The sequence below is a fragment of the Hibiscus syriacus genome, unplaced genomic scaffold (assembly GCF_006381635.1).
Source record: "Hibiscus syriacus cultivar Baekdansim isolate YM2019G1 unplaced genomic scaffold, ASM638163v2 tig00000340_pilon, whole genome shotgun sequence".
In the NCBI taxonomy this organism is placed as follows: Eukaryota; Viridiplantae; Streptophyta; class Magnoliopsida; order Malvales; family Malvaceae; genus Hibiscus; species Hibiscus syriacus.
Window position 1 is genome coordinate 2,579,746 of NW_024061783.1, and position 59,116 is coordinate 2,638,861.

The 59,116-nt window shown below is 35.1% G+C and overlaps 5 protein-coding genes, 1 long non-coding RNA gene and 1 pseudogene across 7 annotated transcripts in view; 4 read left to right on the forward strand and 3 right to left on the reverse strand.

The window, feature by feature from the left end:
* Positions 1 to 6,442: 6,442 nt before the first annotated feature.
* Positions 6,443 to 9,253, forward strand: LOC120202477 (probable receptor-like serine/threonine-protein kinase At5g57670). Its single transcript, XM_039202892.1, has 10 exons — positions 6,443 to 6,622; positions 6,718 to 6,836; positions 6,918 to 7,036; positions 7,122 to 7,249; positions 7,347 to 7,745; positions 7,844 to 8,086; positions 8,212 to 8,369; positions 8,458 to 8,673; positions 8,756 to 8,905; positions 8,983 to 9,253. Exons 1-10 carry the CDS (start codon positions 6,484 to 6,486, stop codon positions 9,127 to 9,129), a joined length of 1,818 nt encoding a protein of 605 aa, XP_039058823.1. The 5' UTR covers positions 6,443 to 6,483; the 3' UTR covers positions 9,130 to 9,253.
* Positions 9,254 to 14,606: 5,353 nt separating this feature from the next.
* On the reverse strand, positions 14,607 to 31,899 carry LOC120202487 (zinc finger protein CONSTANS-LIKE 5-like). Of its 2 annotated transcripts, XM_039202907.1 has the most exons (10): positions 31,477 to 31,899; positions 29,595 to 29,662; positions 28,649 to 28,719; positions 28,196 to 28,474; positions 27,533 to 27,696; positions 27,379 to 27,434; positions 27,218 to 27,270; positions 27,013 to 27,130; positions 25,098 to 25,195; positions 24,363 to 24,632 (listed from the first exon to the last, which is right to left on the reverse strand). In XM_039202907.1, exons 1-10 carry the CDS (start codon positions 31,800 to 31,802, stop codon positions 24,561 to 24,563), a joined length of 1,305 nt encoding a protein of 434 aa, XP_039058838.1. In that variant the 5' UTR covers positions 31,803 to 31,899; the 3' UTR covers positions 24,363 to 24,560. The 2 variants fall into 2 exon arrangements, with proteins under 2 accessions (XP_039058832.1, XP_039058838.1); XM_039202901.1 differs by lacking the exons at positions 24,363 to 24,632; positions 25,098 to 25,195; positions 27,013 to 27,130; positions 27,218 to 27,270; positions 27,379 to 27,434 and adding exons at positions 14,607 to 15,271; positions 15,369 to 16,074; positions 18,203 to 18,206; positions 21,949 to 21,952 and having other exon boundaries at positions 27,562 to 27,696; positions 31,477 to 31,850.
* LOC120202502 lies at positions 21,347 to 21,706 on the reverse strand. The gene is made up of 3 exons (XR_005523737.1): positions 21,632 to 21,706; positions 21,468 to 21,539; positions 21,347 to 21,383 (listed from the first exon to the last, which is right to left on the reverse strand). It is a non-coding gene; the product is annotated as an uncharacterized LOC120202502 (long non-coding RNA).
* A 13,203-nt stretch (positions 31,900 to 45,102) lies between the features above and the next one.
* On the reverse strand, positions 45,103 to 45,603 carry LOC120202533 (pathogenesis-related protein PR-1-like). The gene has a single exon (XM_039202957.1). The coding sequence runs from the start codon at positions 45,601 to 45,603 to the stop codon at positions 45,103 to 45,105; it is 501 nt and encodes a 166-aa protein (XP_039058888.1).
* A 4,484-nt stretch (positions 45,604 to 50,087) lies between these two features.
* LOC120188199 (flavonoid 3-O-glucosyltransferase-like) lies at positions 50,088 to 50,917 on the forward strand. The gene is made up of 2 exons (XM_039191725.1): positions 50,088 to 50,396; positions 50,864 to 50,917. Exons 1-2 carry the CDS (start codon positions 50,088 to 50,090, stop codon positions 50,915 to 50,917), a joined length of 363 nt encoding a protein of 120 aa, XP_039047656.1.
* A 4,060-nt stretch (positions 50,918 to 54,977) lies between these two features.
* LOC120202523 lies at positions 54,978 to 57,057 on the forward strand (annotated as a pseudogene).
* Positions 57,058 to 57,961: 904 nt separating this feature from the next.
* Positions 57,962 to 59,116, forward strand: part of LOC120202508 (F-box protein SKIP2-like) — a 1,805-nt gene continuing 650 nt past the window's right edge. The window contains exon 1 of the mRNA XM_039202926.1: positions 57,962 to 59,116. This exon is cut by the window's right edge and continues 650 nt beyond it. Within this exon, the coding sequence (XP_039058857.1) occupies positions 58,133 to 59,116 (984 nt within the window). The 5' untranslated portion in view covers positions 57,962 to 58,132.

The window sequence follows — 59,116 nt, forward strand, 5'->3', positions numbered from 1 at the left end:
CCCAAGATTATAAATACCCCTAGGGATGAAGCTTGAGGGAGGTACAAGTTTAGAATTCAGTATAGAACTAGTTATGTTTTTTTTTCTAATTATTTCAATAAAATTATTTTTCTTCTCCATCTACTCTCTTTCTATACGCCAAGCATAATTTTTACCATGCCTGGCTAAACTTTTCGTTAGCTGATAGTTGAGCAACAACTCAATATTGTCTTGTGAGAATCGAAAAGATACGTAACATCTTCAAATTTCTTTCTTGATTTTTCTGCAGACAAGGAGATTCAATTGGCTTTTCTTCAACATCTCAACATTTTCAATCTAAGGAGTGTATAGAGCACATTGGTTTGTTCGATGTTGTGATCTATAGTTGGGGAGGAGAATCGACTTGTAACAAATTCAATTAACTAAGAACAATTTTAGCGGCGGTACGCTAAAGGAAATTAAGATCGGGTTCGATTCTCATCGAGACACTATAATCCGAGCATAGGCTTTTCCAGTTCGAAACCAGCATTGACATTAATATCGATAGTCGATATTAATCCAAACAAGGGCTAATTTTCAAGTATTGGTTTTGGAAATCAATTCATAAGAGAGAAGAACAAGTTACAAGGGTTGAGCCTTGTAAACTGTAACCGGCAAGTACCAAAGAAAAATCTATTTCAGTGATCGAGACGGATTGAGGCGAAGCGAAGCTGTATGTTATTTCTCATCTTTATTATTCCTTTACAATTTATTTTTCTCAATTTTCCTTATTGTTTACATCTTAGTTTTTACTTTAATTTTATTTTACTTGTTTACTTTAAATCCCCATTTCTTTTTAATTTACTTGTTTTACATGTTTCTTGGTTCAAGATCAAATCGAATTAGAATTAGAAAATTTTGAATCTCTGTGGACCGACACCCTTCTTCTTGATATTACTTTCTTAGCATAATTATTCGAGAAAAAATGATTATTTATTTGATAATTACGACGTTTGTCAAATTGGTGTCATTGACATGGATCACGGCAAAATTATTTATTAAAATTTGTTTTGATTTATGACCAGGAAAAATCCAGGGGAACTAACTGATTGGGTACCTTATATCGAAGCACTAGCCCGAAGAAAATGTTCACATATGCTACAAGAAAGGCGACGACAACAACAATCACAACAATCTGAATCCAATCCAGAACCTAATCCGGAGACACCCTTTGACGCCGAAAACTTTTCTGACGATGAAGAAGACTTCAAGAAATTAATTCCAATGGAGCAACAAACAATCCGGGAATTAGCTACGGCACCTGCCAAACAACAACCGTTATGCATCGTATTCCCTCATGGAGAAACACCATCTGAGCTGAAAAACAGGTTTAATTCATCTTCTGCCTACTTACCGTGGACTACCCCAACGAAAGTCCTCACGAGCATCTTACTGAGTTTCATCTAGTTTACTCTAACATGAAACCACAGGGAATATATAATAATCAAATTAAACTCCATTCTTTCCCTTTTTCTTTAGCCGACTCGGCCAAATATTGGTTATTTTATTTACCTCCTAATTCTGTTAATACATGGGTTATTATGACTAGTCTTTTTCCTTGACAGATTTTCTCTACAGTAAAAGCGTGAATTAAGAAGAAAAATCTTAGGAGTGCAACAAATAAATGGAGAATCGTTATACGACTATTGGGAACGATTTAAGAAACTTTGTACAAGCTGCCCACAACATGGACTGTCAGAACAAACACTTCTTCAATACTTTTATGAAGGATTACTTCCTTTGAAGATGAAGATGATTGACGCAACTAGGAGCACTCGTTAATATGACTCCACAAGCGGCCATAAATATGATTTCAACTATGGCTGCTAACTCTCAACAATTTACCTCTGCGAGTGAACCCACTCAACGGTTCACGAGATAAGTACAATTTTTTGTTGCAGGAAAAACGACTACGTCTAGACATTGCAGAATATACACAATTGTATACCATCCACATATTGTAGTCTGATGTTACAAGAAGACTCTATAGCACAAGTCAACGCAATTGGAAATTTTCTGAGACCTCCTTAGAGACAATACAACCCTAACGCAAATACATATAATTCGGGGTGGAAGAACCATCCGAACTTCAGCTATGCGCAAAACCAAAAGCCTCCTCAACAACCATATTAATCGAGATCACCACAATAACAGGAGTATCAATCGCTAAAGTCTTCACTAAAATCCATCGTAGAGAGTTTGACACTGTCTCAAGAAAAATTTCAAAATCGAACTGATGTACATCTACTGGAAATATATAAACAAATAAGTCAACTGGCTCAGACCATGGGACGAATGGAATCGCAAGGAAAACTATCATCTCAAACCGAGGCAAACCCACAAGAGAACATTAGTTTCATCACCCTTCGAAGTGGCACTGTAGTCGTGTCAATTCCTAAAGAATCTGTCGCAAATTCCAAAGAAAAAGAAAAACCGAGATCCCAAATGATCAAGAAGGAGTTGACGTAGAAAGGAAGAAAAATAAAAGAAAGAAAATCTCAAGAAGAGGAAGCTAACGCCCAGAAAAAGAAAGATTCAAAACCAACGCTTCATGTAATTTCTCCTTACGCCACACCACCTCATTTTCCCTCCAGGTTAGTAAAACGCAACAAACAAGCTGAGGAAAAGGAAATTCTTGATGTTTTTCAAAAAGTAGAGATTAATATATCACTTCTTGAAGTAATCCAAAAAGCGTAAATACGCCAGATTTCTATTAGATCTTTGCACGAATAAAATGAGACTTACCGGCACTGAAAAGGTAAATTTAGGTGAAAACGTCTCAGTTGTTTTTCAACGCAGACTTTCACCGAAATTAAAAGACCAATGTATGTTAGATACCCCTTGTAAAATCAACAAGTTATGAATTAAACGTACTATGAGTGACCTTGGTGATTCAATTAATGTTATGCCTTTATTTGTTTACAACTTAATTTCTGTTAAGCCTTTGAAGGAAACTAGTGTAACGATTCAGCTAGCTGATAGATCATTCATTTATCCCGAAGGACTTCTTGAAAATGTTCTTGTTAAGATAAATGAATTAATTTTTCAAGTTGATTTCTATGTCATCGACATGGAAAACGATCGAAGTAATTCTTCTTCCGAGATCCTTCTTGACTGTCATTCTTAAGCACTGCACATACAAAAATCGACGTTAATAGTAGAATTCTTACTATGGAATTCGATAATGAGGTTGTAAAATTTGATGTTTACAAAGTAATGAAACATCCAGATAATGTTGCAAGCATTAATTTTATTGAACCTTTGGTGGATGATTTTATTGAGACTGACTTATCAGTGATTTGTACAAGGAATTAGAAAACTACGAAGAAGAAATTAGGGAGCTAGAAAATACATTTTCTATACAATTTGATTTACGCCTAACCATGAGTAAATATAAACTTTTACTTTCAATTTTGCAGGCACCACATATTGAACTTAAACAATTACTGGATCATCTCAAATATGCATTTCTAGGAGAAAATGCCACTATCATGGTAATTATCTCAAATAAGCTTTCGAATGATAAGGAAGAAGACTTGGTGATAGTTTTACGCGCACATAATGAGGCAATCGATTGGACTATAGCTGACATCAAAGGACTCAGTCCATCAATATGCATGCATAAGATTATAATTGAAGAATGCGGAAAACCATCCCCAGAAGGACAAAGGCATTTAAATCCTCCAATAATGAAGGTAAGTTAAGTCCATGTGGTTCCTAAGAAAATTGGAGTAACGGTAATTGAAAATTCTGAAGGTGAACTAGTTCATACATGAATTCAAAACGAATGAAGAGTTTACACAAATTCAAAACGAATGAAGAGTTTACATCGATTACAGGAAGTTGAATTCACTTACTCAAAAAGATCACTTTCTGCTTCCTTTTATTGATCAAATGATTGAACAATTAGCTGGTAAATCTCATTATTGTTGTCTAGATGGTTTTCTAGGATTTTTTTTTAGATTCCAGTCGCACATGAAGATCAAGAGAAAACAATGTTTACATGTCCTTTCGATACATTCTCTTATCAACGAATGTCGTTTGGCCTATGTAATGCGCCAGGTACACTTCATAGATGCATGCTTAGTATCTTTTCTGATTATGTAAAAAAAGAAATTGAAGTTTTCATGGATGACTTTATGGTATACGCTAATTTCCTTGATGAGTGTCTCTTGAATTTAACTAATGTGTTAAAACGATGTCTTGAATATAACCTTGTGCTTAATTATGAAAAATGTAATTTTATGGTTGACAAAAAATTAATTCTTGGTCACATTGTTTATGTTGATAGAATTTCAGTTGATAAAGCAGAAACTGATATTATATGTTCACTCCCATACCCCACAACTGAGGGAAGTTCGTTCTTTTCTTGGACATGTAGGATTTTATCGCAAGTTTATAAATAATTTTTCCAATATAGTGTAAGCTTCTACAAAAGGATACTTATTTCAAATTTGACGACGAATGCAAAGAAGCTCACAACATCCTAAAGAAAGATCTTATTTCAGCACCCATAGTGCAGCCACCTAATTGGGATTATCCCTTTGAGATCATATGTGATGCAAGTGACTCAAACGTAGGAGTCATGCCCGGACAAAAGATCGACAAAGAACCACACGTCATTGCATATGCGTCTAGGTCGCTTGTCACACGGTCTCTCCGAAGTTTCGTACACCCGAAAATCGGAATGGACTAGCTGTGTTCTTCTCTTAGCACCGTAAGAATGATAGAATTTTTTTCAAAAAACTTTGAGAGGAAAGAGTGTTATTGAGAAAATGAGGAAATGTTTATGATGATTTTAAAAATCGAAAATGATCAGCTATTTATAAGATGAAAAACAATAATAAAGGCATGTATCAAACCAACGTCTCATAGTCTTAAAGCCTATAGCACCATTAAGATTTGATATCCAATTTCATGTTCATTTACAAATAACAAGTTGACAACAACAAAGAATTCGCTTCTAAATTATGAGGTTGAGTTGTTGTAAAAGTTTTTAATTATTTTATAGTTCGATTTTGTGTGGTTTATGTTGAGATAAACCTAATGAAATAAACTACTTAAGTAAGAAGGATTAGTCACATTCTATGAAAAATGTTGGGTCATTTTTTCTAGTATACTTACTAAAACCCTAAGGAAAGAGTATTGTACATATACTTTATAGACACATCGCGGACTTAGGTGGATGAAGATGTTAGTTGTGGTTATGAGTTCACCCTAATCTTAGAAATTCAAGATTCATTCATTTATCTATGATAAGAATTACCCATCATCACTATTTGAATTTGGAGTTGTAAAAAAAATTTAATCATAATTGATGAAGTAAATATGACCCTTCAATTTTTTCAGTAAAATAATATTTTAAATCACTATAAATTTAAATATTAATTAAATAAAACTTCATTCCTTCCGAATTTAAATATTTAATATTTACCTGGTTCCGTTCCTCTCTATACCACTTAGGTGAGAAACTAATCACGTGTATGAATATCCTAGCCTAATAGACAAAAGCTTAGGCTCCAAGTGGGTCTCTAAGCACGTGTATGAATATCCTAGCCGAATCTTCAACATTTATCAACAACATTTCCTGTGGTTCAATTGTTTGACCTGAAGGATCATAAGTCAAAGTACCCAAGGTCACCTCGGTCACCGGTTAAGGTTTTTTAACATTTCCGGTTTTGTTATTTTTCCTACCAGTTTTGTTATTGTTGGACACTTTACCAAAAATGTTAAAAAATATTGATGTTTTAGGTAGAAATAATAATGTTTTAGATAATTTTTTTATCGGTTTTGTTATTTAAATAAAAACAAAACTGATAATATCTTTTTTTAATTGTATATTAAGGATGTCGTACTGTAGAACTTCCCGGTATAGAGTCTTTCTTTCGTACCAAGCTTTGCATTGATACATTCCCAAGACAAAACAAGCAAATTTAGGCATTATTATAGCAATCATCAGGCTGGCCAAAGCAAGTGCCCATCATTGGAAATCAACCTCTCTTAGGCAATGAAGTTTAAAAGCGTTAGTGTTTTCTCCACGTTTCACTCATCATAAAGTGATCGAACCCTTTCGAGTGCCACGACACTTCTACCAAACCCCAACAAAAGCTCTCATCTTCCCTTTTTTTCTTTTACCAGTTTCGATCTTTGGCTTGCACAACAAGACAGTTCAAAACATCGAAACCCCCCATTGCTTATACCCCAAAGCACCTAACCGTCGCATTGAATATTTCACTTCAAAAAAAAACAGCTCTTGAAAGTGAAAGCCGACTAATCACATTTCTCTTGCCATGAAAAAAGAAGCTTTTATGCTTCTTTAACAAGAATAATCCAATTACAACCCGTGTGCCCACACTTTCTAACCATGCTGTTGCTTCCACTACACATGTTGTTAAGCTAAGTTTTGTTGTTTATATATATTGTGTTGCGTTTGAAACCTGTTGGGACAAGCTTGTGTACTCGAAAATGGTGACTTCGAAGCCTGCTAAGATACTCATTGGCATCCCATTAGGTTTAGACCGGAATGACAGCAGGGAACTGTTGTCGTGGGCAATCAGAGTTATAGCTCGTCCAAATGACACCATTGTTGCCCTACATGTTCTTGGTTAGTATATTCATTGTTACGATGTCGAAATCTAATTACGACATCAATCGATCGAACTATGGTGTAAAAGATTTACTTGTTTATTGAAACCGCAGTTGGTGAGGAGCAGAAGAAGAATAAATTGGTAATAAAAGATCAGGCGAAATTTCGGCAGGCGAGAGCTCGTGTTATATCTGTGCTCGGAGAATTTGCTAGTACCTGCCAGTCTAAGCAGGTAACTGACTATTTTTATTATTGTAGTTCTAATTGTACATCGTTAATGCATCGAATAAATCGTGCAGTCCGCTTTGTTCAGGTAAACTTGGAGGCAAAAGTAGGAGTTAACACTAGTGTCAAAAGGGGTCTAATTGAGGAAGCAAAGTCCATCTCAGCTGATTTTCTTCTTCTCCTTGGCTCCAGAAAGCGTTCAAAAGAGTGAGAAATCAAACAATCCTTGGACTCTTTAAGCTCAATTCTTATATATTCTGTGAAGTTTAAATTTTCTCTTTCTTTGGGTTAGAACATCACATAAAATCACCTCATACTGTTTGGAGCATGCCCCCGAAGGTTGTGCAGTGGTATCGATAGGGAAGTCGAAGCAACGGCAGCAAAACTCGACCCCAAAGTCGACACATTTACATTTTGATGGTTAGTTTTACTTCCAGAAACTGGCCTGTATGATTTTATCAATGCAATTTACTTTTCATTTCCTTGTTTCTGAAGTTTTGTTTTTGATTGTATGTAGAAACTCATCAATGGAGCACGACATCGTCTAACAAGAGTGACAACAGCAGCGACGACGCGTCGGTATCCCCTGTTCAAAATCCCATTGTCTCGAAGACTAAACTGCAGAAGCAATCACCAAGAACTGTTCTAGATGCACTTCAAGGAGAATCAAATAGCACAGAAGATGATAGCTCTAGTTTCTGGGACTCAACAATGTCTGGGTCCCCTCAGCCACCAAAGTTTAAAGGGGAACCATATACAAGGAAACAGATGTCACCTTACAAATTCATCTCAATGGTGTTTAAGTCTCCACTAAGGAAAAGAAAGGCCAATTTATCCAATAAAGAAAAGGAGCAGCCATTGATGAGGTGCTTTAGCTTTGAGGAGATCTCAAATGCCACAAACAACTTCCATCCAGGTAAAACCAGTACCAAATTCTTCAACATTTTATCATTACCTTCATTTTTTTTCATGAAATCCAGATGTTTAAACTCGAGATTCTTATGAATTTATCAGATAATACAGTCGGTCGAGGCGGGTATTCGGAAGTTTACAGGGGTGATCTTTCAGATGGGAGAGCTATTGCAGTAAAAATGTTGGCCAAGGACAACAAAGAGAAAGAGTTCCTCACTGAATTGGGCATCATTGGACATGTTTGCCACCTGAATACCGCGAAATTAGTCGGATGCTGCGTCGAAAATGGACTTTATTTGATTTTCAACTTGTCTGAGAAAGGAACTCTGGCAACTGCCTTGCATGGTAAGAAAGATCCACTTCCTAGGATAAACTGCAGTAAATTTAAGAAAGATCAACTTCCTAGGATAAACTGCAGTAAATTATTTTAACTTCTTAACTTGTTCTGTTATAACTGGGAAACTCCATAGGTAAAACAAGTGTGGAACTTGATTGGCCTGCGAGATACAAGATTGCCCTTGGAGTTGCTAGAGGTCTTCACTATCTGCACAAATGTTGCAAACACCGAATCATACACCGCGACATAAAAGCCTCTAATGTCCTTCTCGGACAGGATTACGAACCGCAGGTAAATCGACAGGCGACATACAGAAATGTTGCTGGAAAATTACAATACATGAGTTCTTTATGTAACTTCGGTTTTCCACTCTTGGTAGATCACTGATTTTGGTCTTGCCAAATGGCTCCCTAACAAATGGACTCACCATGCTGTGATCCCTATAGAGGGAACATTCGGGTACCTAGCACCGGAGTACTTCATGCACGGTATTGTGGATGAGAAAACAGATGTTTTTGCCTTTGGGGTTCTTCTCCTCGAGATCATTACCGGTCGTCGGCCTGTGGATTCCTCAAAGAAAAACCTCCTACTATGGGTATTATGCAGATCTGCACATACATAAGTAGTAAATACCATAATTACATACATTATTATTGAAATGAATTTTTCATGTATAGGCAAAGCCTCTTATGGAGTCCGGGCACATCAATGAACTAGCCGATCCGAAACTGAAAGGCAGATACGACGAGGATCAAATGCATACATCAGTTCTAACAGCTTGCTATTGCGTGAGGCAATCAGCGGAATGGCGTCCATCGATGAGCGAGGTACTTAAAATATGTGTATGGTAGAGTTCTGCTAGTCATTTTATAAAGGCATTGCCGTAAATGCTTTCATTTATCAGGTCTTGGAGCTTCTAATGTCTGGCCAGGACTCTGATGTCGCAAAAAGCTGGAGGATGCCGAAGTTTACCTCCGACGAGTTGGACGATTACTCGATGGTTTTCGGATACGAGGTCCCGACACACATATCCCTGGAGGATTTCTTATGAGTCAGTCCACACAAGTGTTTTGCAGGGCAGCTTCAGATGGTTGGATAGAATGTTGAGTTTCTTCTTTTTAACTTTACACGTAGGTTTAAATATTTGCTAGGGGTTCTTATGTTGATTATTGAAAGAAAATAGGGAATTTCAACGCCTATAACTTTTCCTTTCTGTACTTGACTGATCCATCTCCACCACTTTTGGAATCATTAAGACTCCCATTTTCACACTTCAAACTGGATCTTGAAACTTACTTCAAAAGTAGTCCCAATGTTATATTTATGGTCACTTCAACCTTGTTCTTTTCTAAAAACATTCTACTTCTTAACCTTTTAATTTTTGTTTAAAATGATCCAGGTTGAATTAAAACCGTTAATTAACTAATTATTAATGTACTGACGTAGTATTTTCACGTATGTTAAATTACTGAAGTGTCATATATTATATCATCGTATTGAATAACATAACACATATCACATCATCTTCTTGAGTGACGTGATACATATCATATATATCGTCACTTCAGATGACATGATATATGTTATATCATTACTTCGGTTGACACCATCTTAGATAACATGACATTTATCACATCAATAATTTAACATGAAATATTACATTAGCAACATGAGTTATTTATTAGTTAATTGATGATTTCCATTCAACCTAGGTTGAGATTTAATTATGATATTATGTGATCTTAAAATGGGCTTGTTGCTTTGCTTTCCATTTATGGATCTTCATGGCCCGACCCTTATGGTGCAATTATGAAGTAGTAAAAAACGAAGGTAGGAGAGGGACCCGTAGGGTTGAATGTGCCCCGTTGACTAAGGGAGCTTGATTTGACGGGTCATATTAGTGGATAAACATCAAACATGGTGTTAGGAGAAGTGGTGGGATAATAGGACCACACCACCGAGGACAGTGGCGCGTGACAAAGAGATAAGCGTGGGCCGGCTGTGCACGTGAAGGGGATGAGGGGGTGACCCACACTTGTCTCCCTCACCCACATGACATCGATGGTCACCGCACACGCATGAGACTAATGCAACCCCACCAGTTTTCACTCTTTACGTCCCCAACGCCTTTCTTCACAAATCCCAACGAACAAAATCTATGGAAAGATACAAAGGGAAAGGACCAAATCTCTTCGATTCAGAGCCCAGCACAAACAAGAAATGGAAAACGTGAAGAACAAAAGGTTAAATATCCAGATTTATAACCATTATATATATATATGTATATATATATTTCCACCCACAACTAGTGGACGTGTGCCAACTCCAAAATATATGAAAATGAATTAGCTTTTATCCTTTATTTAAAGGGCTGTTTCCCAAGTTCTTCCACTTGCTGTAAAGCGAAGGTTTTGAACTGGCTAATAGGTTAAAAGTTACACTTTGATCCATGATCCACATGATGCTTCACCCTTCACTGTTTTTAAACAAAGGCATAAAGCCAACTTTTCCTTTCGTTCTGTTGCATCATTTGAGCATTAAAGTCACTTGAAAAATCACAAGGAAACAAGTGCTCCTCTTTCTACAAAATGTGATTGAAGACCCTCTTCAGTCCCAAGATATTTGTCTCTCTAATATATTTTTTATACAAAATTAGGTAATTGTTTCGATCAAGAAAATAATTTAGGGGCTTAAAGCAAAAAGGGCATAGTTTAAGGGTTTATTTTGACTAAAAAATAGTTTAGGTACTTAAAGTGGTTACATATAATAGTGTAAAAATTTATTTTGATCAAAAATAGTTTAGGGACTCAAAACAAAAAATGCATAATTTTAGGACTGTTTAGTTTAAACCATTAAAACATATGTAAACATTTAATTATAAAATTAGTTAACCTTATTCTCATATGTAATAAGGTATGGGGGAGATAGATTAGTAGGCTGCCCCCAACGTCAGGTTGAGAGCAACTTCCGTGGGAGACCTCCGACAATCAGAATTATGAATTGCCTACCGTGAAACTCGATCCCACGACCACAATGTTAAGAGCCTTGTGCTCTACCAACTGAGTTGGTATTACATGTAATATCATATGTAAACATTTAGTTATTGTACATGTGTAAATGAAATTTTTATTTAATTTTGAGTTTTCTCTAATTATTTTCTCTCCATGTAATTTTCCTTGAAAGCTAGTTTTAAATCAAACTAAATTGTATTAATTAACTGTTTTTTTATATAATTGAAACAGAAATATGGTTTAAACTTTAAATTATAAACAATAAAGTATTAGTATCATTTAATCACTAAAATAATAGGGTAAACTACATAAATGACCACATAACTAAGGGTCGGGTCGCGAAATGACCACTATTTTTAAATTTGCGTCAATATGACCATTGAACTATTTAAATGGTTTCAATATAGCCACCTACCGTTAACATTTAACGGAAGTGGTTATGTGGCCGTTCACAAAATTAGTATAATTAGGGCACGAGTCCTTTGCAAAGTTACATCTTCACGACACTGACACCCTGCTTTGTTTTCTTCCATTTTGGTCACTATTTGTATATGATTTGTTTCCTTGGATTTACATTTAATGCAATTTGACCCTGATTTTGTTTTTAATTTGTCTAATGCCTTAATTTGAGCGTTAACTTTAAAATCTTTTATTCTAGTAATGTATTAAATTTATAGGTTAAATCCCCTAGATTTTAGAATTAACTGTTGAGACAATTCTCATACTTGCTATCAATATAATACATATGTTATATAACTTGATCAGGATTAGGTAGAAAATTAAAACTAAAATAACTTAATTGTATTTGAACCCAAGATCAGTTAGTAACCAAGCAAAGCCTTAACAATAGGCTAAATCTAATATTTAGGAATCAATTAAAATATTTTCATATATTGTATATTATATATTATTATAGTTAATGATAGAAATAAAAATAGACAAGTGAGAACTTAAATCTAGGCCAATTGAAAATATGGTAACACTTAAATTGCTAAAAAATATAATATATTATTTATAATTAATTTAAGATTTTAATCTTTTTAAATTAAATTTATTTATATGTATTTATTAATGATTATATATATGAAATTATATTGAAAATTAAATTAAAAATTTATTTAACATACTCAAACTCACGAACCCAATTTAAAATCAAAAGATAAATATGATTTGAATCTTAAATATTTTTTCTTTTGATTATAATTTAAATATTAAATTATTTTTTAATGATTTCATATATATATATATATATATAATCATTAAAAATAGATATGAAAACAATAAATTTAGTTTAAAAATATTAAAATCTTAAATCAATTATAAATAAACTATTATATTTATTTTAGTGATTTACGTGTTGTCATATTCTCAATTGACCTCTCACTTATCATTTTTTTATTTTTTTATCATTAACTATAATATATATATATATATATATAATATTATAATTGATTCCTAAATATTAAATTTAGCTTATTCGTTAAGGTTTGCTTGGTTACTAATTCATTTTGGGTTACTTTTTTCTGCCTAAACTTGAACAACTTTTATAGCATATGTATTATCTTAATAACATATGTGTCACATTTTGATTGGATTGAAAATTTATTAAATTAATTAAATTGTATTATACAAAACGTGAAATGTGTTAAAATTTGATTGGAGAAATCTAAGGGATCAAATTGATTAATTCTAAAATCTAGGGGATTTAATCTATAAATTTAATGCATGACTAGAATAAAAGATTTTAAAGTTAATGCTCAAATTGAGGTATTAGACAAATTAAAAACAGAATCATGGTCAAATTGCATTAAATGTAAATCCAAGGAAACAAATCATATACAAGTAGTGACCAAAATGGAAGAAAACAAAGAAGAATGTCAGTGTCACGAAGACGTAACTTTACAAGGACTCGTTCCCTAATTATACTAATTTTATGAACGGCCACATAACCACTTCCGTTGAATGTTAACGGTAGGTGGCTATATTGAAACCATTTAAATAGTTCAGTGGTCATATTGACACAAATTTAAAATGATGGTCATTTCGTGATCCGACCTTTAGTTATGTGGTCATTTACGTAGTTTAACCAAAATAATATGATGGTGGATATCATTTTAATGTTTCACTTTCTTTTTGTACTTTTTTTTCAATGTGTTCTTTTGATTTATATTCGTTTAATTTCTAATAAAATAAAGGGGTGAATAAATAACAAAATTATTACATAGGACAAATCCTTTAATGTGTTTGAAATGGGTAATGGATTTTAATAATAAGGTATTGAGTTATTACGGTGTTTGGTTGAATATGTTTTACGGTATTAGGTAGAGATTATGTAAATTATTTTCCACTAATTGATAAATTTTTTAGAAATTATTAAAATAAACATATAATATCTTATAATTATAATATAATTGAGTATATTATTATAATATTAAAAATATAATATTATATTATTAAAAATATTTTAATAATTAATATTTTGATTTAAATGTTATTAAAATATTTTCTAAAATTAAATTATATTTCTAAAAAATATTTTTTAGAAAACGTTTTACGGTGTCTGGTAGAGATTATGTAAATCATTTTCCGTTAGTCGATGAATCTGTTAGAAATTATTAAAATAAACATATAATATCTTATATTATTATAATATAATTGAGTATATTATTATAATATTTTTAAATAATATTATATTATTTAAAAATATTAATAAATATATTTTAAGTGTTTTAATAATTAATGTTTTGATTAAAATGATATTAAAATATTGTATTACTATTAAGTACATAAAATAAAATTATTTTAAATATTTATTCTTTGAAATGAAAAGTTCAAAAAATGACTTACGAAAAATCATACCGCAAGTCATACTCCAGAAAACGAAACAAAAAAAATTATTTAACAGAAAAATGTTTTACATTGACCAACCAGTTTTCTCCAACGAAACATTGAAAAATTAAGAAAACATTTTTCGGAAAACAGTTTTCCGACCAACCAAACAGGATCCTTCAGTATATTTGCTCTATTCACTTAGATTTCAAGCAACATGTTATCCAGGCATTCAGATCCGTTCCTTCCTTAGCAAGATTAGTAACTGTTGTTCACTCCACTTATTATTTGTTCTATGGTTAGGTAGCTGATGGCCTTTTGTCTTTCTGTATGTGTTTGTTTATTTACTCGAACATTGTTTTCTGCAGGGTAGATGGTGCCTTGTTCTTCGTTGGTTCTTCGAGTAATCTTTTGCATGCATGCATTGCCTGGGGAAAGGCGTCCTACTGGTTAGTTTTTGAGTAGATGATTTCATCATAGAGAGCCTGTGCAGTTTGTTTTGTGTGAAAAGATACTGATTAGGGGCTGTAACGAATGGAAGTTGCCTACTGTAAATCATGAACTGAGGCATCATAAACTGACCCCGCTTAGGGTGTTTAGCTCATATATTGTTCACCTATTATTTTGTTGTTAAATTTTTATATACTTAAACAATAGTCGAATTGAAAAAGAAATGGTCCAATAGGGATTGAGAAACAGATTCATAGATGGATCTTGGAGAAAAGCCAAGTAAAAGTGATGATCAGTTAACGTCTGTCTGCAGCTTATCATCTTTGAATCTGGGAATTCAGAAGAAGAAGAAAAACTCCATGGATTCATTACCTGTTTTTACATAAAAACAGAATTAAAAATACTGGATATCTTGTTTCTGCTGAACTTCAGTGGACTTGTAGAGTTATTCTAGTTGCATGATAAAAATAACTGTTGAATATCACAGGGCCATAGCTAAATAAGCAGCCCCTTTTTTATCTTCTTCGACTTTCAGAAGGATGGGACGAGATCATATTGGGTGTCGGAGATGAAACCGGCAGCCGTAAAAGCCGAGTTAAAGATGATGTCGACGTCGTTGTCCGTTTGAGTCCTTTTGGCGAAACGGCCTTTGATTCTCGGCCTCGACTCGGCATACGCCTTTCGTGAGGCGTATCGGATTGTTTTCTCGAATTTCCTGTTCTTTCTCTTCTCTCTGTACCTTAAAACTCTAGCCTCTCGGTCCATCCCGCCTGCTTGGCTACTCGTCGTGGTTGCCGACATCGGTCCGCTCGAGTCTGTCATGGTTCGTCCGAAAGAATACGGCATGTCGGACATGGAATTCCCGTCTGGGACTACTCCCACATCGAGTGAAGATGATGAAACCTGAAAGTTTTACATGGTTTCCCATCAGTTTTACAGAGATTTATTGATCGTTTTAATTAAGGATAGAATTGAACTATTGAAATTTTGAAGTACTTACGCTATGGCTTAGAGACCGAGTTTGGAAGCTGAAAGTAGGAGGCTTGGACCGACAGAATTCGATTTCGAAACAATTTTCATTGTTGATGACTGGCTTGGTCTGAACCGGGACAACGCTGTCCATAGCTGCGTTTTGAAGATCATGTTGGACTTGGAACATGTTGTGGTTCTCGAAATCGATGAAGGGGTCCATTTCGGAGAAGATCAAATCACCACCACCAGCTTTGATTTCGTTACTTTCCACTGCCTGTTTCGGATTCGGCAACAACCACGAACCCGCCGCTTCTACATCGTCTTGTTGGCAGCAATCGTGATCCGTGGCGGTCGGGACGAGGAAGCTAAAAGGGGAAGACTTGACGATCGAATCCGTCGAGTCGAAGAAAGGCTCGACGGGGACACGCTCGTGACGACGAGCCAGGGGATTAGCGGAGTGGATATCGGCATCACAAGTGACACAAAGGGCAGCAGCATCGGCCTTGCAAGTAACAGCAGCAGGCGCCTGCTCACACACCTCGCACATCCACACCCGCTCATGCCGAGCAGCAGAGCCGAGGTTGTTGGTACCGGAGTGAACCCTGGAATCACAATTCAGGCACATAAAAGCCGAATCGACACGGCAAAAAATAGCCGCCGCGGTCGATTTACATATGTCACATATCTTTGTGGCCATGCCGCAGCCTCCCGTTATTCCCCTAAAGCTTCCCATCCTTACAAAATCAAAGCAATTTTGAGATTCTCTTTGGAGTTTGGACTAGAACGTCAGATTTTGCAGACTTGCTGTGAGCCTGTTATTGATTTGGCTTTGCCTTTTGAGGATGTGTTAGGCTATCTATCTAGTTAGTGACCAGGGAGGGTGGGAAATCTCGGTGTTGACGAGTAAGGTAAGAACACGTGGAGCAATTTACACCATGAGAAATTATTTTTTTCCTTGCAAGAAAAAAAGAGCTGGTTTTAGGACAAATATTTTGGGAGGGTTTTGATTATGTTTTGTTTGGTTGTGGCTTGTTCATTGTCTGTGTCGACGTGGACCAAGGGAGGGTTTATATATCTAATTATTCGTGTACAATTTTATTTTAAAATAAATTTAAAAAATTTAAAAAAATTTAAGATATATAAATATATTATTAATAAAAATATTTAAAATATATAATAATTTAAATTTATTATATTTCTATATCATTTATTAAAATATAAAAGTACTATTCAAACATCTTGAATTCAATGAATGGATTTGGAATATATTTTTTTTATAAAGATTTAGTTTATTGAATATTTCAAATATTAACAATTAAAGTCAAACAAATTTCGAATACAAAATGTTGACCCCCACATTATTTACAGGATTGTGGGAGTACTATTTATTATCACAAAATTGGTGCTCAAAGTTTTCTTAAATAACCTCAAAAAGGGTTTTAACTTAATTAAAAATAAATATTTAAAATATACTGCATATATTCCTTAACCTAGGTACTTTAACTTTTGGCATGTATCTTTTAATTAAGGATAAATTACATATTTAGTATCTAAACTATCAATTTGATCTGTTTTAGTACTTAAATTTTTAATTTTTTCAAAACCATACTTAAAGTTTAATTTTTGTTTCATTTTAGTATCCGTTCAAAATTTAACGTTAATTTTTGAAGAAAAAAATAAAGTTTAGGTGCTAAAACGGATCAAGATTGATAGTTTAGGTACTAAATGCGTTAAGTTTTTAACTTTAGGTACTAAACCAAACCAAAACCAAAATTGATAGTTTAGGTAACTAAACTTTAGGTATGATTTTGAAAAAAAATAAAAGTTTAGGTACTAAAACAAACCAAAACCAATAGTTTAATACCCAGTTTAAAATTTAACGTTAACTTTAAAAAAATGAAAATTTAAATACTAAAATGAATTAAATTTGATAGTTTAAGTACTAAACGTGTTAAGTTTTGAACGGCAGAGCACTATAATGAAGCAAAAACTAAACTTTAGGTATGGTTTTGAAAGAAATTAAAAGTATAAATACTAAAACGGACCAAAACTAATAGTTTAGGTACTAAATGCATAATTCATCATTTAATTAACCATGAGAGAGTTCTCTGTGGGTGGTTTGAGCACATTTCTACATTTTTTTCTCCAAAGGTACTGGCTTCTAACAATTTGAATGTAAGAATTGAGTACAATACCTCCTTGTAAACTGTTAGTTCCCTGCAGATTTCGATGTTTCGACAACGCAATTCGCCGGAGAAACCGCGATTACCAGACAACGAAGCGTTAGGTTGTGAGACTTTTGATATGTTGTCTTGTGAAAAGAGCATCTCATTGTTATTTACCTCGTCTGATAGGTCGTAAGATGATCTGCAACATCTAGCCATCTTCCGCTTTGCATGAATTTTCATCTGTAAAAATAAAAACTTGAGACTCTAGTCACTGCTCGAAGAATTCGGAACACGAGAAGTTTGTACCTTGTAATGATTCGTTCTTTCAACCAACAAACTAGCACCCATAGCTGCAGGTTCTATTTTCATTATGTTGTCAGTAACTGTATGCTTGGAACCAATCTTTGTCCTGTCTTTTGTCATCCTATGTAAGAAAAGAAATGGTGTACTTAATTCTAGTAATGAACTGGAGATGCTAGTCCGATGTAAATGCCGGCTTCGATTTAACAGAATTGCCTGTCCTTCAAAGAGGCCTGATAAATCGAGATCATCCGACATCGCTATCAGTTTGAATGCGTTTATGAAATTCGAGGCTTTGTGTGTTCTCATATCTTCACTGTGTTCCTGTATGGTATTTCAGATTGTTAGATGAAGCTATGAGATTCATGTTTTAATACTAAATCCAGCATTTTACTCAACTGTCTCGAAGGCGGCGTTAACGTTGTCGTAACCGGTTTTCGCCCGGGTACGAATTTTTAACTTGGTGAGAAAAATAAAACGAATAAATAAATGATTTTGATTTAAAAATGTTTTGGGAGTCGATCGGCCTTTGGAGTCAAATAGGTCGAATACCTAAAAATTTTCTTTTAAAAGAGCTTTTAAGAAAACATCAGTCAAAAGATAAACCGATCTGCGTTTCAACCAAAAATTTGTTCTTTTTAATAATAAAAAGGGATTCGTGGTCGGTTACGTTTAGGGAAGGATTAGCACCCCTACAACGCCCAAAATTGGTACTCTATTAATTATAAATTGTCTCTATTATTGGAAATTTAAATATTCAAAAATATATTTAATTCATAATTCTTTTATTTCAAATTTATTAATATATTTTTAAGAAAATCTATTAATATATATAAGATATTTATTTATTTAGAAATATCAGAAAAAGGGCTTCTAGTTGTATTAAGACAACTCTTTTATTAATATTAAATAAATAAATAATAAAACATTTATCTATAAATAATTAAAATATTTATTTTAAAAATATCAGAAAATGGACATCCAGTTGTTTTAAGACTGCCCTTTTTTAACATTAAAAATAAATATTAAAATAAAACTAAAATAATATATATATATATATATAATTTAAAATATTTATGTAAAAATAATATATATATAACTTATAATAATAAAATATTTATTTAGAATATATCAGAAAATGAACATCTAGTTGCTTTAAGACTGCCCTTTCTTAATATTGAAAATAAATAAATATTATATATGGTATTTCAAATAAATATTAGTGAATAAAATATAAATAATGACAAACAAATAGATAAATAAAGTACTAGTTTAAATATATTGAAAAATAAATTACAATATAGGAAAAAATAAAATTATATTAAATAATGACTAAAACGAAATAATTTAAAACTGTGGAATTAAATTATAAATTGAATGGTCAAAAATGAAAGTAATTATAATATTAGTGGTTAAAATGTAAAATATCAAATTTTAAAGACCTAGTTCGTAATATTGTAAAAATACAATTGATGATAGTAATAATTAACCCTTAATTATTTAAATGATGATTAAAATAAAATTTATTAAATTTAAAGGCTCTAACTCAAATAGATAAATAAATCTAAATGCTAATAAAATAATTCAGCCTTATTTAATTAATTTGGGTCAAAATATAAATTATGAAAATTAAAAGGGACTAATATGGTTATTTATCATAAATATATATATATACATAGGTAGTGACTATAGTATAAATTAATTAAAATTCAAAGACCAAATTAAAAATTGCTTTTGGTGATTAAATTGCATAGATTACAAACTTTAGTGACTAAAATAAAAGTTTTCAAAACTTTAATGGTCGCGCGTATGATTTACCAATTTTACAAAATTATAGATATACCCCTTCCCAAAACGGTGTCATTTGGAAAGGGGTATTTATACCCGAATATGGCTGGCCCTACGGGCCATTCTCTCAATTTTTTCCTTTCTCTCTTCTCTCTCTAACTGAGAGAGCTTAGAAGCTTTCTCTTATTTTCCCTCATCGGAGGGAAACCAGAAGGCGGCCGGTCTGTATCTGGCATCGACTACCGCCGCCGGCCACCGTCAATGGTGGCCGGAAAATTACGTATCTACCTCAAATTGAAGCCTGAATTTCCCTAAAGCCAAATCCGAGGATATTTTAACTTAGATCACTACCAAAACGTGTAGATCTAAGGTTCTTTACCTTCGACCTTTCAGTTTCAAAGACGTAGGGAGGCTCCGATGATAACAGTTCCTTGGTAAGTCTCTTTTCCTCTTCTCCTTCTTTATTTGGCTGCTGTTGGGTGTTGTTGTTGCTTGTTTTCTGTCGTGGTTGCTTGTCTCCTTTTTTTTCTTTGTTTTTGCAGGTTCGGTTTTATAGGCCTCGATGAGGCTCTCGTCGGACCGTATAATAAGGCGGTCTTCAGTGAGTCACCAAGCTATGGCAGTGACTCACCATAGAGCATTGATTTGGTGAGGTAGCTGGCTTCTGGAAAGCTCGGCGAGGCTGGCGTCGTGGAAACAACAGCGTCGGCAGCGACTAGTTGGACCATCTGTCAGCTGGAACGTCTGGAAGCTGGAGAGGCGGCTGGGACGTGGCCCTAGGGTTATCATAACCCTAGGGTTTCCTTTTGGAGGGTTCTGGACCGTTGGATCATAGCTAGATCCAACGGCTGTGATGCTGGCAGCTGGGGCAAGAGATGATACAAACTCTAAATTGGGTTTAGGGTTTCCTGTAGGCTTCTGGATCTGGGCCGGTCACTGTTGGGCTTCAGATTTTGTAAAATGGGCCTCTGGGTTTTGGGTTTGTAATTATTTATTTAATAATAATAATAATATATAATAATAATAATAATAATAATAATAATAATATATGAAAGTGAAAAATTAGTGTCTACAAACGTCATCGATGTTTATTTTCTCATCGTAATCGAAGCCGCAGGAAGGCACATAATCTACATGGAACCATTCTTCTTCATTGATTTCTGGAATTGTTATCCTCTGCAGTATTACATGGAGACATCAGTATTATCTTTATGTTCATAACCTATCAATCTCTATCTCATAGACCATACTGAAGTTTTACCGTTTTCGGATTCAGATCGAGTATTCGAGAAATCAGCTTCCTCTGGCTTCTCGTAAACCATGTTGGACAAGCGTATTGTGCTCTGCATATCTACATAGAATAGGAAGGCATCAGTTCAAGGGAACTTATTGGACCTGATCCAGGTTGTTTCCCTATAGGAAGATGCATACATAGTACATACCTTCTTGTATAAAACAACAAGATTCCGGTCATCGAACGGTAAATATCCGGCAAGCAATTCGAAAAGGATGACACCACAAGACCAAATATCAGCAGCCGCCCCATCATAGCCCTTATTTGTAAGCAACTGTTCACCAAAAACACAAATTTGGACAGTGTACAATAATTGAAACAGAAAGAGATGTCTCGTACCTCCGGCGATACATAGCACGGTGAACCGCTCGTGTAAGCATATCTCCGGGCTGTAATTTATCATAATTCATAGCACGGTGAACCGCACGTGTAAGCATATCTCCGGCGCTACATACCTTCTTGCTTCTGTTTCACTTAATTTCGTGGCGTAGGACTGGACATAGGAAAGGTAAACAGAATCAGACATGTAGATTGAAAGCCTTAATTTACACCAGAATTTGTATCAGATAAGTCTCACCAATTTGTCAGAGAGTTGACCTCCTGATATGTATTCCATTACTATGTATATCTTCGTCTTCGAGCCGATAACCTGAACCGGATCACCAGAATTCGTCAACACAAACGAATGTGGGTGCAAAATGGACTCCAATTAACCATGGATAACAAGTTAAGAATACACACCTCAACTATTGTTACAGTATTGGGGTGGTGCAGGATTTTCATTGTTCTTATCTCTCGTTGTACCTGAAATTCGAGCATCGATCCGTTAGTGTCGGGTCGAAGGCCGCAACATGGATATGATCATAAGAACAAGACACATGGTTACAAAAGCATGCAAGTGTGTGTGTGTGTGGGAAATTCGCCTGATACTTGAGAATGCTTTTCATGACCATGGCCTTGTCGATAATCTTGATGGTACGTTATGACCGGTAGCGGTGTCTACCGCCAGCTTGACCTTGGTAAAGGTGTCTTCTCCGATCGTTCGACCGAGCTGATACTTCCCTGTACTTGTTGCTGGAGGCCCCATTTAAGTTAATCCTAAACTCTTGGTTTTCGAATTTTATGTTTGTTTTAAATAAAAGAATTGAAGTTGTTGAAGATTTTGTTCTCGAGTTTGTTTGCATTGAAGGGAAGATACGAGACGGCTGCCTATTGTGGCCGGTTGGTAAGTGTGAAGCTGTGCGTGTTTTGAATGGAAGTTGGCCATTGTGACTTTAGTCCTAGTAAGTACATATTTTATATACCACATGACATGTCATCATGGATGAATTGAGAGTATTAATAAAAATGATATTTTTCTAAAATTTTAAATTTTCATATAATTTAAAAAATTTATATTATTTATTGATAATATATTTTTATTTCTAAAATTTTTATAATCTGTCTTATAATATAAAATTTTACGTTCATTATTGGATATATGTACGTCAAACATGACATAATCAAATTCAAATGTGATTAGTATTTATATTATTTATAAATTATGAATTTGGATTTATGTAATACAATAATAAACACATGAGTGCATTTTATTATAAATATTATATGAATTATATAACATTTTAATTCAACTTGAGAGATATTAATTAAGATGTATAAATAGATTTCAAAATTACTATATTTAGTAAACACCTTTAATGATCCATATTAAAAGCCACTTGATATGATAATGAATGGACATTTTCATTACTTAAATGTAAATTATATAACATTTTGATTTATTGTCACTACGAGCGTCCACAAAACCCTAGTGATTTGCTTTCTTAGTTTCTGTCTTGGTCGCTTTTTTCTTTCATTAGCAGGCAATAGCATCAGCTTGGTCTTAGTCGTCTTTTATCTCGTATTTTTTTTTTGTTTTTAATAACTTTATCTTTGTGATATGAATTTCTTTATTTATAAAATACGTTTTTTTCATGTTTTTTGGCACGTTTTTTATTTTATTTTTTGATTGTTTGTCTTTTGTTTTTTCTCATAGTTGGATTTGACATCGCCACGACCCACGACCGATCAAGATGATGTTCATTTGTTATCCCGCTGATTTCCCCTGCTTTGGACCCTTGAATTAGATTTGGATATGTAACCTACAATCGTAAATAATTATCTCATGATGCGTGACTCTAATTTACGTTTTTTTATATTAATTATGATGCTTATTTGTTATCTTATGATGCGTTCATACATTTCTCTCTTTTTCTAGCTTTAAAACTAGAGCCAAACTTATCGACCACTCAAAGTTCAGGGTTAGATTGAAATTCCGCTTTAAAAATAATTTAAGTCTAAATTTGATCCTTCTTATTTTGACAATTATTTTTAATTTAAAAGTAATAAAATATATAAATTATATATATAATAAATTTAAATAAAAAAACTTATGATTTTGATATTATTTTATATACATATATATATATATATATATTCAAATTCAATCCAAACCGAAGATGGGTAGCTACAAAACAATTAGGCATGCAGTCTTTACGTACCTAATTTAGACTGCTTCTAATATGCATATGTTATTCTACTTTTGCATAGTAAATTTCGTGTTAAGATTTAAACTTTAATTATCCTGTTTTTGTACACGTGGGAACTTTTATAAATATAATAAATTAAATCAAAAAATTAAGGGTAAATCTCCCGACTATAGTGTTTTGTTGAAAATTAAAAAAATGATATCTGATTATTGGGCATTACTTTGTTAAATCTTCCGACTATTAAAAGTTATAAAATAATCACTTAACTATTCATATATTTCAAACTCATCATTTTCTGTTAAAATATTGATAATCATCTGAGCTGGACATTAACTGACTAAGATATGATACAATCTTATCCTAAAATTTTGAATGACTATATAATTCAAACGGTTTTGGGATCAAATTTAACATATCCCGTTAGCAAGTTTACATTCAACTCAGACGACCATCAATTTTTCAACCAAAAAGGACGAGTTTAGAATATATGAATAGTGTATGACCATTTTATAACTTTTAATGGTCAAGAGATTCAACAAAACAACACCCTATACTTGAATAATTATTTCGTAACTTTTAATAGTCGAAGAACTCAACAAAACATCACTCAGGAGACCATTTATGCACTATACCAAAAAATAAAATAAAAGGAATGAGTATACGAAATCACTTGTCACGACCATGTTCGAGGCCAACATGTTCAAAACTAGAGCCTTCTTTCCTTTTCTTTTTTGCCAGAATAGATTTTTCAAAACAGACGATTACAGTCGAATTCTCTCAAATATAGAACAAAGCTTCTAGTTTCAACCGGTAATTCGATCCTTAGTGAAGAGTAATAGTAAATAATGGAGCCACAAAATGTCGAGGAATATGTAGCAGAAGTACATCAAACATGTCAACAATCATATAGTTAGAAGCAAAAGGAATAAATTAGAAGAATCATATCAAAGAAACAAAAGAAAGGAACTTATATGGACAGGTCACAAGACTTTACAATATTGACAATGTTTCCACACCAATAGAACAAATACACCACAACGTTCATTCTCATGTGAGACAACTGAGGATATTGCACAATAATAATAAGTGAGCTGACCTGTTGATAAAGTACCGGACGCCGCAGACACCACACACTTCCGGGATTAGATTAGGAAATTGTCGATCATATGGAAAACAACATCTCTTCCATCAGAATTGAACCAGTAGCTCTTTACCTGAAGAAGTTAAAATATTAATCAGTGCATCTGTGTTACTCAGATTCTTCACTTTCCGAACAAAACCCATGTTTTTTCAAAATAGTCTGGGATAATTACAAGGTAGTATCTATTCACAAAACCCATGTTTGATACACTGGACTAAATGCAAACATAGCCAGCTACACTCGGGCAATAAGGGGCTGCTAAGGTCTTATTAGGAACCCCTTCTTTATGACAATGGATTCTTGCCACACAGCCGCATTGTGAAGCATGGAGGCAGGTTCAGACACTTATCCTTCCAAGGATCCCTTGATGTGGGAACCTTGTGCATTTGTAAATTGGATGGATTATTGGCATAAATGGACGATGTCTAAAGCCTATAATTTGATGTCAAAACTTAAGTGCAGAGAATACAACAGTTCTCAGTTTCGTGTAAAAGAAAAATGAAGCATATAGAAATATCTATTATGCTGTTGAACTTGCCTGAATCGTATTATGTGCAACGTATCGCTGTTTACTTTTTTGAAAGCTTACATCAACACGTTCCCAGGGTACTTGAGTGAGACCTTGAATCATCACCTCTAGAAAATAATGGGAGAATGATCAATGGAAGAGAAGTTTAAAAAAATCAACTAGATGATATAAAATTATGTTGTAGTGGAAGTTTCAGATACCATGGTAAAGAGTGAATAACAGAAATATGTTAAAAACCGAATAATGATGTATAAACTATATAAAGAAATAAATAAAGAAGAAGAAACACTGCAACGAAGACAACAATTACAGCTATCCCTTCAATTAAAACTATATGATAGAGATCCTAGTCTTACATGTAGCAAGTTTCTAAAACTTTCGGTACCAAACTGCTCAAAGATAGTGCTATATGATTGAAATCTTTTAAGAATAATATAATCAAAGAAAATGCGGAAGAAGCCAAAAAAATGGTTAAAAACAGAAGAACTCATCAATGGGGAAAATTTGTGAAAAGAAATAGATAATTATAAGTAATCTGGAGGGAAAGCTTTCTTATTTCTTCTTTGTTTTATGAAGAACCTTCCAATATTGAGACTATCACTAGAGCAGTTACCAATTCCATTAGTTGCAATGATTTTTAACCATTGACAAGATAAGATGTCATTTCTTTCACATCCAAGCTGAGTGAAAACATTTTTTTATTAATGCTTTAATAACGAGGACAGTGCACATTATTCTGTTAAGTTTCTGGAAAAAAATGTCCTTTTCAAATAACTTTGCCCTAGCAATTACTCTTTTGTTTGTTCAAAACGATACCAAATGAACAATCTGACCCAAAACAAAGAGATACACATAAAAAGAAAGCAATGCATATACATATAGTACGAGAAAGAAAGCTCGTTCTACTCAATTTTGATATAGAAAGGAATTGAGAAGCATATAGAGCTAAGTAGAGATTTTATATGAATCATGGATGAGTTTTCTTCTAGAAGGCTACTGCAAATTAGTATCCATCTGAGCTGTGGGTTGGCTTTGCACTAGTTATTTTTTCCTTTTCTAGTTTCAGCAAACACTGCAATACCAACGATCACCACCTGCCCCACATGATTGCAACCGAGAGATGTAGTTACTGGACCTGACATTTGGAGAACCAAATGCAAAAAGCTATTAAGGGTGGAGAGCCTAAGTCCATATAAACCCGACAAGGAAATTTCATACTTTACTAAGTGTGATCCAAGTCCCATCTCTAACAATTAGGCACATATCATAAAGGCTTGAAAAGAAGAAAGAAACTCCCAGGAAGCCAAGTTTGATTTTCATACCATGTGAGAAAATAAATTATTTTATTGAATTTACTTGTGTGGAAAAATGGAACAAGCTTAGGTATCTGTACGCAACTGCTTCCATATGAACTAGGAGACTAACTTCATCCTACTAATGAGTCTTTGGGTATTTCTAACAATTTATCCTAAAATAAAGTGAGTGTCCTCCTAAAGTTTAAGGATTAACCCCCTAAATGCAGAATATTCCTAAAATACCATCTTGTCTTGACTGATCTCATAGCATGGATCTATTCCCTGAATCTTCATAAAACACCATAACCATTCCCTGAATACTACAGATTACAATTCATCTATTCCTTCTGTCCCTTTCTTCCTCTCCCTATCGCTCTGATCTACTCCAAGCCAAAAAGTAATATAGAGAATAATAAGCTACACCATTGCACTAATACTAAAGTGAAATACCAAAATCATTTAAATGTAACAACAATTCCCTAAAGCCTAAAAATTCTATTTGATTTCTCTCCCTCTCGCCTAACCCTTCCAATAAAAACCCTATATTCCACCAAATCACTTGCCACTATGAATAAATTTGTTGTACGGAAAGATAAAGATTAGATCAGAAGCAGAAAAGCTCCACAAACCTTCAATATCAGTTGTTTGGGCTCCAGCAATACGGAAACCTTGGTTTTGGATCTTTGTAGTTTCCCTCTCAATATATACAACATGCGGATACTTCTCATCTATTACAAGAAGATTTGACTGAAAATATATAAAAAACATATTAATAAAACTAAGCAGCCAAATGAAACATAGAATTCAGAAATATAAGAATTTACTAAATAGAACCTCTGGAAGTTCATTCTGACGCCGGATTGATGATGTTCTCCAACCAACCATATCTCAGACAGAAGTCAAGATAAACATAATTTTGTACAAAAAGGACAAGCATGGCTTTATGAATAAATAGGAGTGAAGTTAATGAGAAACTTCAACTTCAATAAGGATACGGTCGTAGTTTGCATTTGCATATGCCACACGTCGCTTAAATGCACGTAATGCTGATCTATACAAGTTAATGGAAACAGATATTACACTATGCATAGTTATTAAGAATAAGTGTTATGGCAATTGATTAAAGGGAGTCAAGCAATTAACACTAACATGAATTTCAGGTCATCACCGTCATCAACCATCCTCAGAAGAAGAGGGGGTTTTCCCTCATCATTGTCAGTGAGAAATAGATGCTTTCCAGACCTTCCAACAACCAAGTGTGCAGTCTGAGATGCTCTTTCCTCGAGAAAAGGAAGACCACCAAGAAGCGGGAGCTGCAAAACATGGACAAGCCAACCATACTATAAGCAGCACAAATATCGTATATGTAAAATAAATTAACCCTGTAGATATCTAGAGTTCAGGAAGAGTTTTGACAGGCAAAAACCTCCATAAGTGAAAAATTTCTTACAAATAGATGCTTAGCATTTCAAAATGACCAACTTCTGCTAGCTTATACTTGGTGAGACAGCTTTGATTCTAGGTTCGTCATATGCTAGGCATCTCTTGGCGTGTAAAGGATTCAACAGGAAGAAACAGTGGGCTTTGAAGGTTCATAGTCTTCAATAGAAAGCAGTAAATAAGATTTAAAGACCCATCTATTTTGTGACTTTGTGGAAGGAGAAGTTTTTAGGGATGAAAAAGTGATAATCAAACTCTCATTATAATTATTACTTGTTCATTATTGAAAAATGGAGCAAGTAAATAACATGTAAACAGGCGCAGACATAAAAAATATTGAATCTAGATAACATGTAAAAGCATGCTACTCGCCTGTTTATGTCCCCTTGAACCGAGATGTGGTTTTGCAAACGTTATAAAATTCATTGGTTCCAGTCCAGCAATTCTGTCTTCACAAGGCTGCTCAAGGTATTGAATTGAAGAAATTGTGTCCCCTAAATTTAAAGAGTTCACATTAAGACCTGATTGACCTAACTTTGAAGAATGCTCATAGAGCCTCCCTATAGCATATCTTGCAACAAGACCACCTAAAGAGTGAGCCACGAAAGATATCTTCCGTACATCTGGCCTAAGTTCAACAACACCTAATATCTGCACCATAGATTATCGATGAGTGATATTCTACCCTGAAAATTTATCGCATAAAATTTCATAACAGTAACTCAGAAATTCTTCTTTTTTTCCCAAAGGAAGCCAAATTAAAAATAGCCTTTTATCAATCAAATAGGCCAGGAAATAAGATGAAAAATTGTATTACCAAAATACCTCTTGAGCTAGCCTTTCACCCATCATATCAACACCATCAAATGTCAATTTTAAGTAGTTGCATTGACTGCCTGTACATGAATATCAAGTCAAAATCTCCTATATATGCTAAGGAACTACTGAAATTATTTATCCAAACTTGCTTGTCACATTGAGCTTATGCAGAGTTAAGACAGGCACTATCATTCCTTTAGTATCACTTTCATCCAAATTTATCCAATTTTTTCCATGTAATTTTCTAATCTTTTCAACAGGATGAATGATGATATTAACAAACTTTTGGCTCATTCAAATTCCATCTATTGTTATTATATAATAGATAATCATGAAGTTGGCAATGGAATGGGAAAAACTCCCGACAATAGCCACAGCCCATGAAGTTAGCAAATGATGGACAAGCTGGAAGTGAACATCTATTTACCAGCTAGAGCAAGAGTGTTAACAGCTCACCAATTTATTAATTTCTAGATTTCTAGAAGTTGGTTAAGGGTTTTTTCTTATTGAATCCTTAGGATCGTTCCCTGATTTCTTGCTACCTAATATCTTATAATTTACTAGATCGGTAGATCCCAAGCTTTAGGACAAGATAGTTTCATGTATATAACTAACCCCGAAATTCTCAATAAAATATAACTGAAAATTTCTCTCCATTCTCTGTTTACAGAAATTCTTTCTATTCTCAGTTTTTAAATATAATTCAGTCAATAAAGTATTTGGCACTATTTTGGGAAAGTATGTTTTATTCATTTATGTAAAGCTTTGTCCTAATTTTTCTTCCTAAAACCTCATTTTTGTCCTTGAGCTTCTAAGCTCTATCTTAAAACCACACAAATTTTACACACACCGCAAAGTTTTGGAATTTGATTATCACCATTAAATCATCAATGACTCATCATGCACAGTAGCAGAAAAGAAGGGGGATGAAGCAAAAGAAAATAAAACTTACGATGCACTATTACTTTGTCTGGGAGCTTCTTCACAAACTGTTCAGCAGCAAATCTCCAATCAGCAGCACTATAAAAGCAGATAAAATTATTGTGATATTTAATCATCTTTAATGGTGTGAAGAACATATAAACTATGTAGAAGAATAAACAATTTACTGGCAGCCACAAGCGAGCATAATATAACAAGTATAAGAACATATAATGTATTCAATTTAAGAGATCAGATCAAGATGGATAGAAGAACCTATAACAGAAATAACAGATCTTACCAGTTAAATCATACAATAAGAAGATGTTGAGAGATGGGATTTGGTTAAGAATCATTATTTAACACAATGCTAGCAGAGATCAATGGCTTCACAAAATTCTTGTCGGGAACCCATTCTAGACCATTATCATCACATTCTTAAAATATTATATCTTTCTTATAATTAAATGAACAGGGTAAAAAATTAAATGAAAAATTGAAAAAACAATGCCCTGAGAAATAATCCTTAAATAAAGATCCTTTTACTCCTTTCTCATGGATTTTGACCTGCCAGGCTCCATGAAGGACATGTGCGATATAAGATATGAATGTATTACAAAAATATTCAACTTCTAGAGAACAAGACGATGCAAAGATACAATAATAAAATGTATGTACATGAATATAGATATATACAAACAAAAAAAAATCATTAATTTTGTTCTAGAAATACATAAAGCCCTAAAAAGTTAAATAACATAAAATAATTAGATTCGGTAGCCATTTTATAACAAGAACATCTATGGCAATAAACATTTATAAAGCAATTTAATATAAATGTTCCCAAAACGTTTTTCAATTATCAAGTACATAAATTTGTTTGAAACCCATGAATAAAGAAAAATTCATGGCTTTAGACAAAGCCACCCTAATCCAAGTGGTTTTAAAATAGTTTTATCTTTTAATAGTTCTGATGTCAAACAGGTAAACATGTTGAAGCATCCAAACTAAAACCAATAAGCAAAAAGTGGAGAGCCGAGCAATATAAGACAATAAGAAACTCCATCCTTGACAAATGTGGAATAACACCACTTAAAACTTACAAGGCTATAAATAAATAACCTCACATGGGCTTAGGTAGAAACAACATCACATACCCTGGGCTCTGATATCATATTAAAACGTCTATTCTAAAACCAACCGGTAATAAGTGGAGAGCTCAACTTTTAATATAAGACAACAAGAAATCCGATATTTGAGAGATTTGGGATAACAGTACTCAACAAAGATCAAGAAACTATAGTTGCATCTATGCTTCTATGGTACTTAAGGATGCAAAGGGTATTTTGGAGCATCTATGCTTCTATGGTTTCAAATATCAGTTGCTAAACAAAGCCTTCCTGGCAAAACTAAAACAGTAGAAATAGCAATACTCAGAAGCCATAAACATAACAAATAGAAGCTATAGTTGCATTAATGAAATTTTCTACATGCTTGATTAAATATTGGGGTCAGCAATTCATGCAAAATTTATGCAGATGAGTGAGGTGAGAATTGGGGGGAGGAGCATCTATCATTTCAGAATCCACTTTTTGGATTTCAAAATTCAAGAGTTACTTCAGTTTCTCCTTTCGATTGATGTAATTACATGCTGCTCCATAGCAGTTCCATTGTTATAGCCAAAAGGCATAATATCTCTTTCATTATTGACAATTACATAAAGCTGAGGGGGGAAACACTAATTTAGGCAAAAGTCGCGTGTACAAGTATATTTACTGCCAAAATTAGACAAAGCTCTACTGTTACTAGTTATCACTACACTCCTTCAAAAGAATGAATTATCTTACATTTCAAAATTACAGTTTTTTTCTGCTACAAGCTTATGAATTCTTAATTTCAAATGAAAAAAATACCTTCCAGCGAGGCCATTGACCATAATGACAAGATGTTCAGGCGAAACCCTGGAGCCCATGGCGTCGGCGTTGAAAACGTCTTGTCCGCCACTGTCTTCTTCGACTTTGATTCCCGATTTAGGAGGCGACTCCATGCTCTTGAAGCAACCGCCGCTCATGCTCCCAACCCACGACATCTGCATCCGCTCATGGTATAACCAGTTCAGTTTCCGGGTCCACAGCGGAAAACCCAAGCTACAGAAGCGAACCGAATGGCGATTCGGGATACGGAGCCTTCCGGCGCCCGGCGTGGAGGTTCGGAGCGGTGGAGAAATGGCGGCGATCATGTGGAAAAAGAAAGCATGGGCGAATAAGAAACAGAAGATTTTTGAGCTGTGGTATTCGGGTATATCGATATTATTTGAGTTGTGCGATTCCGGATCTTATGGAGGATCAGAGTTTCGGGTTGCCAAAGAAACAGTCAACAATGGAGGGGCCAGAAAAAAAAAACTACAGTCTGAGCATAATTTAGACGTGCTTGCACGTGAGTTTTTTTGCCCCCTGACGGAAATAATTTGAAGAGTAAAATTCATAAATGATCGCTCGATTATTAGATGTTGAGTTTATGATTATTAAAAGTTATAAAATAGTTTCTTTAACTATTCATATATTTCAACGCATCCTTTTTCATTAAAAAATTAAAAGATAAACTAACAGTTAAAAAGTTAATATAATTTCAGTTTTAAGTCAAGTTACTTTTACATTATATCAATTAATCCTAATTTCAACTTAATTCAATAAATTTAATAGAGAAAATAACTTCAGTGAACGAAAATGTCTTATAATATACGATTTTAACCAATTTTTTTTGAATTTGCGAAAATGACCAACAAATTCGCAACGCGAACTCCACTTTCACAACACAGTTTCCAAATTCGCAACTCAGTTTCTACAATCGCAACGCGATTTTCCAAATTCGCAACGCGGTTTCCAAATTCGCAACACGGAATTTTAATTCGCAACTCGGTTTCTGAATTCACAATGCGAATTTCTTTTTCACAACACAAGTTTCCTTTTCGCAACAAGATTTTCTAAATCGCAACACGAATTTTGTTTTCGCAACTCAATTTTCGAATTCGCAACACGAATTTTAATTTCGCAATAACTTTTATTTTCGCAACACAAATGTTTTGGGTATATAAACTACGCAGCAGCAACAACTCATAACCTAAATCCCTAAATCGCAACTCATTTAATCCTCATCTATCACTCTCTCCGGCGACATTCGTTCCTATATCCAACGACATCCTTCCCCATCTCTATTTTTTGTACATAATTGTATTTCTATATAATTTTTCAATGATTTTTCTCCCAAATTATCAACTATAAACTTAATAAAGGTATGTTTTTCTCTAAGTTAGTGATGATGTCTAGTTTATAGCTCGTTTGTTTAGTAAATTAATTTACAATTTGTAGAATGAAATCATCTAATGTTGATTATGTTTGGATAGATTTGTGTTTTGGAGGGTCATGAGAGAATGTTCATGGTGTTTTACAATATATGCATTTACCCATGAATCTTCAACTAAAACTGTCATTAAAAAAATTAACTTATGAAACTCTAATGTTACGTGTTGTAAAGAAATTGAATTTAGAGCCCCTAAGTGGATTTAGATTATCTTATCAGAGAAAATGTAAAGTTTATTTGTTAACCGACAATGAAGATGTTGAACGATTCATTGCTTACATTAGTATTTCGTAAGAAGATGATATTACATTGTATGTTGTTGAACCTAGAAGTAGTGAAGTTGGGTCAGTAGCGGGTAGTGATCAACTAAGTTCTTCAACCCCAGTTTATGGTGTCACAATATACAACGTTGTTATCAACCTCAAAATTTAATGGTTCCACCACAATTTCATCACCAAGAAAATTTTGTTTCACCACATTTCCAATACCAAACACAATATCAAACACAATCTCAAAACCCACAACCTTTCCCTAATCCAAATCCCAATCAACTTTCAGCACCAAATTTCGGTTTTCGTATTGACCAGTTAGACAATAATGAGCCAACAAAAAAATTTGTGAGTACTAGTCAGTATTTGAAATTTTATCTTGGTCAATACCCGGACTTTGATCTTGGTCAATACTCAGATTTTGATGATGTTTCAGAAGAAGAAACAGACCATGCGTCTAATGATTTTGATATTGGTCAATACCCGGATTTTAATGATGAAACAACCGCTGCCGAGGAAGATGTTGTTGATGATAATGAGGAGGAAGTTACGACTATGAATGAACATGTTGAACATCTATTCTATAATTCATATAACCCTAAAGAAGAAAAAGAAGAAGAATAAGATCCCGAAGAAAAGAAAAAGAAGAAAATGCCACGATAGTATAACTGGAATATGCCAGAATTACTTCAGATACCCGAAGAAGAGTTGGTAAAGATAGCAGTTGATTGTTACACAAAAGTTATTCGTATCAAGAAAGATAATTATTTTGATACAAAAGAAGACTTGAAGATAGCTTTGGATACGAAATGTGTGAAAGATGGCTATCAACTAAAAGTTAACAAATCAAGCAAAGATCATTTCGAAACAAGGTGTATGATTGACAAAAATTGTATGTGGCGTATGATTACAAAGAGGGATAAAAGATTGCGAAATGTTTCAAGTTAGGACTTTTATTGATAAACATACATGTTCAAGAACCCAAGTTTTTTCCTCTCCATAGACAGGCAAACAAAAAGGTGTTGAGTGGTTTTCTGGTTGAGTTAATGTTTGTGAATGGCAGAGTATATCGGGGACATGAAATTATGACTGACATGAATGCTCGGTTCAAGATTGGTATCTCATATTCTCAACCTTGGATAGCCAAATGTTATGCCTTGGAATTGTTGAGGGGGTCGCCAGAAGCATCGTTTGCCCAACTATCGGCTTATTGTCACAATTTAAAGCTGAAAAATCCTGAGTCGGTAACTCATATCAAAATAGATAGAGATTGACACTTTGAGTTGCTGTTTATCGCCATTGGTGCTGCGATTAGTAAATCAATATAATTTTGTTGACTCATTTTTGTTAGTTACATGCATTTCATATTTAAATGATTATATTTCTTGTGTATATTATTTTGTAGATTCGTTCGTTTATTACTTGCATGCGCCCAGTTATTATAGTTGACGGAGCACATTTGAAAGGTCGATACCTTAGAGTAAACTTATTAGCAGTAGCCATGGATGCTAACAATGGGATACTGCCAATAGCTTACCGGGTTGGCAAATATGAAACCTCTGATTCATGGATATGGTTTTGGGGCATCTTAGGGATTGCATAGGTCCTATTAGCAATCTGAAAATCAAATCCGATAGGGCAAACTCAATTGACAACGCTGTTAGAAGGTGTTTCTCAGATGCTTTTCATGGACTTTGTGGTTTTTCATTTGTATAGAAATCTAAAATCAAGGTCTGCTGGTATAAAAAATCACAAATGGACATACTGGAAGGTTGTAAAAGCTTATCGGGAAGTGGATTTTAATAAGCATATAAATTGTTTAAGACGTGTTTTGCCTCAATGTGCTCAAACACTAGAAGATGTCGGGTTTGAATGATGGTCAAGAGTACATCAACTTGGAGCAAGATATGATTTCATGACGTCTAATAGTGCAGAATCAATCAACGCTCTAAGTCGTCATTCCCGAAAATTACCCATTACTATGTTAGTGGAGTTTTTTCGAGCCTCTATTCAACAGTGGTACTACAAGAAAAGAAACCATGCAGGTATTATTTCTTTAAATTCATAACTTATCATATTTAATATATTTTACTAAGTATTATTTATTTAAATTTACAGGAACATTGGAACATCGTGTTACACCATGGACTGAAAAAAGATAACGAAACGTGTTGTGAAGTCAACGTCATGGAGAGTTGAACCATGTTCAAACACTTTGTTTGAAGTATTGGATAATAACTTAAATGGGCTTGTCGATCTAAATGCAAAGACGTGTAGTTGTATGAAATGACAAACATCTGGTTATCCGTGTGACCATGTTATAAAAGTTGCTCTTCATCTAAACCAAGATGATTCAAGCGCATACGCTATGGATTGCTACACTACAGAAGTATATCGACATACTTATGCCGAGATTATCTACCATATTCCACATCCTTTAGAGTAGGACATACCAGATGACTAACAAACAGTTTTGCCACCAGTCATGGACAATAGGCTACTTGGCCGACCAAAAAATCACGATCGTATACCATCTAAGGGTGAAGAGAAGAGGATATCAACATGTAGTCGGTGCAAGGAAAAGTGGTCATACAAGGTTGACCTGTGGATCACCAGTGCCATCACAATCATCTTTTCCTCTACCAAAATATGGATCCTCATCAAAATTCGAAGCTCATATGGTGCCAAGCAAAAGGAAATCAAAATTGCAATCAAAATCAAAATCCCAATCACAACCGACTTCACCTTTTGGGACTTATTAACTTAGGTGATTTTTAAATGCAAACGTTGTATTATATGTATTTTATGTGTGAACGCATACATTTTTAGTTAGACATGCATTAGTAACTTGAGTTTGAACATTGCTATGATCTGTTCTGTTGAGTTTGAACATGTATTTTATGTGTGATTTTTAAATGCTAATGTTGTATTATGTGTATTTTATGTGTGAATGCATACATTTTCAGTTAGACATGCATTAGTAACTTGAGTCAAATTCGCGTTGCGATTGTTGCGATAGTCAAATTCGCTACGCGAAAGTCAAATTCACGTTGTGATTTTCTCATTGCGATTGTTGAGAAAGACAAATTTGCAACGCAAAAATCGCAACGCGAATTTGACTTTCGCGTTGCGAAAGTGTACCTTCAACAGGTCTTTTTTGCCTTCAACATAATGTAGATTGAAAATTAAACAACAAATCAATTAAACAAAATTGTAAATGAGTTGCTATATATATGTAAAACATTTGTTCACAGTATATCCAAATGCTCCTAACAATAGGGAGCTTACACCAATTTGTTCACGCAACTCACTTCAGTAACCTGTAGAAACGTTATGGCCATGAGATTTTCTACACATCTAAAACCAACAAACAACAACAAATTATTGAATTATAGGTACTTAACTAAACATTTTCAAACCAACAAAGAGTATATATGTTAACCACACTTATTCAAACTTACCAATAACAAATGGTTGTTTATGCACACTTTCAGCACGCGGATGCAGGTAGGCAACGTCTCGAATATATCGCTCTAGCCATAAAATGCCGAAACCACAACCCTACTACACCTCTATCTCTATATGTGGAAGGTAAAAACTGTTTACCTCCTGTCGTCGAACGTTCCAAGAACATGCATACAAGAAGACCAAAATCCCCTCTGGCTCCCGCCGTTTGTTGTGGCGCTGTCTCGTCTCTCATCATTATAACTTTGAACTTTTTTGGCTTCTTGTTTTCAAAATTAGTCCAATAATCAATCGCATCCAAGTATTTAGCCAAATGAGTGCTCCATCCCTTATAAATAATATCTTTCAAATCAAACAATGGTATGTAATTCAACATGCTGTCATATACTATTGTCTTCAAGGATGGGAGCTGAAGCTCGACGAGAAGACAACGATGACGTTTCATAACAGGGATAAACACCTGCAATCATAAATAATAATTCAATTGCGCACATCAAATAAAATTTATGAACACCTTTAAAATATTCAAAAATAAATACTAACCTTATCGACCTCCCACCACGCAGGATAAATGATAGCTTTTCCATTACCCAATGCATATGAAGCATCTCTCTGATCCTTCAAGTGAGCTACGTGAAAAGACGAAGGCATAATAGTCCATCGCATCTTTTTTATTTTCTTCAATTTCCTTATAATCAGAAGACGTGACACCCATGCATCAATATGTTGTTTTATACAAAAATACATATATTAGTGAATTTAATCAATTTTTAAAAAAATAATCAAAATGCAATATAAGAAGAATATAAGACTTACCCCCATTCGAAATAGTCATTCTCTTCAACCCATAATAAAACACCTCACCAAGACCGATCAAGAAACAAATGCATATTATCGTCGATTTTGTATATGTCAGCGTAACACCCCTGGCTCCGCTCATGTAGATAAAAATCAACTGCGGTCTTAGCCCAAAGGGTATTATCCATAATTGTGTCTGGTAGTGTTATCCTCTCCTGTTGAGGAATAGCACTGGCCGGTAACTCATACGAAAGCCAAATCTCATCCATCATACTGGGCATGTGATGAGGTTTATCAATATGTCGACATAGTATGCCATGTGAATCGGGCTCTTGAACGGTGTGAGGGACCTCTTGAACGATGAGAGGGGCCTCTTGAACGATGGGAGGGGCCTCTTGAACGATGAGAGGGGCCTCTTGAACGATGACAAGTGAATCGATCTTCTTCTTACGGAGTCTTGGAACTATCGGGGTGAAAGGAGACGTAATGGCACATGCACGACGTCTGATACGTGAACCCTGTCGTGCAAAAAAAGATGACGTAAAGCAACTACCTTGTCGGGCCGCTAAAAATAAATTAATACATAAATAAATAAATAATGCCGAAAAATGTTATTTGCATTTTTAGTATAGTATTAAACAAACTTACCTCATTGCGTAGAGTATGAACCTTATTCTGCAACGATGAAACAATCTCACATAGAGCGGCTACCCATCACGTAAAATATATATCTCACTACGTAAAGCACCATTGTTATCGCGTAAAACATCTACCTCACCATATAAAGACCGTACCTCATCACGCCATACACCATTGTCGTCACGTAAAGTACCGACCTCATCACGCAAAGCATTGACCTCATCACGTAACTCCCCTAACTCATCCCGTGGAGGTGGAGAACGGGGAGATAAATGTCGTGGCATCTTTGCCGGTCGCCTATCATGAGGTGATGGTGAAGAATAGGCTCGATGATGTGATGGAATAGGTGATGGCTCTCGGTGTGGAGGTGTATAATCGACTCGATCAGGTGATGGCTCTCGAAGTGGGGGGTGTTCATCATCCGTCCCATAAAAAAAACGCTTACTAGCTTGCCACCAATCAGTGGCAAGCTCAACCTCTATGGGTGTCAGCCTCTGTAATGGATAGTTTGCCTCATAACAATATAAAAGCTCAAACAAAGTCAAACGTCTACTAGTAATAACCAAATTTATATATGGTGGTATTTGTGTTAACTTACATCATTCATCGTCGTATATGGTAGTAAATCTTCCCAATTTAAAATCCTACTTAGTAACCAACTAGGCTTTTTAGTACCCCTCAATTCTCTAGCGTTTTATTGGTGCATCTCCTGTCTTCTTTGGATTCATTTTTCATAGTTTCTCATAGCTTCGACTATAGATGATTTCTTGAGGTCATGTCCTTCTTTTAGAGCCCATGGGGCATATAGGGGGAGGGCTCGACAGAGTGGTGACAAGGAGACTAGACTTAGAGTGTGCTCGTTGAATGTAGGCACATTAAATGCTAGGCTTCTGGAGCTGTCCGACGCACTTAATAATAGGAAAATAGATTTTGCTTGTATTCAGGAGACTAGGTGGAAAGGGGCTCGCGCCAGAGAGTGTAATGGGTACAAGTTGTGGTATTCAGGCGTAGATAACGCTAGAAATGGGGTGGGTATCTTGGTTTCCTCTAGGCTCAAGGAAAATGTAGTTGGAGTTTGTAGATACCGGGATAGGATCATGATGATTAAGGTTATTATAGAAGAGGAAGTGGTGAATGTCCTTTCAGTGTACGCCCCACATGTTGGCCTAGGGGAGGGGGAGAAACGTTGCTTCTGGGATCAGTTAGATGATGTACTTAGGAGCATTCCGGAGGACCAAAGAGTTTTCATAGGGGGAGACTTCAATGGCCATATAGGTAGTGCAACCGACGGGTATGACGGTGTTCATGGGGGTTTCGGTTATGGTAGCAGGAACGATGAGGGGCGTACGTTGCTTGAATTTGCTACTGCTCACGATTTGGTGATCATTAACTCCTTATTTAATAAGAGAGATGCGAACTTGATTACGTTTCATAGCGGGGGACATTGTACCCAAATCGACTATATCCTGGTTTGAAATCGGGATCGATGGGCTTGTATTGACTGTAAGGTGTCCCCTGAAGAGGCATGTGCTTCGCAACACAAATTGTTGGTTTTGGTGTTCCGCGTTCCGCACGGGCGGAACACTCATAGGAGGGCTAAACTGGGTAAACCTAGGATCCTTTGGAAGAAGTTACATGGAGCGACAGCTGATGACTTTAGGAGTAAGGTTTTGTCTAATACAGGTTTTGGAACTACAAACTCAAATAATGCAGATTTGTTATGGAAAAATATGGCAAATTCCATCAGAGAGGTGGGCAAAAACACCCTGGGGTTGTCCACAAGGAAGGCCAAGGAACATAAAGAATCGTGGTGGTGGAACGACGAAGTCCAAACTAAGGTGAAGACAAAGCAAACTTGCTTCAAGGAGTTTCTACAATGCAATGACGACGAAGAAAGGTCGAGAACTAAACAAAGATACAAGGAGGCAAAGCGGGAAGCCAAGAAAACGGTGGCTAAAGCAAAGGATAAGGCATACGAGGAAATGTACAAGAGATTAGACACCAAGGAAGGACAAAACGGCATCTTCAGGCTTGCAAAATCTAGGGAGAATAGGAAAAAGGATCTAGGTAGCATTAGATTTATTAAGGACAACAATGGTGTTCTTATAGCGAAAGATCATGATATTAAGAGGGTTTGGGGTAATTACTTCTTTGATTTATTTAATGACGGTGCCTCTCCCTGTAGAGAAAGTACCGTTGATGGGTCATCCGACCATCATACATCGGCCAATGACTGCCCTACAAGTAGGATTGGGTTTGAGGAAGTCAAAATGGCTCTTAGAAAGATGGGAAGGGACAAAGCTGTCGGTCCTGATCAAATTCCTATCACTGTGTGGTTGGCCCTAGGAGAAGAGGGAGTTAAGTGGTTGACCAATATCTTTAATATTATTTTAGAGACTGCCAAGATGCCAGAGGAGTAGAGAGAGTCCACGGTGATACCAATCTATAAGAATAAAGGAGATCCCCAACGTTGTGGTAACTACAGAGGTATTAAACTACTCAGCCATACCATGAAGCTATGGGAAAGAGTGATAGAGGCTAGGTTGAGACAAGTTACTAAGGTTTCGGAAAACCAATTTGGCTTTATGCCAGGCAGGTCTACCACGGAGGCAATTCATCTACTTCGACGACTTATGGAGAAATATAGGGAAAAGTCTAGAGATCTTCACATGGCGTTCATTGACCTTGAGAAGGCTTATGATAGCGTTCCCCGCGATACGATCTGGAAGACTTTGGAAACGAGACGGATCCCAACTATTTATATCCGGACGATACGTGATATGTATTGTAGATCTACTACATACGTCAGGACTACAGTTGGCGACACCGAGGCATTCCCGATGGAAATCGGACTCCACCAGGGGTCGGCTCTTAGCCCTTACATCTTCGCCTTGATTATGGACAACATCTTTTGTGCGACACCAGACGGTGTACCATGGTGTATGCTTTTCGCTGACGACATTGTCCTAGTGGCTGAAATAAAATCTGAGTTGAATAGTAGACTGGCTACCTGGAAGACTGCTTTAGAAGAAAAAGAGGTTTAAGGATCAATATTGATAAGACAGAGTATTTATGTTCAAACTTCAGTAGGGACCAAAACGAAGACGATGTAGAAGTTTGCATAGAAGGACACGTTCTCCCCTCAAAGGATTGTTTCAAGTACCTAGGGTCTATGATACATAAAGATGGGGGTGTAGATGATGACGTTACATACCGTATAAAGGCGGGATGGCTAAAGTGGAGGGCCGCTACTGGAGTTTTGTGTGACAAGAAGGTGCCTCTAAAACTTAAGGGAAAATTTTATAGAATGGCAATAAGACCAGTACTATTGTATGGATCAGAATGTTGGGCAACCAAGAAGGATCATGTAAGGAGGATAGAGGCCGCAGAAATGAGAATGCTTCGGTGGACATGCGGTAGGACTCTGTGGGATATGACAACAAACTCTGCTATTAGGATGTCCTTGGGGGTGGTGCCTGTTTCCGAGAAATTGAGGGAAGGAATACTACGGTGGTTTGGGCATGTCCTTAGGCGACTACCATCTGATGTGGTCAGGAGGGTAGAGTCGATTACAGTCGACGGTGCCAGAAGGAGAGGACGACCAAGGCGGAAGTGGGAAGACTGCTTGAGATCTGATTTGATGGATTTAGCCCTTACCGAGGACATGACCTCTGATAGGAAAGTATGGAGACTTAAGACTAGGATAGTCGAGTAGTGTGGGTCACATCTCTAGGGTGTATCATCTCTGTCTTCTTTTACTGCCTTTGTAGTAATTTACATAACTTCTACTTTTTATCCGTTTCTGTTATTGGTATTTTTGAAGGCTTAGAACTGGCCTTGCTATCGTTTGAATTCTGTGTATCATTCTCTCCACTTTTGAATTTAGTCGGGTCTTACGTTTCTGTCCATATACAAAGATTACTGCCCATTACAGACACGCATATGACATTAATGATATTAATGACTGCAGATGAATACTGTACAACTATGTATTTATGTATTTATTTATACATGCATTGCATCTTATCTATATTTTTAATTTTCTGACTGCCGGAGGTCTTCCACGGAAGCTACTCTCAACCTGGCGTTGGGGGCAGCCTACTACCCTACCTCCCCCTTACCCCATTGCATATGGGAATTGGGTTTTGTTGTTGTTGTTGTTGTTAAATTTAATTATAATTTTGGAAACATTATATAGAAATTATCACCTTAAAAGCTCAAATAAAGCCTACCAAAGTGTATTTGGAACCATGGCCACGCAAACTACGATAGTCCTCAAAGGCATACGACAACTTTTTCCATGTAGTTTTCCATAGATATGAACCCCACGAAAATACATTCCATGCATTTAGATCATCTACCAATAATATTAGGTCCTCAGAAATAGGTTGTCTGGCCTCTTTGCCTAAAAAGTCGGCATTCAAAAGTAATAAAAGGCATACTCGGACAACATCAAGGTCATCCATCCGAGTAAAACCATCTTTAAGAAGTAATCTTTTCAAGTCGTCGACGTGTAAACTGGGCTTCGCCTTTGCCAGCTCAGGAAAAACCCGAAATAACCATGATGGGCGGGTGATATGACTAGTGTACCGACCTACTTCATCGTGTCCAAAACGTAGACCAGTGATTAAGCAAAACTCCTCCCGCCCAAAACAAGTATACGCTGGTGGAAAATGAAACCATATCTCTTCATCACCACGTTGTATTCTCTCGGGTAGATTGTTAGTCATGGTCTGAAGAAACAAATGGGTCAACATAGCATCTCCACCTGGATGTTGTACTTTCAGCCATGGCCCAAAGCAAGTATCCTCAAACAATTTTCTTTGTACATGTGTAAGTGTCGACACAATTGTAGTGGCTAGGCTTAATTTATTCCTTAAAGTCAATTAAGCAAAAAAAATCCTAACAAAAACAATAATAACATACCAAGTTAGATACACTATAAACAGACACTATAAACAGACATGATATTAAACAGTGAAAACAAAGCCAAATATGTTTCAAACTAGCACGGTATTCACCCAAGTCATTATTCTATCATAGTTCACAGCATGCATCAGATAACATTCCAGAAGTAAGCACTTATATAAACATTTAAAAGGACAACATATAGGTTTAGTGCAGGTTCAATGACAACATAAAGAGTAGTAGTTTATTCTTGAAACTTAAATTCGCAACACTGTGAAGTTAGTATTTGTCTTTGTTTTTTAGTTGAAGTAATGCAATTCATTCAAGTTTCAATTTGCAGAAGAAAAGTAGTTTTTGAAACTTAATTTCGCAACGCGAAAATGAAAATCGCGTTGCGATTTTCGTGTTGCGAATTTAAGTTTCAAAAACTATTCTTCTGCAAATTGAAACTTAAATGAATTGCATTACTTCAACCAAAAGACAAAACAAAGACAAATACTAACTTCACAAGGTTAAATACTAAACAGTTTAGCAGTATTTGGCAGCAACCGAATGAATTTACTAAGCAATCTAAGTGAAATAGTTAATCTATATATTGAAATTACCAGTAAATTTATCATCAATTTAAATATGAAAAATCTAATAATAATACAAAATTTTCAAAATAAAAATAATTAAAAAAACTAACAGTCGGTGGTTGATTTTCCATTTGTGGACGTGAATCGTTGTGAGGGTGGCTCTGACAGATGGAGATAGAGAGGGGTCGCCGAATATGGGGACGAATTTCGCCGGAGATGGGGACGGATATCGCCATAGAGAGTGAGAGATGGAGATGGGACTGAGTTGTGATTTAGGGTTTTAGGTTATGAGTTGCGATTATATTGTTTACATTTGTGTTGCGAAATTAATATTGTGTTTCGAATTCGAAAATAAAATTCGCGCTGCGAAAATAAACACACTTTGTGAATTTGACTTTTGTGTTGCGAATTTGACTTCTGTGTTGCGATTTACAAATTCTGTATTGCGAATTTGGAAAATCGCGTTGCGGAAAAGAAATTCGAGTTGCGAATTTCAAAACTAAGTTGCGAAATTGGAGTTCGCGTTGCGAATTTGTTGGTCATTTTCGCAAATCCAAAAAAAGTTGGTTAAAATAATATATTATAAGGTATTTTTTGTCACTGAAATTATTTTCTCAATTTAATATTATAGTCGTATCGTGGTGATGCTTGGAAACTGGGATACAACTGTAAGCTCAAGAATAATACCCAGAATTGGCCTTTGGGATTGAGAAACTATAAAGGGTTAGGGTTAGGTATGAGGTAGTCGCGGACATAGAAATTGACAAATGAGTGTTTAAAATTTTAATACTCAATTCAAAAAAATTAGGTGTACAAATTTTCTTATTTTTCCTATTCTCATTAGTAAATTAAATTAAATTTAATTTAATATTTTTTCTCAAAATAATGGGTGTGCAATAGCTCTATTATGGAACCATGGACATCCGCCCTGGTCTACGGTGGCGGTGAAGAATAGGATGGAAGTTGATATAGTCGCCATGTAAGAAGAGCATGGGAGGAGCATTTCAGTGAGAAATTTTGAGTTTATTAGTCCATCAACACTAGACTTCGAATCAACCGACAAGTGATCAAAATTTATGATCAATTTGATTGAATATATAAGTTTTGAGAATTAAAATTCTTATCATACTATGTTATATTATGATCAATTTATGATTAAATCTAACTGTAAGTGATCAACGGAAATGAAATGCAACGTTAGATAAGATTTTAAAAAAATAATTAAATAATCAAAATAAAAATGCGTGACCTAATTTACCCTAAAAAAAGTGAGATGAATTCATTAATACAAAGATTTAAGGTAGAAAAGTAGTCTCGATGTTACTATAACATTAAAGCTATGAATGGTGAGCTACGCGGTAGAACACACACGAATATTATTTGTTTTTACTATAAGATGTGAAAATCATCGAATTCAATAGAAATGAGTATTGATTGCACATTAATCTCCCAGCTTTAATTTCACATAAAATGCTGTTGCAAAAATTTCATAAAAAAAAAAAGCAAGAGTCGATGAAATTGATCAGTAAGGTTTTTCTCCGACGTAATTCCCCGGAGGATCATAGTTGCATGTCATGAAAACACCCTTACCACCATCACAAACCACCTTGGCACACCCGACGCCTCGGGTCTTGCTCCACACAATCTGCGTATAATGCCCGCATTCCTGTCCTCCTACGCACGAATTCGACCCGTGGCCGTACCATTTACTCTCGGACACCCACGAGGCGACCGCGTCGGCGGGCATCCAGTCATCGCCGCTACCCCAAAAGATGTTCTCCCCATAAGGTCCGTTGGAGTGCCTCAAATCACAGTCTTGACGCCTTTGGTTGGCGTACCACCGAGCGTAGTTCGCCATCCTTAAATTCCAAAACAAAGGTGGCAATCCGACGGCAACACGAGCAGCATTGTGAGGAGCCAAGAACTGAGTAATCGGGCCAAAGTAGTTAGCCTGAACGATCGAGACTAACAAAAGGAAAACGATGACGACGAGATTATTGGCTCTCATTTGTGAGATTTCCATCTAGGAATGTTGGCTGAAGGGGGGCGAATGTACAACAACAATTCTCACAGTATATATTGTGAAAGTTTGTTTATTTATTTATTAATTTGTTTAATTTCCTTAGTGGAAGTTAGGTAAAGAAGAGCTTTGATATGGGATGTGGCTAGCATGTTCGATGATGATTGCCACATTTGTTTTTATTTTATTTTATTATTTCACTAGTAGAAGGTATCAACTGTGATACATGTCACCTCCTAATTTAAGGGTTAATTTATTAAATTAAATTAAAATTAAGATCAAATTGATTAAATATAAATATATTGAGGATTAAATGTCTAATTATACCAATTATGTTAACTGACATGCTAACACCTCCTTAAATATTACCTCATGTGGCTTGAAAGATATTAATTAAATAGTTAAGTGGTCATACTGGCGAAATTATGATCATTTCAACACCAACTACATAATTAGATGGTCATTCAAGTAATTTGCTCTTTAATATAATTTTATTTTTAAAACATAATTGTATTTATAATCATTAATTTATAGAGGTAAAATAGTTAAATTTAATTTTAAAATATAAATTTTAAATTTTAAATTTTGCATTAATTATTTACTCTTTAATATATACAATATTTATATGCTTTCATATTTTCTAAGTGGCCTGAATTTAAATATTCAATTGATTATTTTTATTTACATAATATTTATACAAAATACTTTATATGTGTCCTAAATATGTGATTTAGCCTAGTGATTAGATGCCTCAAACCTCCCTTAAAAACTTATGTTCAATTCCCCTTAAGGTCACTCTCTTCAAATTACTTTTTATTTAACCACTTAATTAGATGATTAAATTTATTAAATTAAAATAAAATTAAGATCAAATTGATGGTATGTGTAACCGTGTAAGTAATGAAGACTAAATGTACAATTATATTAATTTTTTATAACAGTTGCATCAACTATTTTGTCAAATATTAACGATGGTTAGTTTGATTGACATCATTTAAATAATTAAGTGATCTAATTAACAAAATTAAAAATATCATTGATCAAATTAAAATCCCCCGTAATTAAATAGTACGAGTGTAGTTTACCCTTAAAGAAATTAAATCAATGATAAGTGGAGTAATAAAAATTTTCTTAATTGTTGCTTCAACTCCTTTATCAAATGTTAACAATAATTGACTTAGTTGAAATTATTTAATTAATTAGTCTGACTGAACAAATTAAATATCGATCGTTAGATTAAAAATATCACATAATTAAGTGATCATATGCATAATTTATATTTTACAAAGTTAAAACGAAGATAGGTCAAATAATAAAACTTTTGTATATAAATTTATTAATTTTATAGTTATATCTCAAATGATTTTGTAACATCCTCCATACCGGGTTAGTGATCAAATTGTGAAATTTTATAATTTAGCAATCAAAGTTGATAAATTGAAAGTTAAGGGAATTGATTGAAATATTTGGTGCAGGATCAATTAGCAAAGCATGGGGAATTAAAGGGGCAAATGAGTCTTTTGACAAGGAAATAATTAAATGTTTCTTAAGGATATTTAATAAATCACATGGAAAGCTAATGAGAGAAACAATGTTCTGGATATTTCTTTCTTCTTCCTTCTCCTTCTTTGCCTTGAAGCCAAGCTAAAGGTGAGTTTCCTTGTTGATTAAATTCTTGATGAATTTAAGGTTTCTTATTGATCCTTAGTTGATAACTAAGCTTAAGGAAAGCTTAGATTATCTTAAAACCATAAGATGAGGAGAATATGAAGAATCAAAGAAAGGAAGTAGAAAAGTGAAATATTGGATTAGAGTTCCTAATAAGAATTAGAAGTGGAATTTGACTTGTCATAAAGCTAACTAAGAAGTATGAGGTGTTAAAATTCAAATTAGAACATGTTGGAATTTGGGTTAGATTCTTAAATTCTACTTGGAGAATTGGATTTTTAAGTTTCAAAAGTATGGAATGGATAATAATTAGTTTAAGTAAGAGTATGCAAGTTAAGGATATATAAAGAGGGGAAATATAAAGTGTTAAGTAGACTAAGAAGAGATTTTCGTGCTAAAATGACAATTTTGGGCAATGTGCATCGATGCACATTCATTGTGCACCGATGCATCGATGATAAATCCCAGAAATTTGTTTAAGGTGCATCGATGCACATGCAGTGCATCGATGCATTAATTTAAAAAGAAAACATCGAATAGGATTTATGCATCGATGCATAAGGAGTGCATCGATGCATCCCCATTAAATACAAACATCGAATAGGATTTATGCATCGATGCATGGTGTAGTGCATCGATGCATACCTCCATTAAAAGATGAAAATGACTTTTCTTTTAGCCTAAGAAATGATCGTTTAGAATATATTAATTAGTATATTGATAAGTATCAATGAATTACTATGTAGATATCGAGCCTAAACGAGTTCCGGAACCATCAACAAGTAGGATCAATCGAGGAAAAGACAAAGAAATCTAGGTGAGTGCATATGCATAGCATGAATATGTATTTTATTCAGTTCTAGACTTGTGATAAGTCTATATTCAATATTTTGATACATGATAGTATTTCATATTATGATATATGACATGAATCCATACCATATGCATTATGGGACATGAATATGCAAGAAACAGTTATATGAGTTATGTGATAAAGGTATGAAAATACTATGTCTACGTGATACAAATAAGATAAATTGTGAAAGCCCATGTTATGTAAATGAGAACTATAGGTATAGTTGGCATGCCAAGGGTAGAGGGTCTATGTGGTCCTTCGGGACATATATGTATTATTTGGAACATGTGTGAGGTCTGGTGAGACACATACTTGATCCTTGGCATATGTATATGATTATTAAGGAATGATATGTGGTCCTTATGGACATTATTATATGGCACTACGGTGCAATTCTACGCGGCACTCCGGTGCAATTCTACGTGGCACTTAGGTGCAATTATATGAGCTGTGGTGACAGCATAGTGCACAACCTCACAATACTCACATACCTTAGGTTCTCTGTATGGTACCATGGGATAATGAACTTACTAAGGCAAACTTATGAATGTGAATTTGATAAGTATAGGTGTAAGAAACATGGTTCTGGTTATTGCATTGTTTACATACATCTTATTATTGCAACTCATCTCATTTTGGCAATTACTTTATATTTATTGATATTATTATTATATTGCCTCACTAAGTCGATGACTTAGCGTGTGAGTGTTTCACACGTAGGATCCGATAAAGTAGACGATCGAGGTTAAGCAGCTGGACAACATTACTCCTGCAACTATCAGATCAGAAGCAACTTAATCAGTAGGTCATTTTGTTATGAAAATGGATGTTGGCATGTAATTAAAGAGTTAAGTTGTGTATGCTCTGAATATTTTGGTAAACTTATATTACCATATGTATATTATTGTATTTTTCGTAATATAAGTTCAAGTATTTTACTATTATTTGTAATGAGTTGTGTTTTAAAAGTCAATGTAATATCTCTGACTCGTATCTGGGTTGAATATGGGTTGGGGGTGTTACAGATTTAGTGTATTGTGAACTTACAATAATCTTATATTTTCATAGAATTTTTCAGAAAATGTCAGTTCTTCATCAATCAAGACTTTCATATAGACCTCTTCACTTATCGGAGTTTTTAAGGAACTTATATAATCTGAACACACGAGTATCATAGCGTCTGAGCCAACTACAGTGTATAGACAAGTCTTCTGACAATCTCATGTGATTTATAAGATGTAATATATAACGGTCAAATCTATTTAACCTATTGGCTTACGAGTAATCAGAATTACCTTATGACTGAAACCGCCAGTTAAGATTCACTGTAAATACACATCAATAATGAATAAGAAAAGATATCTTTATTCATTTTATCTTCTCCTTCGCTCATATATTCTTTCAAATACTTCATCTCCCTCAAAGAGAAAAATTGGTCAAGGGTGTTATTGTATAGAATTGCAACTTTCCCTTCAAATCAAAAGTTGTGAACTATCAACGGCCGACGCAACATATTTATTTTAATTAATAAATACCAAACTAAATAATATGTATAATTAATAAAAAGTTATTTAAATAATTTATTTGTTTTTACTTAACTAAAAAAAATTGACAAATAAATGGAGTTTAAAACAAATTATTTTTGATTGAGCGATTAATGGAACATAGATGAATTTCGGTCTAACAGCCACACAACAAACTCATACGGCGAGATCAATTTTGACTAATCATTGACTTTTGTATGGTTTCATGTTAATTCGAATCATCAACCCTAATGTATTCGTTTCACGGTGGTTTTGGATGAAGTTGAGGCTGGAACTGGTAAGCCGATTGATTGTTTGATAACGGATGCAATTTATGCGTTCGGGGCTGATGTTGCGGATGAATTGAACGTCCCTTGGGTGGCGATTTGGACCGGTGGCGATTTGGCAAAGTTGTCAACATGCTTAAACAAAGATTCGACATGTATGTCAGTATCGGTCCCATCAATCTAGTATCAGTCGACGACTCACGTGGCTGCTTGGACTGGCTGAGCGAGCACGATTGGGAAACGGTGGTGTGCTTCAGCTTTGGAACCGCGATAACGCCACCGCCCCACGAGCTGCAAGCCTTATGTGAAGCCCGGAAGGAAAGTGAGCTCCCATTTCTTTGGTCTTTTAGAGGAAACCCTGAGAAGCAACTGCCATCGGGGTTCCTCAAAAGGACGAGCTCGAAATGGAAGATGGTTCCATGGGCTCCTCAGCAGAAAATATCGGAACATCCGTCTGTCGGGGTATTCGTAAGTCACGGTGGATGGAATTCGGTGCTCGAAAGTATCGTCGGAGGCGTGCCGATATTTTAAGGCCGTTTTTCGGAGACCAATGTTTGAATACTCGAACCGTGGAGGCAGTATGGGGATTCGGGTTGGGATTAGAGGGAGGAACATTGACGAAAGAAGCAGCAATGAAAGCATATGACATGAAAATATCATACGATAAATAAATACACTCCAGACTAATAAAAGAATATGACATGAAAATATCATAGGATAAATAAATAGACGAAGGATGTTCCTTTACATATATAGCAAAGTTTGCAAACCCTAGTAATAAACACAATGCTACAGAGGAAGCAAATTTATTTTACACACTTTTCATTTTGATCCTTAACAATAATAGCACACATACTTCACGATACCAAGCTCTCTCGTGACGGAGGAAGCTATTTTATTTTATTATGGTTATTTGATTGTTTTCATAGATAAAGCTAGTTCTTGAGAAGGAATGCACCGACATTCTTGATCCAAGTGGTTAAGAAATTGCCGTAATTGACCGGATCGGGGATGTCATCATGTTGCTTTTCAAATTCCATGGTCCATTTCACCAGGCCTCCACCCCCCATCTGCTTCACATTAAGGATGGACTTCCAGCTCTTGTAATAATTCAGGCAGTTACCCTCTACTCCTCTAGCACTTTGTAAACGATCGTTTGATTTTTTTCGTCCATCGTTTCTATTATCTCCTTCACGGTCTCAGACTTATCTCTACCATTTTAATAAGTATTGTATCATTAATAAGTATTTAAAGTATTATATCATTAAAAAAATAAGTAATTGTTGGTACAAGATAAGTATACCTTCAACAACATAATACCAGAGCCTGACAGAACCCAAAGAATCCCAATCACACTGAAGAAGTTTAATATCTGTGATGAGTTGATTGGACATGGTTGGCATGAGGTGAGCTTTGGTCTTGTAGGCATCGAAGAACTTATCAGCTGAGGACTTCACCTCAACATAGATATCCATCCTCCTAATTTGGGCCATTGTCTGCCACCTGGGGAAACCTCAGAAACTATGTGGACTTGGGGGTGGATGTTGTGCTTAGATGATTGCCTTATAAAGTAGAATGGGTGACCATTAACCCCTCGGTCTGATGATGATTCCATCAACATTGTGGAGCAGTGTCCTTGGAATTCACTTATAAGAAATTTTAGATTTACATTTTTTTTAATTTTACTTCGATGGTAAAGGAATTGTTGTTATTCCTTGAGGTTTATGTTCCCATACATACCATAAAATAGACGGATGAGATTATTTCATTATTTTTTATGTGAATATCTTCTCATTTTCTATTATTAATCTTAATCGTCTATTTTCACTCATAAAAATTACACGGTGTGAACAAGTCTTGCCTCTATATGAGTTAGGATTCACTTACACCTAATGTAAAACTTTTAGTTTTATAACTTTTTAGGATCATTGGATAAGTGAAAATAGATTGATGAAATTACCTCTTGTTTTTTAGGTATATATTCTCATTTTTCACTGTTAATTTCAATCGCCTATTTTCATGTTTTTAGCTATATCTTCTCTTTTTTATTGTTAATCTCAATCGTTTATTTTCGTGCATCCATCCAACAATTCTACACACACGCATATAAATAGGGTTAGAAACCACTTATACTGTTTAAAACTCTTTTAATTTTTTAGGACTATTGGATTGAGGAAAATCAAAAGATGAGATTAACTCTTTTTTTCCAGTGAATATCTTCTAATCTTTTACTTTTAATTTTAGCATTTAATTTCTCTCATCCAATGATCCTAAAAATATATAAAATTAAAAGAACTTTAAATAGTATAATTGAATCATACCCATATATATAATCAACTTTTGGTCTAAAATTTATTTGAATTTGGTCTAAAAATTCAAAGATATTATTGAATCAAATCAAACTTATGTACTTAACTACTTCAGTATGTCTCTCTATATCACTAAATTTCAAATTAACCACTAAAAGTGAATGTATACAATAAATTTTTATCCCGATTTTATTATTTTTATTATAATTATTTTATTATTATTAATAATAATAAATAATTTTATTTATTTACAGACCTAAATATTAAATCCCAAAGCCCAATTTTACAAGCCTGATCAAAACAGACCCGACCCAACACCCATCTAGGATTTTCAGCATCTATTTTCAGCCGCCAACAAATTCCAGCCATTAGATCTGGCCATGATCCAATGGTCCAGATCTCTCCCAACAGAAACCCTAGGGTTCACCAATCCTAGAGTGATTTCGGCGCCGTCTTCAACCACTCCGAACTGTTCCGCCGTTATGTTCCCTAGTAAGCCGCTGCCACGACGCCATCCTCAGCCACTCCAACTGCTCCGCCGCTTTTACGCCAACTGCTCCGCCACCATATTCCCTAGTCATTTGCTGCCACGACACTGAAAGCTCCATGAGAACCAAGAATGACCGCACACTTCACGATCTATGGTGAGTCGCCATTCTACTCTCGGTGACTCACCAAAATCCACCGATCAAATGATTGTTCGACCCTATAAAAGGACTCGACCACCTGCAAGAAAAAAAGGAAGAGACAGAAAAAGAAGGGAGCAACAAAGACACCAACAAACGGAGAGCAAAAACACACATAAACAAGAGAAATAGCGAAATAGAAAGAGGAAAATACAACTCACAGCAGCCAAGCAGTTAACCAAAAGAGGAAAAGAGACTTACCGAGAAGACTTTTAAAATAAATATTATATATAATATTAAACAATGTTTTAAAATATTTACTTTAATAAAATGTTAGGTCCAGCAAAAATTTTAAAGCAACTAGTTCAAAGAAAAAAATATTAGGTCCCATTCCTTTGAATAATTCATACACGTTACCTACCCATTAAATTTAAAGTATTGTAATATATTATATATAATATTAAACAATGTTTTAAAATATTTACTTTAATATATTAAATATATTATTTAATAATTGTTTTATTTTTTATTTTTATATGAATATATATATATATATATATTTAATTAAATAAATAATAATATTTATTTATTTTAAAATATTAAGAAAAATTTGTCTTAGAATAACTAGATGTCTTATTCTGATATTTTAAAATAAATAAATATTCCACTTATAAAAAAGGCTTAAAAAATAAAATATGTTTAATTTAATTATATTTATTTTGATTATTTTTAATTTTCTATTAAATAAATTTATGTGATTGAATATGAAATAATATGATCGTAAATTAAATTTATATTTGAATTCTTAAATTTCTATTATCAGAGACAATTTATAATCGACGGATACCAATTTTGGGCGTTGTGGGGTGATATTCCTTCCCCAAACGTAACCGACCACAAATCCCTTTTTATTACTAAAAAGAATGAATTTTTAGTTACACGCAGACCAGTTTTTTTCTTAAAAACTCTTTTAAAAGATAATTTTTAGGTATTCGACCTACCTAACACAAAAAGTTCGATGGCGACTCTAAAACATTTCATTAAAAACCATTTATTCACTCGCTTTTCCGACAAGAAACATTCGTGCCCGGGTGAAAACCGGTTACGACAGTGAACTATGAAAATAACTTTTAAATTTGATACAATTTATTCTATATAAATAGGTAAGTTCATTATTTTACTTAAATTAAATTAATAATTAATTAAAAATAGAGTTCATATCTAAAATTAAAATTACAACAATAACCTTTAAATTTTTAAAATTGATAACTTCATTCTATATAAATAGGTTAATCCTATCTTAATCCTTTGTTCACCAAATATTTTTAATGATTTATACTTTGGGCACTCAAATTGGAATTATTCCATTTAGCTTTTCCTAAAGGAATTTTAATCGTTTTATCTCATTAACATATATAAATATATAAGATTCCGTTCTAATCTTTCATTCATGAAAAAAAAAATTAATTAATCACTGTAAAAACGTTTATATTTCTCTAATTAATTCGATATGATCACAAGCAGGGTTTTAAAAAACGGTCTGCGACCGCGATTTCGGCCGCGAGCGGTTTCGCCGCCGTCCGAGTTACCCGCGACAGCCGCAATAGCGTCCGCGATGGCCGCAATATCCTCCGCGACGGCCGCAATCACGGTAAATCCGAAATAACCGAAAACGCGACCGCGACCGCAATTTAAAACCCTGATCACAAGTCCCTAATTTTTACAGTTTTAGCATGTCTACTCATTACTCCTAAGAGCACTCTGCTTTGAACATTTACAGTTTCCACCCATAGTTTGTACTAATGTTTCATTTATCTGTGTGATCTCCATTAGTTTTGGGGTTTGTTTTTATATACGTTACTCGGTTTGCCATCAAATCATATAATTATGCACAACAGCTTTCAAATATGGTATAATCAATTAACGAAGTTTATTGAATTTGGAACACATCAAGTGGACCTGATAGTATGTTTCTTTTGCTTCGCTGCAATGACTGAATAAAAGAAATTTGATCTCTGATCACCATTTTCCAACCACTTTAACTTTCTGGTGAAAAGAAAAGACCAGACAAGGGAAGAAGTAACTGAGCTCGGGGTGCGCTATTCTTTGCCATGAATAACTTCGGATTAGAGGACTTAAAACCACTGCCTCTTCAACGAAAACTAGAAATGCAGGACTCGCCTGAAACCAAAGTCACGAGCATCGTTCCTTTGGCAGCCAAGGATGTCAAAGATCTGAAGCAGAATCCTGGATATAGCAATGTTGACGTATACAATATGAGGAGAAAAGTAAGGCTACAAAGGAATTCAGGCCAGACTATATTCTTGGCGAGGGTGGCTTCGGGGTTGTTTACAAAGGAGTAATAGATGAGACTGTGAGGCCTGGTTATAAGTCCACAGCCGTCGCTGTTAAGGAGCTTAATCGAGATGGGTTCCAAGGTGACAGAGAATGGCTGGTAATCCACTAATCCTCCTTGTATAGTCTCTGCATCTTCCTTCTCCTAGGAAGAAATTTGAGTTAATACTTTTTTATGTTTATAGCTATCTAGTTTTTACTTGCATCAATCTAGATAGTTAGTCAAAAGGGCTGTTCCATTAATATATTTAACCCTGACTTCCTTCTCCTAGTCCTAGGATTACTAGTATTTACATTCATATATGATATTTTGTGGCTCACTGGCTCTTCTTCTCTAGTCTGCTTCGATTTTGTGGCTGGTTGAGAAAAATATCTGTTTAAAGCATCTGCATTGTTCTTACATTTTTCAAAGAAAGAAGTTTCAATTTTCCGTTATACGGAAAATGGAAGCATCATTTATATGCCTATCTATTCTTGGTTGGTAGGAGTTGGTTGCTGCTTGACGTGATCCAAAAGGATGAAGATCGCTTTAGATGCAGCTAAAGGGCTTGCTTTTCTTCATGGTGCCGAAAGGCCTATCATTTACCGTGACTTCAAGACATCAAACGTCTTATTGGATGCGGTTAGTCCTCATTTTTCTGTTTGTCATTTATTTTGCCCTTGCATTAATCAAGTTCACTTTTTCATTTGTGTAGAAAAATCTTTAATCTGAATTCTAATTTTACAACAGCTCCTTAAAGTCAAAGGTAGATGATAAAATCATTGGAAGTTTAATTCTGGCAAGGATTAACCCATTCCGCGAGTTAAATTGAAAATTTTCAGTATGTATGTGGTCTCTTTCCAATATGTTTTGGTTTCTGTCACTAAAAATGCTCATAACATGTAGAACTTCAATGCAGAGCTCTCAGACTTTGGACTTGCGAAGGATGGACCAACCGGGGAGCAGACCCATGTGTCAACACGAGTGATGGGCACATACGGATATGCGGCTCCTGAATATGTGATGACAGGGTAGAAGTTAATTATTCTGTTTCAAGAGAATCGAAATTCTTCTTCATTAAAATTCTTTGGACAATTTCACCTTTATTTGGACTTGTAAATTCTTTGGTGTACTATAATTGTTTCTGCACTTTATGACTTGAGAAAGTTATGGCATATATTTATTTTGCATGAAAATATTTACTTTCCTTTTTTGGGATGTAGCTTATAGTTGTTAAGTTATGCCAGTACTAGAAATGGTAATGGCTAACCAAGTTGCAGTATTGATATGACCAGGCCATTTAACGGGGAGAAGTGATGTTTATGGATTTGGAGTAGTCTTACTCGAGATGCTCCTTGGAAGAAGAGCGATGGATAAATCCAAGCCTAACCGAGAACATAACTTGCTTGAGTGGGCTCGTCCACTCTTGAACCATAATAAGAAGCTTTTGAGGATCTTAGACCCGATAATGGATGGTCAGTACTCAGCTGAAACTGCAATGAAGGTAGGCAAAAAACCCAAAAGAGAGACCTCTCATGAGTGAAGTGGTTGAATTACTCGAGACTCTTGAGATAGATGAGGTCAGTCATGAACAGGCAACACTTCACACTAGTTCCTCTCGCGCTTCTGTGAAGAAGAGGACTTCTTCCAGAAGCAGAAGTCACAGGGAAGGGACCGCACAAGGAAGCAGATCGATAAATTTAAGAAGCAGGAGTGAACCTCCCAAAGAGTTTGATCTTTATGATCTAGTCTTGAAGCTGAAGAAAAGTCTGAATCCGACAGAGGTTGAGCCTGTAGCAAATGAGCTTTGGGAGTTGAAAAATATTCTAAAGATTTATCCGAGGATCTGTTGTCTTTAGTGCCCGGGAGAGCCGCCACTCGCACTCCTTGTCACGTCGGAGTTTCAAAGCATTTGTCAGCCGGTACTCAAACGGTATGTTTATTTATAAATTAAAATTTAAGGGTCGATGATGTACCTTTCCGTCTTCAAATGGTGGGGAAGATGTACAAGTGATCGCCATATGCAGTTCTGAAAGAATGGTAATTGGGAACTGGGACAACATGGTCCTCTTTTGCATTTTGTTAATTAAATGTGCTGGACTGAGCACGTGTAAGTTTTGTCTGCATAATTTTCATTTCGGACCACTGGTCCTCATGGAATATCCAAATTGTGAATGAAGTTACAAGTTGCAATGTCTGTCTATTTTCTTCCTCAATCCAACGGATTGTATGAAAAAGACAAGGCTATTGTGTTAAGTATCTTTATTAATTAATTTCTTATTAGGTAATTAATGGTATCTTGTTGGTTTCAATCCATGTGAAAATGGAACTTCAGCTAAGGTGGTGTCATGAAAATTCGAGCATGAAAATTCTGCTATGTACATTCGAGTTAGAGTTCGATTCGATCCGACTAATGTACTGCAAGTATTAGGAAAGACCAAACATGCTTCCATACGTGGTGTATGATGAAAAGAGATGGTTGTTGATTTCCCGCCTGAAATTACCGACAATGGCGGAATGTTTCCTTTAAATTTACGTTTTATGCTTTATAAAAGATAAAGAGAGTAAAAAAGCTGATGTAATTCAATCATCGTGCCACACACAATAACAGACACGCCATGGAATCCGACAACATGATTAAAAACAAAAAAGCTTTATGTGGTTGCTGCTGACTGCTGACCCATCGATTATCCATTAAGCATTTTACTACATTAAGTGCTCATCGGCAATGGCTCATCACTCGTCTTTTTCCTCTTGTCCAAATACGACCATATATAGCTGCCGCCGTTGAATTAGCCGGCCTGTTCTGTTTAATACTTTTGTTTCTGCTCTTTTGTATCTTTAATGAATAAGCCGACCGAATGCACTTCTTCTTCTTCTTCCCCGTTTGCCTTTTCATGGTTAATGTGGTGCAAATATTTGTAAATAATGGGCCAAGGCTATTCTTCCTCTTGGCCTGGACAGGGTCGTAGTGGAGACCTCAGCCTGGAATTGCCCGACGATTGCTTGGCGTTGATATTCGGAAACCTCGGGTGTCATGACCGGAACAACTGCTCACTCGTATGCAAGCGTTGGAAACATGTGGATTCCAAGTCAAGGCAACGGCTCATTTTGGTTGCTCGCTCGGAGATTTCTCTTTGGTTCCCTTCGCTTTTCACTCGGTTCAGCTCGGTCTCGGTCCTCTCCCTCAAATGCTCCCGTAAGCTTGTTAGCGTAGACAATGATGCCTTGGCTCGCATTCCGACCCTGCTGCCTTCTTTAAAGAAGCTTAAGCTCAAGGGCTGTGTCGACATTACCGACACTGGTCTCGTTACATTCTCCCTGCACCATCCACCTCTGCTCAGTAAACTCTCCTTCGCTTCTTGCGGGATCGGTAGCAGAGGTGTTGTTTCTCTTCTCATAAACTGCCCGTCTCTTAAAGACCTCACGCTAAAACGTCTCCGGAAGCTTGACGCGGAAGGCACTCCTTTGTCATTCGAGCACCAATCATGCTTCGAAACTAAATCGAACACCAACGATTGCTATAGTTATGCTAAGCTTGAGAGGTTATGCCTCAAGGATCTTCACAATGCTCGCCTTTTCATTCCACTTCTCGGCTCGTCTGCTCAGACGCTTAAGACCCTGATCGTGTGTCGGAGTTCGGGGAACTGGGATTCGGTTCTGCAGAGCCTTCAGACTACTAGTACTAGCATTGTGGAGATACAAATGGATAATGTGCAACTGGGGGATCCAGGCCTTGTTGCAATCTCCAGCTATTGTCCTCGCCTTCAGGTACTCTACCTCAGCAGAGCTACCGATTGCACCGACAACGGATTGTCTGCCATCTCCAACTCCTGTAGGCAGCTCCGGAAGCTACACATCGATTCGTGGAGCAGGTTCGGCGGCCGGGCCATCAGCGAGGAAGGCTTCTTG

What these genes read in the sequence shown, in the direction of transcription:
- LOC120202533 (XM_039202957.1), bottom strand. Translation starts at nt 45,603, where the DNA reads ATGGAAATCTCACAAATGAGAGCCAATAATCTCGTCGTCATCGTTTTC.
- LOC120202477 (XM_039202892.1), top strand. Translation starts at nt 6,484, where the DNA reads ATGGTGACTTCGAAGCCTGCTAAGATACTCATTGGCATCCCATTAGGT. An exon ending in TCCAGAAAGCGTTCAAAAGA is followed by an intron (nt 7,037 to 7,121) that starts GTGAGAAATCAA and finishes TCTTTGGGTTAG; the next exon opens with AACATCACATAAAATCACCT. An exon ending in GGCGTCCATCGATGAGCGAG is followed by an intron (nt 8,906 to 8,982) that starts GTACTTAAAATA and finishes TTCATTTATCAG; the next exon opens with GTCTTGGAGCTTCTAATGTC.
- LOC120188199 (XM_039191725.1), top strand. Translation starts at nt 50,088, where the DNA reads ATGTATGTCAGTATCGGTCCCATCAATCTAGTATCAGTCGACGACTCA. An exon ending in CGGAACATCCGTCTGTCGGG is followed by an intron (nt 50,397 to 50,863) that starts GTATTCGTAAGT and finishes TTGTTTTCATAG; the next exon opens with ATAAAGCTAGTTCTTGAGAA.
- LOC120202487 (XM_039202901.1), bottom strand. Translation starts at nt 31,802, where the DNA reads ATGATCGCCGCCATTTCTCCACCGCTCCGAACCTCCACGCCGGGCGCC. An exon ending in AGACAAAGTAATAGTGCATC is followed by an intron (nt 28,720 to 29,594) that starts GTAAGTTTTATT and finishes ATTCATGTACAG; the next exon opens with GCAGTCAATGCAACTACTTA. An exon ending in GTTCAAGGGGACATAAACAG is followed by an intron (nt 27,697 to 28,195) that starts GCGAGTAGCATG and finishes CATGTTTTGCAG; the next exon opens with CTCCCGCTTCTTGGTGGTCT.